Source organism: Cotesia glomerata, linkage group LG7 (assembly GCF_020080835.1).
Source record: "Cotesia glomerata isolate CgM1 linkage group LG7, MPM_Cglom_v2.3, whole genome shotgun sequence".
Classification (NCBI taxonomy): Eukaryota; Metazoa; Arthropoda; class Insecta; order Hymenoptera; family Braconidae; genus Cotesia; species Cotesia glomerata.
Window position 1 is genome coordinate 13,632,124 of NC_058164.1, and position 72,089 is coordinate 13,704,212.

General features: G+C 35.4%; 1 long non-coding RNA gene across 1 annotated transcript; it reads left to right on the top strand.

Moving 5' to 3' along the window:
* The first annotated feature begins 21,223 nt into the window (after positions 1-21,223).
* On the top strand, positions 21,224-40,568 carry LOC123268921. Its single transcript, XR_006510330.1, has 3 exons — positions 21,224-21,234; positions 29,439-29,442; positions 40,183-40,568. It is a non-coding gene; the product is annotated as an uncharacterized LOC123268921 (long non-coding RNA).
* The last annotated feature ends 31,521 nt before the right edge of the window (positions 40,569-72,089 follow it).

Below are 72,089 nucleotides of genomic sequence, written 5' to 3' on the forward strand. Positions count from 1 at the left end.
CAGAATTGATTGTTCAACTACTACTCCTTTCATAGTATATTTTAAAAACGTTGTCAAAATATAAATAATCAATTATCTTTGTTATTTTGCACTTCAATCAATTTAAAATTATTTATATTTTCATGAAAATCACTAATTTGAATTAATAATTACATCTTTATATATTAAAAGTAGGGTCAAATAAGTTTTACTTTGAAACCTGTTCAACTACTGGGTACTTTACCTTACTTAACTTTTTCTCAATATCTATATTTGTTTTTTTTTCCTTGAGAAAAAAAATTGATTCAAGCTTAAAAATTTTAAGCCTAAAAAATATATTGTACAGGTGATTAAGCAACTTTTCAAAAGACTAATTGATTATCGCAAACAAGTTATATTTTACATCTAATATCAACTATAATATAGAATCGAAAAATAATGAAATACTTCAAATATCTTTAGGTGCCGATCATAATAAAATTAGCCGTAATACATGGTTACCTGCTGAGAAAAATTGTCTTATTAAATATTTTGGTAGACTGGAAACATTAAAAAAAACTCCAAGTATACCAACGTGCGAAAAACTCATACGAAAGTACGATGCTTTGAAAAACAGGACACCAATTCAGGTCAGGCTTCAAGTCGATAATTGCAGACGAGCTGCGGAAAGAAAAGAGCGATACAGAAAAAAGAAAAATGAAGGCAAAAGTTCTAAATCCTTATCAGATTAAAATGTATAAGACACATCTAAGGCGTTAAAAAAGTACTAATTATTTTTGTTTCTTATCCTGAATAAAAAAAAGTATTGGGACAAAGGAAAAAGTATTGGATTGACTAGAAAATCAATACTTTTCAATATTTTTTTCTTTGTCTCGATACTTTTTTTTTATCAGGATAAATAGATAAAAATAACATGCTTAGAATAATATGATTAATAGTCTGATTAATAGTTTTAGAATATTACGAGAAAGAGGTGACTACTGACTGAGTCGTGTTTTTTCATTATTTTTTGTTTTAAAAATATAAATTATTATTTTTTTATGGGTTAGAAAATATATACTGTTATTTTTCTTATTGAAGTTGAATGTTCTAATATATTTTATCTTTGGAGAATTTTATTCAGTAAAATGTTCATTTATTCATAAATAAGTGCTAAATTAAAAAACATTAAAATTGTTTTTTATTAAATAATTAGTTTACACTAAGGACTAAGCAGCATCTTAAAGTGCCATTTCTTGGCTTAGAAAATCTATGAGTTTATGTTTATATAATTGAGCAATTTCAAAGCTTTTCGCAGTAATTCTTAAACCAAAATAAATAAATTTAAGTCACTGAGTATTTTTTTTTAGATCTGTACTTCTATGTTATGTTGATGAAATATTTCAGCTTATAAAAATTGTGCATTGTAGTCTTATAATAGCTTATGTAAATTATTATTTTTTTGATAGATTCGCGAAAATGACTTTCACATAGCTAAAACATACGTATTCATTCAGGGTACGGTTCTCAGTGTAGAATTGCGATTCTAAATTTTAAGTATTTGGGCTAATTAACACATGTTTAAGTTGATATTGTTACGGTAGAAAAATTTGTGATTATTTAAAATGTTAAAATAAAAAAAAAATGCTAATGTTCTTTGCATAACTGATAGTTTAAATATGTTTTACTGTAAAGAAAAGTGTTTCGAGATTAAGATTGTTGAATTTTTTTGAAGTTGAGAATTTCAAAGCTGAAAAATAAATCATACTAATAATTAATACTTAGTAGTCCTAACGATAATTTTCTCTTATTATTTGATCGTGAGGATAAAAAATATTTCTTTGAGATTTTTAATTCAAAAACACTGAAATACAATGTGTTTTAAAAATTTAGAATTGAATAAAACTCAACGGATAGTTGAGCGCAATTTTTTCTGCTTTTATTAAATTTTTTATTTAATATTTTTTGTGATAAAATAGTATCACTTTTCGTATAGCTCTAATTTTTAACTTCAATGTAGATTGAGCAAAAGAACTTGCATTTTTTTTTTAATTTTTTTTTTTTTTTTTTTTTAACGAATTATAAAATAGTTTTTAAAAGAAAAACTATCCAGTCTGTAATACCGGACAGAGGCAATTCTATATCTAAAGATTATATCTAAAAAAAAAAATTTGAGCTGAAAGAGTATTACAAAAAATACTGTTAAAGAAAAAGATTATTAGAATAAAAAACCTTCCTAATAATATATTTTTATGTTTAAGTGAAAATAAGTGCTTTTAGTTATTAAGATTCAATTAAAAATAATTTTGTACTCTCGAAGTGTACCAAAATAAAAAAAAAATATATTATATAATTCTAATACTTTATTGTAGATGTGTTTATTCTAATATTTTATAAAACTTATGTTTAATTCACGAAATTATTTAAGTGGTTCTTAATTACTTGTGATTCGAATAAATTTTGATTTAAAAATACATGAAAAATTGTATGAATAATAATTTGTTTAAATCTGATTTTTTTTTATTTAGAGGAATTGTGGTTAAAATGACAGGATAAATTGTGTAGCTGGTTATAAAAAAACCATCATAAACGATAAATTTTCATTCAATTTTTATTTAAATACATACATTCATTTAAAATATAAAAAAAATTAAGAAAAATTAAAAATAACTTGAATTAAAGATCTACTAGTTACTTAACCGCTTTGGCGTTAAAAAAATTTAATTTCTATATATATACTATTCGGTTGTTAAAAATAATTGATAATTAAAAATAACTTTCGAATAAGATTACTTAATTATTGCTGATTTTAGAAGTGTCCTTAAAGTATCGCTCATTTAAGTATCATTAATTTGAGGACTGTCCCTGAAGTATCATTCACATAAATAATGTTATTTTGAAGAAGTCTCAATAGAATAGCAATAAATTGAATTATCATCATTGGTTATTTTTTTGTTGTAGTTTTAGAATAATTGGTTGGATTTTTTAAATCACAAAAAACTTGTTGCCCAGGGAATTTATCTCAAACAATAATTATAAAAAAAAAATTAGAAAAACGGTTTACCCTAAAGGCCATCCCTGCAACTTCCCGCCAATTCTATACCTAAACGCTTGAAATTGCACTTATGACGTTTAAGAGCTCTTCGAGCTCATAAATACAATTTGTGTATTATTTTGAGCTCTCCGAGCTCAAGAAAATAGCTTTTGTATGCTTTTGAGCTCTTCGAGCTCAAAAGTTTGATAGAAGTTTGATAAAACACTATTTTTTTAATTTTCAAATCGCAATAACTTTTGAATGGATCAACCGATTTTCACGCGGTTGGCGGCATTCGACGCAGTTTTATCATCCTCATAAGTAATTTTCAGGTTTTAATTGATCAAACCAAAAATTTCAGAGTAATTCCGAAAAAACACTTTTTTCGGTTTTCTTTCGTTCACGATAACTCACGAACGAATCAACCGATTTTGACCGGACTGGCGGCGATCGACGCGGTTTTTTGATGTTAAGAGTTGATTAGTTTTTGGAATTGATCGGTGAAGTCGTTTAAAAGTTATTCCAAAAAAACCACTTTTCAAAAAACTTTTTTTTGTAGTTTTTTTGCAATTTCTAAAAATCTACTGGTTCGAATCGGTTCAAATTTTCAGGAAATCTAAGTTTGGCCCAAGCTCTTTCGAATAGCGCCAACCGCGATCAAATCGGTCGAGCCGTTTAAAAGTTATAAGCGGTTCACATATTTTCACACACACACACACATACACACACACACACACACACACACACACACACACACACACACACACACACATACAGACACCGTGACAACCTCGCGGGGATAGTCAGGGAAGCTTCCTGAGACCTTCAAACGTCGAGATCTGATGAAAACTCGATTTTTGCAAAACAGGGTGAAAACAATAACTTCCCGATTTTTGAAAATCTGAGATTTTTAGCGGGAAGTTAAAAATTATGCTTAATACAAAAATGATGTTCAATACTTTTTCGAGCTATTTTCAAAATGAATTCTTACAAGGGCTAATAGGAGTCGTTGTTGATTCTGAAAATCTTCATTTTGAAACAGCAGTTTTTTAAAAAATCTGGAAGAAAAAATCATAAATCATTCAAATCAACGCTTGTACCAATTATAAAGCTTAAATTTCTGTAAATTTTACGAGTCATCATAATCATGAATGCACTATAGCTTATATCTGACTTTTTATAGTACGGAATTTCATATTTGAATTTTGGCGTTATTTCTATCATGAAAAGAACGACAATGATTATCATAAAATTTTAATATACATTTCTATTTTAATTTTCGTGCATTCGACAAAACTGTTATTGTTATCGTCCTTAAGTTGGAATCTTTCACAGTGGCACCTAGTAGAATCTAGTCAAATCGCTGAGTTATTTTCTACGTAGAAAATACTTCAGTCTTCGAGTAGCTATGTGCAGTTTCTATATTATTGATCGATTAAAAAAATAATAAATAGCATTTCTGAATTGAAGTTAAACAGTTCAAGACTGTCTCGTAACACTAAAAACAATATAATTGCTGATGATGCGAAATGCTCAATAATGCTTTCGAAAAATCAGTTCAAGTTAAAGTAAATATGAAGTATAAAAGGAACTACCACTAAAAATAATAATGTATCGATGGTTATACTAACCGTAATTGAAAGAAAAATTGAATCCATAATGATTAAACATCAACATATACTTTTATATTCAGATTGGATTCCAACATTTAGGATCATTTCTAATGATTAGTCATTTGGAATACATTTTCAATTATTGAGCATGAATAGTGATGTTTGATAATAATATTGAATAATTATATAAATTCTTTTTCGCCATGACTAGAGGAACAATGAATTGAATTATAGATGAATTCATAACTTTTCTGTTATTATTGATGTACATATGTAAAATATAGGAAAATTAACTAAAAAGTCTCTTATTATTTATAAATTTGACTTTTTTTAGGATGACAAAAATATTGATTTGAAAAAAAAATTATAAAGGACAGTATTTGTTATAATATAGATTTTTACAGTTCTTAAAAAAAAAATTCTTTCTGCAAGACTTATAAATAAAAGCATACCTTAAAAAAAAATGTTTATAATTAACAAGAAATTATAAACTATATTATTGAACACATGTCTAAAATTACAGCTGTCCAGTTGGCTAAATGGAAGAATTATTTGGCACAGATAATAAGAAGTGTCAAACCATTTATAAAAGGGTGTGTTGGGACGAGAGTCTAAAATATTTTTGTTCTTGAAAAATTAGAATAGAGAATATTTTCAAAAATTTGTACTGTCAATATAAAATAATATATTTTCGATGATTGCAAATTAGTCGTAAGTAAAACAAATTTTTTCAATGTCAAGTATTGGATTTTCTTCGGAAAATTTTTTTAACGATTGCAAATTGGAACTTATGTTTTGGTTGCAATTCCAAAATTAATAGTAATTGGTATAGTATAATTCACATGTAAGACTAACTGAAGTCTGATAATAAAGCCTGTCGTCTTCGCTCTACTAAAAAAAACAAAATCAAAAATTGAGAAAAACTTGATATTTTAGTAATTATGATATTTATGATAGAGAGGCAAAACAATACTACCGACATTATTACAAAAAAAAATTTATTATCACAATGAGGAATTTAGTTAATTAAGAGCAAGTTCTGATAATAACATTTTTGTAAAAATATTAAAGGTAAATGTGCGATATGGCGGAATTTATTTTTTTGCATGCCTTAAGCGCGAAACGCGCAGGTATGCTCTACTCTCGCCTAAAATTCGTGATTTCGATTAAAACGTGATTTTCATAATTTGAACGAAAGAAATTATGGATAAAAAGCATATTGAAATAAATAATAGTAACTATAGAACACGTTAAAAAAATTTTCTTATCGATTAAATCAGATTTCTCAGAAAAAACTCGTTTTTCTGATGAATTAAATGAATAAGAGCGTGGTATTCACGGGAGTTATGGGCTTGACAACACCACAACTTTGTCAAAAATCACTTTCACGATTTAATTTTTTTTTGTTTTATTCCTGAGGAAGTTTATCAAAATCCTTGTGAAAATTGCGTGTCAAAATAATTCCGTTTCGATACAGTTAATTTTTTTCGATTGTCAGTTCGGTGACTTTTTCTGCGATTTCGGCAGCCATATGTATTATTTTTCATAAACAGAATTGAAATAACTATAAACAAGCAGAAACTATACATACACGATGGTATAATTACTAACTGTTTTATCATCTGTTAAAATTTTTCTTTAGTTCGACCTACAGAGGGGATAATACTACTCGCGGGAAAATTCAAATTAAAAACGAATAATCTTTGTTATGATCTAAATAATTTATGTATGACATGAGCGCTTAACGCATGCTCATTTGGATTTTCCAAACTTTTTTTTTTCAGAATTGTCAGAAATTGCATAAAATATGTAGTACGGTGGGCCAAAAAAAAACTTTTAATTTTTTTTTCCTTAGCTACCGCGAAAACATCGTCTAAGATGACGAAAAAAAAATTCTGGTAGAGTTTGAGCTCTTAATATCAATATCTAGAGGTGTCACGTGGTGATTTTTTGATTTCCCATTTAAATAATACGGAAATTTTTTTTTTTTTGATTTTGATGTATCTCAACGAGTTATTGTGTGGTAAAAATAAATAGATATTTTTTGTATGAAATTGAACGGCCTACAAAAAAGATCTGACATAATTTTACGCTAAGTCAACTCGGTTAAAAGTTATTCGCAGTTAAAGTTCAAATTAAAATAATATACGATGACTTTCACAATTTTTTATACTTTTTAACAAATAAACAGCTTAAAATCATAAAACAACACATTTTTCGTAATTTTTCTTGTTTTTACTTCCCAAATTTAGCTGATATCTAATTATTAAGAAAAAAAAATATTCAAATCGGTTGACCGTGGAGGCCATTTCTGGAATTTCCTGTTTTTCTTGGGGTTCTATCAAATTTTATTTCTGTACACAAAAAAAAATGTTCTTGAATCAAGTACATAATTTTTGAAGAACTTAATCTTTTTGATTTGAGCACAAAATTTCTTGACCTAATACATTTTTCTTGATTTAAGGAAATTTTACCTGATTCAAGAATTTATCGTCTTTTGATTCAAAAAAATTGCCCTCTTCAAAATTATTTTCTTGATTAAAGAATTTTTCTCTCGAATCAAGTTAATTTGTTTTTTCAATGTATGTACTGTATTTACAGAATATAAATTTTTTGACAATTAACACGCCTGTACTCCTGTAGGGGGAAGGAATTTCATAAAATTTTGTTCGACATGGTTTCTACAACATAAATAAAAGATTCCTACAAAATTTTGAGTTCATAGAAACTATTATTTGGAAATGAAAATTGTTTATTTTTAACGCTCTCGCAATCCCTATTGAAGTTAAAATTTGATAAAATCCATTTTTAGCTGAACTCTAAAGGAAGATTACACACAAATATTCCTACCAAATTTAGAGTTTATAGAAGTTACAGTTTGGAAATTGAAATTAAAAATTCTAACACCCACCTACGCAATCCCTATTGAAAGTAGAATTTATTGAAATCCGTATCGAGATGATCTCTACATGACAAATAAAAGACTACTATCAAATAAAGTCTGTAGGAACTATATAGGTTATCATATAACATAAGTTTTTCTCAATCAATTTAGGAAGTAAAAACGAAAAAAAAATATGTTGTTTTATGATTTTAAGCCGTTTATTTGTAAAAAAGTATAAAAACTTGTGAAAGTCATCGTATATTATTTTAATTTGAACTTTAACTGCGAATAACTTTTAACCGAGTTGACTTAGCGAAAAATTATATCAAACCTTTTTTGTAGGCCGTTCAATTTCCTACAAAAAGTATCTATTTATTTTTACCACACAATAACTCGTTGAGATACATCAAAATAAAAAAAAAAAAAAAATTCCCGTGTTATTTAAATGGGAAATCAAAAAATCACCACCTGACACCTCTAGATATTGATATTAAGAGCTCAAACTCTACCAGAATTTTTTTTCGTCATCTTGGACGATATTTTCGCGATAGCTAAGGAAAAAAAAATTAAAAGTTTTTTTTGGCCCACCCTAATATGTAGCTTACTCTTTATTACATGAGAATTAATATTTTTATGGAAATTCATTCTGTAAATGCAAATCCCTGACTAAAATTATTCATTCAAACAAATTCACCATGATAAGATTTAATTTTTTTTTATTTATAGTTTGCACGGAACGAATTTTTCTAATTTTTATCTATAAATGTTTTTTAACAGGGAAATGACATTTCATGTTTTGAAAGAAATATTAGTTTATTACGAAAATTTCTTAAGTTAAAGTTGTCATAAATTTGAAGATTAATAGAAAATGTTTTATATTTTTAGCTTTCTTTAATAGTTAAAGTAAGAATTTTTGCTATAGTTTCATGGATAACTGTTTTAAGTTACTGATATTTTGGGTGCAATATTGGTTTTACAATAAAATTTTTAGAAATTACTTCATAATATATTCAACCGTGTATAAAAAGTATAAAATATGCATTTTTAATAACTAAATATATTTAGGTTCGTCCAAAATCTCATCAATAATTGATTACGCAAATGACTGATAATTATATAAATTTTCGAGAGGCTGGTAATAGCTTGGTCGGCTCGGTGCTCGCTTTTCGAAAAAGTGGAACCCGGGTTCGATCCCAGCACGCACCACTATTTTTCAGTGATTATAATTAAAAATATGTGCGTTACATTGCCAGCCTCAGGATGTGGCAGAGATAGCCGGGCGGCACACGTTTAACTTGGGCGATCACACATTTAAGCAACAACTTGAATGGGTGACCACTCTAGTTGGCGTTGGCTAGCGCGAGGGATCTCTGCACACTAGGAGAGGGGCTTAATGCTCCAGTGGTCGATAAAGAAGAGTTCTTATCAATCTCTGTAGACTTAACCCAGCTCCGACTGTACTACCATCGGTTTTCTCTGTGATTTTCTGTAAAAACCAGATAACGGTATACAAGTAAAACTCAAAATAATGATAATATATAAATTGTCGTGTCAGACTTAAAACTTCCTAAATAATTCTCAGAAAAATCAAATTAGATGAAAATAAACTCAAATTAGACGGTTTATATAAAAATTCGATTTAACAATTAATTCTGTTGCCATCAGATAAAATAATGTAAAGATATTTATTATAAATTGTTATTTTGAAACTATGGTAAATATCTTAGCTCTTATAATAACACTGTAATGGTCCTCGAAGTAATGACCACTCAATGAATGTTAATTTGAAAATAGTCTTTAAAGTATCATTGACTCATATAGCCATAATACGGTCATTGAAAATAGAAAAAACCGAATGAACTGAATGCTCATAATTGTTGCTTCGAGGTCAACCTTGGATGTCCTCAAAGTATCTATTTGCATATATATATTTGATCTAATTGAAGTATAAGAAAAATCGTTTGAACCAAATATTTTCTAATTGTTTATACTGCATAAATAAATAAAAAAAAAAGGTGGCTCAAACTATCATGTATAAAAATATATAAAAAATTCAGATAGTTTGAGGGCGTCCTCAAAGTATCAGTCCTCGAACCATCGGTTTAATCTGTGGATTGTTTCAGGACGTCCCCGAACAATCGGTTGTGTCCTCAGACTATCGGTTTAATCGAAGGATTGTCCTCGAAACATGCGTTTAATATACATATATATATATATATATATATATATATATATATAAATAATAGTTTAAAGAACAAGGTTCAAAAAAAATTTTCCCACTTATCTACTACTGCGTTACTTTGTTGTTTCATGTTAATAGCATCTTGCGAAGTTTTTTATATCCCAGTGCTTCGGTCGTGGTCTTCCTTCGTGGGTTTGCTATTTGGACTAGGTCCCCTATCCCAAGGTAGCCGACTATCTCATCAAGTTGATGGTCCTGTAGGTGTCTTAGGAACATAATTTTTTCTAGCTCTTTTTTCACCAGTTTTTCCACCTTCTTTCGTCCTGTTGCAAGTCTTATCTTTCCGTCAATTTCGATTCTAAAGTCACCTTGTATGTTTGTTTCATTGTTTAATATTTCCTCGAATTTTTTCTGCCTGTTGTAGGTCCGCATTTGTTCGGTTGAAGCATTCCGAACGTCGCGTAAAGTTATTCTTTCTCCACACTGCCGCGTTATAACTCCTTTTTCCATTCTTGTCAACTCCTTTTTAAATTCGTCTTCCAGGAATTCCTCTTCCTCCGTGATGTTTAGTGTTTCTGATTTCAATTCTTCTGTTATCTTTTTTTTTCTTTGCTTTCCCTGCAAAATTTCTGATGAATCTTCTGTAGTAGCCTGCTAGCCCCAAAAATTCACGGACCTTCTTTTCATTCGTTGGCTTCTTAAATCTTTCTGCCGCTTTGACCTTTGCTGGATTTGGTTTTACTCTATTTGCACTGATAATATGACCTAAATATGCCACTTCACGGCGCAAAAATTCACACTTAACTGGAGCTGGTTTTAACTTTAATTTAACTTTTTGCAACCTATCAGCGAATTTTTCATATTTTTGACGATGTTCTTCTAACGATCTTCCATAAATTATGGGTGGGAATCTTCCATAAACATGGGAACGGACAAAGCTGTTTTATGTCTATCTTCATCGACCAACGGAATTTGATAAAATCCTGAGTCAAGGTCGAATTCTGAAAAGTAGGTGGCACCTCCAATTTGATCCAGAATGTCACGGATGTCTGGCAAAAGGTATGAATTTGGAACGGTTTTGTCATTTAACTTGCGGAAGTCGATTACAAGTCTCCAATTTTTCGATCCATCGGGTTTTGGTTTCTTGGGCACAATCCATACCGTAGTCTAGTCAACAAGTTCAAAAACGTGAAAAATAGAGATAAAGGTCCTAAAAATATGAGCGATGGCTCATTCGATTCGGAATCACCTCTAGAAAAATGTTTTTGAAGGATTTTGGTGCAGGTAAAAAATTGCAATTGTTATTAACAAAATAAGATGGAAAAAAAACGATATTTCGTTTTTTGTTAATAACTCGAAAAATATTAATATTTAAGCAATTTTGAAAAAAGCCCGTTAAAGAGGAGAAAATTTCCAAGAAAAAAGTCCGTACTCCCGGAACTCTATCTCCATTATTTATAATTTTAATTTGACGTTGAAAATAGGGCTCCGCGCGGCTGTTACGGCATGCGCGCGCCGCCGCTAAAGAGAGCTCAGCAATAAAAATAATTTTTTTATAACATAAAATGTGATTTTAAAAATTTGAAAAATTCTAGTATCTTCTTAACACTTGAAAGAATCGAGCCGCGAAGAAAAAAAGTTTAATCACCATTTTTGAAAAAGTTATCTAATTGTTAACTAACAAATTTTTTCCCAATCTCCGTTGGCATAAACAATGGGATAAAAGGTATAAATAATTGGCCTATAAATTTTAAACTTCGTGGAGCCCTTTTGATATATATACTTTATAAGATCCTGCGATAAATTTTCATTAAAGTTTATTAATTTGTTAATTATGATTTTTATAACTATTGAAAAATTAAAAATCTAAAAAGTTGATAAAAATTTTTTTTCAACTAATATTTAGCTATGCCTGTTTTCACATTAAGCAATGGCAGTAATTAATATAGGTTATGAATTTTTACGTAATTTGTTTATAAAATTGTTTTAAACAAATAGAGAAATTCAATATTTTTGAAAAATTTTTTTTGCTATTTGGTTGTCCACAAAAAATTATGATTTTTAAAAAAAAAAATTTTTCTTAATTTTAATTTTTAATTGTTTAAAAACGATTTTTTCATATTTCGATTGTTTAAACAATTAGTTAAGAAAAAATTTTGCTTTTAAAAATCATAATTTACACTTTTAAATAGTTTGGCAAAAAAAAAAATTTTTTTATTAATTATTTAATTGTTTATTAGTTTAACAATTTGTTATAAACAAATATTGACCAACGTTATATTTTTTTTCTGAAGCAGAAAAAAATTATAAAAACAGCCATATATAAAAAAGTTCCAAAAAAAATTTTCTTTTATTTATTATAATTAATTTTAATATCATACGGTACGGTAATTATCGCCACTACTTGATTTGTCAATTAAAAAATTGATATATCTTTTAAACTATCAGAGATACGATAAAGGACATTCAGGTCTTTTTTATAGAGAATGAATTTTTCTTTCAGATGGATCTAAGATCAAGTTCGTATCTATTGTTTATTAGCTATTACATGCATTTGTTTATAAAAATTTACGAAGCTGATAAAAACGCTAAATTTAAGAATTTGTTACTATTTAGCCATGCTTTCACCGGGTGTGATACAGTAAGTTCCATCTTTAGAAAAGGTAAACACAGCTTACTGGAATGCATCCAGAAAGACCCAATTTTGAAACAGGAAGTAGAAAAGTTTTATAACTCTCAATCGTCAGTCAGCGAGATAAAAGAAGCTGGAGAGCGAGTTATGCTGAAATTATTTGCAGCTAAAGAAGATACGATTAACCAGTGCAGAATCGAACGCTTCTCAACTGGTGTCACAAACTCTACCGCAGTAAATTTGGCAACTTTACCACCAACAGCTTCTGCTACACATCAACATTCTTTGAAACATTCTTCAAAAAAAAGAAAACGTCAAATATAAAATAAAAACCGTAAAAACTATTTGCAATACTGTAAAGGATAAAAATAAAGATAATAAATGTAATCGAACAAATTTTATTATTATTCAACCACCTTAATTCATTATTATAAAAAATCTTATATACTTTAACCGAAAAAAAGTTATTTTTTAAATAGATTAATAAAATAGTATAAAATAAAAACAAGAAATTTGGGATAAAAATTACAATAAATAAGTAGAATCTCGATGAAAAGTCTATTAAACTGTTTAGGAAATCACGGGAACAATTTTAAATAATATACACAAAAAGAATTTTGATTTTTTACATAATAAAATAGAATACATTTATGTTCAACGGAGCTCCAGTCAAATGAACACCAAACACAGTAAGTATATTGTTTAAACAATTAGCAATAAAAGTATGATTAACAATTAATATGTTAGAAAATTAATCCCTTAACAAAATTGTTTGAAGGTTTTTTGCTGTATCTGCATAATTTAACAAGTTAAAGATCACAAAAGATACGAAAAAGTAAAAAAAATACAGAATTTTTATAAACAAATGCATGTAATAGCTAATAAACAATAGATACGAACTTGATCTTAGATCCATCTGAAAGAAAAATTCATTCTCTATAAAAAAGACTTGAATGTCCTTTATCGTATCTCTGATAGTTTAAAAGATATATCAATTTTTTAATTGACAAATCAAGTAGTGGCGATAATTACCGTACCGTATGATATTAAAATTAATTATAATAAATAAAAGAAAATTTTTGGAACTTTTTATATATGGCTGTTTTATAATTTTTCTGCTTCAGAAAAAAATATAACGTTGGTCAATATTTGTTTATAACAAATTGTTAAACTAATAAAGAATTAAATAATTAATAATAAAAGGTTTTTTTGTGCCAAACTATTTAAAAGTGTAAATTATGATTTTTAAAAGCAAAATTTTTTCTTAACTAATTGTTTAAACAATCGAAATATGAAAAAATCGTTTTTAAACAATTAAAAATTAAAATTAAGAAAAATTTTTTTTTTTAAAATCATAATTTTTTGTGGACAACCCAATAGCAAAAAAAAATTTTTCAAAAATATTGAATTTCTCTATTTGTTTAAAACAATTTTATAAACAAACTAGCTGATACCCACCCGCTTCGCTGGGCATACAATAAAATTTTATGTTGTAACCTAGATGAAAAATATAAACAAAATGATTAATTTCAAAAAGATAATTAATATAAATTTTGAATTAGAGAAAAGTGATTGTTTATGATAACCGGTGTTAGCGAGTATTAAATATATGAGAAAAGTATTTTATTATTAATAATCAATCAATCAATGGGTCAGTTAGTCAGTAAATCTGTCATTAGACAGATTTCCGCATCACCCATGACGTACTGTGTAGTGAGATGCGTTCCCATTATAATAATGTTATCCTAAACATTTAGTCTAGACCGGATAGGTCAAATGGTAGAGTAGCCGACATGTCACCGGAAGGTTCTGGGTTCGAATCCCTGTCCGAGCTATCTGAATTTTTTCTCGCATATTCTGTAAACTCTTATTAAGAAGGTCCTTCCTATTTCTTTCTCAATCTCTTCCTCCGCCAATTATTCTGTTACGTGAATGTTGGAACGATTCACGTAATAATTATCCGTAACTCCTATTCTTTTCCGCTTCATAGTATTATTTAATTTTAAAAATGTCAATAATTTTTAATTTTAAAAAATGTTAATAATAAAAATACTTTTCTCATATATTTAATACTCGCTAACACCGGTCATCACAAACAATCACTTTTCTCTAATTCAAAATTTATATTCATTATCTTTTGAAATTAACCATTTTGTTTATATTTTTCATCTAGGTTACACCATAAAAATTTATTGTATTCCTATCGAAGCGGGCGGGTATCAGCTAGTTATTAATAAATTCATAACAAATTAAGTGGTATTAAAAATATATTTATTATTACTCATTTTATTAGAAATTATCTTAAATCGACCGTTTTTATAATAATTTAACGATATCGTTGTAAAATTTTAGAGAAGACGCATCAGACACAATTTACCATTTTAATTTTAATCATTAAAATCAGTATAATCATTTAACAATATCAACTTGATAATATTTATGTTTAATTTATCTGTGTTATGATATAATCGAGTTCATCCTTCATGATTATTCCAATACATATAAGTTATTTCAGTTATTAATGATTTAGCTATTCTTTCTTAAAAAACGTATGATTATGAATTCCTACTGTCCCAACAGTCAATCGATAAAATTTAAAATCAATCATTTTGACAGTTATTATAGCAACGGTAACCATGATAACGGTAACCATGGTAACGGCAACCATGGTAACGGTAACCATGGCAACGGTAACCACGGCAACGGTAACCATAGCAACGGTAACCATGGCAACGATAACCATGACAATGGTAACCATGGCAAAGGTTGATTAGCGTGGGTGGTTGTAGGGGGGTTGAGTTCGATAATTTACGGGTGCCACTGATGGTTTCTTAGATTAGAGGGTCAAAATGATATTTCACTCCCAAAAAAAGAGAGAGATATAGGGAAGGGGAAAGATTATAGGGCACGGGAGGGGAGGAGAAGAATGAGAGGGAGGGGAGGGCATATGTGATGGTAGACGAAAAATTCATTTTGGCTAGGAATTGCGTAAAATCCGTTCTTAGTGAGCGTCTACATCACGAATGGAGTAACTATGCTAAATTTCAAGTCAATCGGGCGAATAGTTTCGGAGATCTCGTGATGAGTGAGTGGTATTTCGCTTATATATATATAGATTACGTAAAAAATTCATAACCTATATTAATTACTGCCATTGCTTAATGTGAAAACAGGCATAGCTAAATATTAGTTGAAAAAAAAATTTTTATCAACTTTTTTCAGATTTTTAATTTTTCAATAGTTATAAAAAATCATAATTAACAAATTAATAAACTTTAATGAAAATTTATCGCAGGATCTTATAAAGTATATATATCAAAAGGGCTCCACGAAGTTTAAAATTTATAGGCCAATTATTTATACCTTTTATCCCATTGTTTATGCCAACGGAGAGTGGGAAAAAATTTGTTAGTTAACAATTAGATAACTTTTTCAAAAATGGTGATTAAACCTTTTTTTTATTCGCGGCTCGATTCTTTCAAGTGTTAAGAAGATACTAGAATTTTTTCAAATTTTTAAAATCACATTTTATGTTATAAAAAAATTATTTTTATTGCTGAGCTCTCTTTAGCGGCGGCGCGCGCATGCCGTAACAGCCGCGCGGAGCCCTATTTTCAACGTCAAATTAAAATTATAAATAATGGAGATAGAGTTCCGGGAGTACGGACTTTTTTCTTGGAAATTTTCTCCTCTTTAACGGGCTTTTTTCAAAATTGCTTAAATATCAATATTTTTCGAGTTATTAACAAAAAACGAAATATCGTTTTTTTTCCATCTTATTTTGTTAATAACAATTGCAATTTGTTACCTGCACCAAAATCCTTTAAAAACATTTTTCTAGAGGTGATTCCGAATCGAATGAGCCATCGCTCATATTTTTAGGACCTTTATCTCTATTTTTCACGTTTTTGAACTTGTTGACTAGACTACCGGTGAACTGTATGGTGAGTCTGAGGGTTCAATTATATCGGCATTTATCATATCTTGAATTTGTGTTTTCAACTCGTCCTTTAAATTGTGCGGTATCCTGTATTGCTTGATGTTTATTGGAATGTCGTCCGATGTACGTATCCTGTGTGGCGGAACATTTGCTGCTTGTAATTTTTCTCCTGGCAAAATATATATATCAGTTTCGTAGAAAATGTTTCCTCGTACTATCTCTAGCTCTTCTTTGTCGAGGTGTTCCGTTGATATAGTTGCAAGTATTTTGTTTGCTCGTTCATGTCTTGAATTTCTAGTTGTTTCGTCTTTTTGGATGCTTTATATGGCTGCATCTGCTGTTATTTCCTCAAATTCGTCCATCTCTAGGTAAGGGACCGTGAACACATGTTTTTCCTCCGTGGTGTTATATACGTACATGCATGCTCTTCCATTGATAACTGATACCACTGCATCCCCCAAATAAACACCAGGTGCTATGTCACATTATGGAACGTATCCTTCTTCTCCAGCGTTGACTACCCTGATGTGCACCATCTGTATTGATCTTTCGGGAATTTCGATAGTATCTTTACAAAAGTCAAATGTATTATTTCCAAAAGTTATTTTTCTGTCTTCGAAGTTAATTTTCACCCCATGGTCCTCCAAAAATGTTAGTCCCAGAATGCCGTCCGCTTCTAGGTTGAATTGGTCTCCTACAACATCGAATTTCGTTTTCCGTTTCTCGATGTCTAATTCGACCTTTCCTAAGGTTATGACTGCCTCCGAGGTTATCCCATGTAATCTGGTTTTCCTTGACTCATCAATTTCTACTCTTGCCTCTAGTATATCCTCTCGGATTAAATTTATTTCAGCTCCAGTGTCTATTAAAAATGTTGCTTTTCCTGCGTAAACTTTAATTGTATTTAATTGTATTGTTGTATGCATTTTACCGTATAGTTTAACGCTGATTTCTTTTACCACTCGTTCGCAGTCTTCCGAAATCTCTGCGTAGGCCGATCCAGTAAGGGATGATGCTGCCCCGGCTTTTTCTAGTTTAAATGACCAGTATTCTGCATAGATCGTTGGCGGTCTTGGTTTTGTTGGTACCGTATTTGCTGTGGTTGTTGCCATTGTTGTTGCGATTGCTGCCATTGTTGTTGCGGTCGTTGCCATTGTTGCTGCGGTTGTTGCCACTGTTGTTGCGGGCCCATTGAACCGTCTCTTCAATTATCATAGCTTCCTGGAAGATTATCTGCTAGTTTTTGCATCCCAAACCGTCTTTGGTTCATTTAGTTCTGATAATAGTTGCTTCCGCCTTGTCCTCGGTAATTGTTGCGATACCCTCTTCCAGCTTGATTGTTACCAGTGTAGTAATTATAACTATATGGTCGTCTATCGTCGTAACCCCTAGAACCGTTCTGATCATAACCCCCTCGTTGAAATTGTCCTGTACCTTGAAAGACGCCTGGCCTTTGTCCTTGTCTTGCCTGCTGTCGTCTTGCCTGTTCTGCAGGGCAATTTTGTATGAAATGGCCTGTTTCTCCACATCCGTAACATTTTAGGCTATTTAAATCAACGTTCGCCTTATCATTTGCTACAGCAAACACCAACCGTTTAGCGTCCTCTCTATCGTACTTGGTCAGTGTGTCTTCCTGCTGTGACTCTTCCTTGTATGCTGCTTACCTGATTTTTGCATGTTCCCTCTCTTTGCGGTGGACCTTTTCCTTTTTTGCTCTGTTCATTGCTTCCGTCTTCTCCCCTTGGATTTCGACCTCCAATGCGATTTTCAGTGCATTTTCTAGGGTTTCAGGTTCTCTATTGGAGACAGCATATGATAATTGTTGTTTGAGTCCGACGATCAATGTCTCCAGGGCTGCGGCGTTCAGGTCGTTTACTCGATACGCTTTTTGTTCGGCTGATAGATTACTCCTTTCAATTTTATTTGCTGCTTGGCTTCTCGTACTCTCTAGACGTGCACCAAATTTCGCAACGCTCTCATTCTCTTCTTGGAACATCTTCGCCAGTCGATTAAGGATCGTGCGGAAATCTTCTGTTCTCCCAAAATTTTATCGCAGCTTTTCTATTACCCCATCTATGGTCGTTGCTGACTTCATGAACGCTCTCATGCTGCCTACTGCCATGCCTGAAAGTCTGGACGCAAGTTCGAAGATAAATGTATCCCTGTCTCCCTCTCTCAACTTGGGTGTGCAATACTCGATGGCATCTATAAATGGTTCGACATCGCCTTCCCCAGAAAACACTGGTATATGTCTCATGAGCGATATTATGCGTTTCAGCCGTGCTTCCTCTGTATCCGCCATGATTTCCGCTGGATTATCCTCTATTGTTTCTTCTGAGCTATCGAGGTCGATCGTGTTGTCTAATTTTCTTCCAGTTTCCCTTTCGCTTAATAATACTTCGAATGAAAAATCTTCAACTGCAATGTCTGAACCTACTGGGCTAGGGGTTGAGCTATGTTAACTGTTGTCGCACCACCCGTCAAACCGCACCTGCCGATCCGCGTCGCGAAAATCGTGTGAGTTATCAATTTTTACGACTTACCTTAGTGCCAAGATGCTAAAATGTACCGTTATCCACATTCGGCGTATTTCTGAGTGAATATCCTTGTTGGTCCGCCGTCTTTTCACTCCGTGCCTTTTTGTTGACGCCTTCTTTTGCTGTTTGGTTGTCCGTCCGTTGTTGAAATTTCCTTAATTATTTTCTTGGATCCCCTTTTTTTTTTTTGTTACTTCCCTTCAATTGTTCACTTTGCGTCTTTTATATCTTCTCTTTTGAGGACTTTCTTCTATTCTTTAATATCTTCTTCAGTTATTTTGGCACTTTTATTGTTTTCTCTTTTTTTTTTTTTTTTTTTTTTTTTTTCTCGAACTTATTATCACTTTTCCCTGTATAGCCTTTGACTTTTTCCTTATAATCTTTTTATTTTCTTTCTTATTCCACTTTTCCACTATTTCTGTCCTTTATTTCCTTTTCTTATTTCACTTTCTCAATATTTCTGTCATTTATTTCCTTTTTCTTATTTCACTTTCTCAATATTTCTGTCATTCTCTCTCTCTCCGTAAGTACATAAACACGCTTAATTTTTCGCTCTGTCTTTAGAATATTTTTCTGCTGTAAATTGCCCCCAGGCATTTTTTGTTTCAGAAATATTGCAAGCAACAAATTGCAATCTGCAGATTGACATATAAATTTTCCTTATTTGTTCGTTGTGGATTGTAAAATAATTAAATATGAATTGCTCATCATTGAAGAGGTTAAGTTGACAGTGATTTTAGTGTGCAGTGGGCTGTTAGCCAAATTAGCGTCAGTTGATGTCAACTTTCACTTGAAGTTTACCAGATTTGAAAGATATCATCTATTTGATAACTACTCCGTCGGTAAATTGTTATCAATTTGACTTTGGGCATCGAATTGATACAGTTCGAGAACTTATAAAAGACCTACAGTGTGTGCAACAAGGAAGTGTTAGTGACACTATTTATGACTGATTAATTACCTGGTCAAATTGTCTCTGAACATCAAATTGTTACGGCTTGAGTATCTGCAAAATACGAATAGTGTGTATATTGAGAAGGTTTAAGTGACACTATAAATAACTGGTTATTTATCTTGTTTCTGACTGGTAAATTGGAACTTAACATTAAATTGTCTGGTCACCTTATAGTAATTTTACTCTCAATCTTCTGGTTATGCCATTGGTGTCTGATACATGTGTTAAATGCAAGAGACCTGTCAAATCATCTATTATTTGTAACACTTGTAAACAGCATTTTCATCCTGGTTGTGCACGAGATTATGTAAAAAACAAGCCGCTCACCGATTGCTGCCGAAGACAATTTAGCTATCTCCTGGGAAATTTAGATGCAAAAACGAGACTTGCTTCGCTAAAATCTACTAGCTCCAACACCTCTTCAGTTTCTAGCTTCAAGTCTGCCAGCTCTTCTCCTCTTGATCATACAATTAAAGCTCGTGGATCTCTTTCACTTGCTCGTTCATCCACAGCTCGTGTTTCGACCTCTTTAAAATCACCCATCACTCCAAATACACCGGTATCACCTGGTTCAGACTCAGTGTTTCATTCATCTATTCCATCACCAGCAATGTTTCAGCTACCTCCCGACTGGTCTGAAAAATCACTTGATGATAAGATGACAGCTATGATGGAACAGTTCCTATCATCGAACATGTCAGTGAATAAGAAACTCGAAGATCTTAGTACGCAAATTACTGATCTCAAAAATTCACAAGCTGCTACTGTGGTTGACCTTTCGGAAGTTAAGGTTAGTGTAACGTTGAACTCGGAAATTGAAAAATTAAAAGAAGATTGTAAAACTAATATGAATACAATGCACAATAATCTAGCAGATCTGAGCAAGCTCGTTACTCTTGAGAACAGAGCAACTTCATCTACTTCATCTCTATCAGGAAGTACAACTGAATTGGTAATCGCAGGTATTCCAAATTCGGTGGCTGATAATTTATCGCCTTCTGAAATTCAGTCTGCTGTTTTGAATGCTCTAGAGTTACCGCATTTGGTCAGTGACGTTCTGAGTGTTCGCAAATTCCAAAATAAAAATAGACTGAGACAAGATAAGGTTAACTATCATTCTTATCTTGTTGATTTGAAGTCTTCTCGAGTGCGTGATTTCATTATAAGTTCGAAACGCAAGTTAAAAAATCTTTTGGCTAAAACTGTGTTTCCGGATTATGTTGATCAAAACTTCAAAGGTGCTATATACGTCAATGAATTTTCACTGCCAGAGATACATAAACTGCTTTTACAAACTAAAGAGGAGGCCAAATCAAAGAAGTTCAAGTATGTTTGGGTGACAAGCGGACAGATTTTTGTGAAGAGAGATGACGGCTCTGAAATTCTTAAAATAAATTGTGTTTCTGATCTTGCTAAACTTGATTAACGTTTGATTTAACTTATCCAAGATAAGTAGAAACTTATCTTAGAACTATCACATTACTCAAACAATCAGTAAAGTGAATTCAGCTCTGCATTGCCTCAAAGTTAGAAAAAACATCTTCTCAACTCCTATCAGAAAATTATTAGTATCTGCAACCATCCTTCCGCTCATTGATTATTGTACTGTTGCATTGATAGATTCATCATCTGACAGCAATTTAAAACTTCAACGTGCAATGAACTGCTCAACAAAATTTATCTTTGATCTCAAGAAAGATGAGCATATTACACTTTATCGACGAGAGCTGGGATAGCTATCGGTGAAGTATCGACGAATGTATTACATGAGTTGTTACTTTTACAAGCTACTTCAAGTTGGGAAACCCAATTACTTACGAGACCTGTTCACAGAAGACATTGATACCAGACGCTCCAATAGGTTAGCAGCTAAAAAACATTCTTTTTTCAAATTACCTCATTTTGCTACTACCTATATGGAGCATTCATTCATTTATGGTAACTGTGATACGCCTGTGGGAAGAAATACCTGAGGAAATTGTAAACTCGAGTAGCATTGAAGTCTTCAAAAATAAAGTTTTTGACTATTTGCTAAATTTAGACAGTTGATAAATTAAACAATTGATAAATTAAATTTGTTGATTACAGTACTTTTTATACTAATTAACGGATTTAAATTGGGACAGTAGTCGAATCAGTTTAAAAAAGTTGAAAATGTTTAAAAGTTTTTGAAAGAAAGTAAATTTAAAATATTATTTTTGCAATATTATTCTAAAATTTAGGTTAAGAATTATGTACTTACATTTACATTTAATATTATTAACTTTTAAGATGAAAATATTTTGTATTTTAATTGCCATTTGGCCTGTGCCTTGGCATAAATAAATTTATCAATCAATCAATCAATCATTTATTTCCTTTTTCCTGTATAACCTTTGTATTTCACGTATAATCTTTTTATTTTCTTCCTTATTTCATTTTCTCAATATTTCTGTCTTTTATTTCCTTTTTCTTATTTTACTTTTTAATATTTCACTTTTCTGTATAACCTCTTTATTTTACTTTTTCCAATTCTTTGGTTATGTAACACTCCATCAAATACCCGGGGATATTTTATTTTGAGTTCTCAGTTTTCCATTTCCTGGGTACTCACCACTAAATGTTCGCACAATTCACTTCACTCGATTCACTTAGCTGGGCGACAACCAAGTTGGGCGCCAAAATTCCTGTTACCTGTGGGCTTACTCCTGGATCTGTTACCTTTCACGTAATAGACATCCGGACTAACTCAGTATCTCACAGGAACTTATTTATAAAATGGAAAAGGGTGTGGGTCGCTTCGCGAATGAAGAATACAGGTGAATTATGTTAATGATTGTTTATTGGTGTTATGTCCACCCGCAAATGTAATTATGATTATTGTCTGCTGTAGTACCTGAGGAAGCTGCGAAAGTGGCGAAACGTTGTATGAAAATTAAATAAACATCAAGTATTAAATATCCTGAAAATAAGAACGGTTTTAATTATATTACAAATTATGGATAAGAACACTAATAACTCTAATAAATGATAACAAAAAAAAAATACAACGAGCTTACGTCACTCATATAAATTTTTCAAAAATTAAGAAATCATAAAATTTTTTTTTCAAAATGATTATTTCAAACGTCTAATATTTAATAAAAATAAATATAAGTAATTAAGAGGACAGGGAGAGTCATCTAATGGCAATTATAATAGAGCCACTGCACACGTACTCACACATACCCATTGATCGTGCTATATAAACTCTTATAAAATTTTCTTTTTTTCTTTAAAATAAGCTTTTACTTTTTTTTCTTTTTTCTCTTTCACCCTATTGTCTAAGTTCTAATTAATTATTTATTTATAAATTTTTTTTTTCCTTTCTCTTCCTTTTTTTTTCTCTCCAAAATTAAAAAAAAAAAAATTCTTCTCTTCTCCACCTAAAGCTGTTATTTATCCTATTTCTATTTACTTCTTATACTACCGTTACAACTACCTGAATTACTATGGTATAGGAGAGAAGGAATAAGCATTATATAAAAAAAAATTGATACCAAATTTTTCTTCTTTTTTATTTAAAATAAAATAAAAAGAAGAAGACAGTAGGAAAATTTTTCCTAATATTTATATATATGTTCACTTATATATATAATACAGAAGCAAAATGATCTGCCCTTTAATCTCCATTGCCAGCCACCCGATATCATCTGATACGCCTAAAAGGAATAACAGATGAATTAATCTCTTGGCAAGAGATGAAACGATTGAAATATACCTGTTATATTACAAATTTCGCTAACCTACTCTCCATAAATGGCAATGGCTAATTTAATACCAAGTACCGTAGTTTTCGGAATTTTTTTCAACGGTGTACATTTCTTCTTCTTTTCTCTCTTTAACAAAACTCTTAAATGTAATGTTAGCTCGATCACTGCTGAGACAATAGTGATACTCAACACGGCTTACCGAAATCAAGAGGCGAAGACGATTAACCATCCGTCAGCATACAATACTGCACAAGATAAAATATATATTTAAATATTGGCGCCAGATGACTCCTCCTGTTACTCTACTTATTATATTAAGATATATTAAGTTAAACTAAAAATTTTAAGTGGCTTTCGCTTATAGGTAAGGTGGCCATAGGAAAACCGATAAGCTATACTAGCTCCTCGCTTTTCCGGGGGAATGTTATGTCCACCCGCAAATTTTTTTTCTCTCTTCTCTTTCTTTAAATTTAAATCGTCCGCGCAGATGAAAGACTTCTCCATGCGCGAAAGCCACAATAAAATAGAAGCTACGCGACTGCTGGTTAACTAGCGGGGACTTCTGCAACCTCAGCACCGCGAGTATTTAAAAAGGCGATCAACAGCCAACGCCTTGTCTTAGTTGGTTAATTCGACTTCCGCGTTTAACTGACGGGCCCGTGCCTTGTAGAGTCCTTTGCTTTAATTTGCTCCGCACTTAAAGGAAGTTTGGACGCGGTTTCAACCGGCAGGCCACGTATTAGTTTTAAGTGTAAACCAGGTCTTAGTTGGTTAATTCGACTTCCGTGTTTAACTGACGGGCCCGTGCCTTGTAGAGTCTTTTGCTTTAATTTGCACTGCACTTAGAGAAAGTTTGGACGCGGTTTAACCGGCAGGCCACGTATTAGTTTTAATCTTAGAGAGTCGTATTCTCGAAGTTCTAATTTGCTCTGCACTTAGGCGAGAATTCGGTCATTAAGTTTATTCAAAATTCCTTAAAAGCTAGTTTTGCGCACTTTACCCTACGGGGGACTGAAGGACGTTAGCTCAATCGAATTATTAAAATTCATTAAATTAAATTACGTTAAAACCAAATTTGTAAAAGTGTAAGTTTTGGCGTTTACAAAAATAAATCTAAATAAAAGTGAAATCAGTTTTAAATCAGTTCATTTCACAAAATAAGAAGCCCGTAAAATGAGCAGCCCAATTCTATCCTAATCCATCCGCTGCAAGGACCAATCAGAAGGTCCCAATCCAGGAAAAGGCGCTAACAGCAGCCCACATAAATAATTAAACAATGGAATTAAAACCTCCGTTGCGTATTCTTTAAATCGTTAGTCCAAACCTACACCGTTTACGCTACCACTTAAACGCCCTTGGACATATCATTGGGCGTCCCCAAAGCATGGGAGTTACCCTGAATGGCCCTGAGAGCCTCTTTTACAAACTAATTATTCACGATAAAACACAGTTTCAATATTAAGATCAATTTAACAGCAAAACGCAATGATTCTATAGCGGAGACAGATGTAGCAGTAATGAGAATGAGAGTCTAATTTAGACAATTAAGCTCGGTACTATTATTCGGACTCGATATAGATTCGGACAGACTAATCGACTGACTGACTGTAGGTGACGCAAAAGCTGGCGTCTCCTGGATGATCGAGTTTATATATTCTTCGTCGCGGGCATTGCCGATTATTGTATTCTTGCGCCAAGCTAGTGTTAATCCGCGAAAATAACTCATATTATTACGCCCGCAGATTAACGTAACTACTTTTATGTTCCCTGAATCAGCGGAAAATCGGTATTTATGCGCCAGGTATTGTTAAATGACCATTGATAAACTGTCGTTTCAGAACCACGTGCATGTCCAATTCGTAGAAGCCTCGCGATTCTAATTAAGTCTTAACCTTGCTGGCCGATCACAGAAGACGAGAGTTCCTATTTCATGAGGGCAAGTTGGGCCGTTTAATATATCGATTTACAGATATAGATTTAGTATCGAGATATAGACGGGAGGGTAGGCCCTTCCGTCACAAGGAATAATTCTTTATTTTTTTTTCTGTTTTGCGCATAAGTAATTGTTGATAAAAATATTTCATATTTTTTAATTTTCAGATCATATCAAAATTTGGTTGGAGAGGGTGTTTTTTCCAAATGTGGGTCCAAAATCTTTATTACTAATTAACTCATGGACTGGGCATTGTTCTCAAGTTGTACACAGCGTTAAACATACAAATATGGATACTGAAAATATGATCTTACCAAAAGGTACAATTAGGAAAATTCAACCGCTTGATATTTTTGGATTCCAAGGATGGGAAAATTTTGTTCGATATTTTTCGGATCGTACAGTTTTAATGAATTTGGACATAAACTTGCATTTACAAAATAACATTATAAAATTTCAATCACTTTCATATATCCAATTGTCATCTCCTCGATACATAAATTTATTCACGTACATGTGGTACAAAAGTGGCTACACAGATGTAAAATCAGATGAGTTCGAAAATCCTGTGGATTTTGCATTTCACAGATCATGCAATTCTCATTGTGAGGTTCCTGGTTGTCAAAATATAGCAATTATCCGCTGCTCATGGTGCAAAAAGACGTTGTGTTTTCAAAATTTTTTTCATGAACATCACGATTGCAAAACATATATTGAATAGATCTGCATATGACAAAATGATAAATTTAAATATTAAATTTCATAAACTTCAGAAATATCAGATATTTTTTTCAATATTTTTGTAAAAAATCATTTGTGAATTCTTGATAAATAAAAATTGATTACAATAAAGCATATATTATAAGCATTTTTTCTATTTTTTTTTCCAAAGCAGATTCACATTACATGACATTTATAATATTTGATGTCCGGATACACAAAATTAAGTTTAGGATGAGAAGTAAAAAAGTAAGTAAAATATTAAAATATAATATTATTATTATTTTCTAAATTCTAGAAATATATAAAAAAATTATTATTGATGAATTCATATCAAAATTAGTATTAAAAACGATATTTTCTTGGTGGCCAATGTAGATATACTTAAGGGGTGTTCACCTCCCAAACTTAACTTTTCGGGAAAACCCCGAAAGCTGAATTCTCTACTTATTTTTCCTCTTTTGATTGCCGTTGGTTTCGTTGAAATCCATCAAATAGTTTTTTTTTTTTTTATAAAAGTTTTGTGATTTTCAACCCTTATAACTTTTGGTCTATTCATTGTTTCATTATAAAACCAAAAGCATTTTTCATGATTTTCCACCCTGAAAATTATGCAATTGGTCCCATTCGATTATCTAAACAGCAAGTATGCGAAACTTGAAAAATACCCATTTGGAAGCTAAACTTTGAGGGGTAGTTTCACCCCCTAGAAATGTTTTTCCGCAGATAAAAAAAAATACGGAGAGGGAAATCGGAGAGGGACACCGGAGAGTTTTTCCTTGTAAGGCCCAGGTCAGCCAGCTTAGCCCAGAGCTTATCATGAGGTACTGAGTCAAAAGCACGTTTCCAGTCGATAAATAGTGTAAATGCTGCTGTCCCTTGGAACCTGATTGCGATTTGAAGGATAGCTAGAAGGCAGAAATTCCCGGGATTTCGTAGTCACCCTTCTTATGCAACATGCACATTATCACAGAAGACCAGTCAGCTGGAGTGTGTCCGGATGATAGGACTTTATTGTATAGTGCGAGTAGGTACAACTTTCAATTTGAAGGTAATTCCTTGAAAAACTCATAGGTAATATCGTCAGAGCCGGCTGCTTTGCCTGATTTGCTCTTATTCAGATTTTCATCAGTTCTTCCCAAGTTATTTCATCGTCTAGAAGTGGATATGAAGGACCAGAGAATCTGATCTTTGTTGTAATTTTGGGTGGGTAGACCCCATCGTAGAACTGTTTCCAGGTTGTTTTTGGGATAGAGGCGTGGCCCTGCTTGAATGTGCGGACTGAGTTGACAATTTTCCAGAAATAAAGAAGTATTTTTGACGTTGGCAAATTTTCGTTGTATCGAGAATATGTAGGCATTTCTTTTATTCTTAATCAGTTCTAAGTACTTTTCCTTTGATTTGTAGTACTCGGTCCAGCGTGGGTCATTCGAGCTATGCGTCTTGCATAACTTCAGGAGGCTTGCAGTAGTTTTTTTGAGGCACATGCAGTCGTCATCAAGCCAAGGTTTGCTAGTTTTTTGCCGATGAGAAGATTTACCTGGTAATTGCAGCATTTAGGTGCTTGCAGGCGCTTCATTGATGGCTAAACATAGATTATTATATAACAGATCATTGGAGTCGGTATTCATATTCATGGTGATATGCGGTGAAGAGTATAGATGGTATTTGTAACAGTCAGCGTGATTCAGGTTCCAGTTAAGCGTCTTTGTGAGTATACAGGACGAGTGGCAGCAGAAGGTGTATTTTAGATCCATAGTTTGACGGAGATCGGAAGGTGATTGGATTTGGAGACAATAGGACAGATGCACATGTTTTTTATCAAGTCTGCACCTGAAAGATTTACACAAATATAGTCTGTAGTGCTTTTACTTAGTTTACTGATATAAGTATATCCTCCTGGAGTTTCGCCAGGTGTACGGCCGTTGAGAAGAATAAATCCATTAGAGCCCATGAAGTCAAATAGTGTGGAACCGCGTTCATTGAGGACTATGCCTAGGGCAGACCTCTTAGCATCAAGAACAGAGGAGTTGAAAAGGCTTGACTCCAGGAGGCCAAGATCACCGAGACGGGCGTTAAAATCACCTCCTATGATAATGATATGAGAGTCTTCTTCACTCCAGATAACATGTAGTGTTTGTTGCAGCAAGAAAAGCAGTGCTTGGAAGTCAGAGGTTGATTTATTAATATAAACGGTGACAATTATATCTTCGAGATTACGGAGGGTGAGGGTGCCTATGATTCAACTATTTGTAGCGTGTAATTTTTTAAAAGATACGTGGCCTGGGACGAGTGTACTGAGACCACCACTAGCACGGACCGAAACACCATGTGTATTATCAACCCATAAAGGAGTGCAATGCCAGTTAGTAGGAAAGGTATAGGTAGTATTCGAGGGAAACCTGGTTTCACATAAGCCAATGAATTGCGCGTATAGAAGTTCTTTGATATCTGCGATGTTAGAGAATCCATGAGAATTCCATAATGACAGCTTGATTCCACGATGAACTATTAATTTTTTGGTTGGTCAGTGAGCATTGGAGATGGGCTAAGGTCAAGTGGGTGTGATTAAATTGAACTAGCGACTTCAAGTTGACGTCATAGGTGAATTCTTGGTTGTCAACTAGGATCTTATTGTATCTAACCTTGACGTTTTTTCCATCTTTTTTCAGGCGTTTAGCCACATCTCGAAACTTTTTAGCAATCAGTACTTCAGCTGGAGTGAGGTCATTTTCAATGTAAATCGGTGTACCAATCTGAGCAAGTTGACTTTATTTTTCATAATTGTCAGTTTGTTATTGTAATTGTTCAATGTGGCCTCAATTCTGTCTCCGTTCCGACCAATAATATTAGCAGACATAACACAATTTTTAATTTTAAACTTATCTGCAATAAAAGTGGAGACTGTATCCAAAGCGTTTTGATTATTCGCAGTTAACCCTTTTATTATTATATTATAACGACAAAAATGTTTTTCTACTGTGTTGATCATAATGTTTTTAGTAGTGTCGTGAAGAGAAGGTAAAGTTGAGACTGAGGAAGAGAAGTTAGTCCCATCACTTGCAGCTTTCAGTTTAGAGAGCCTGTTCTTAACTGCATCCAATTCTTCTCTCAAGGCTTGGTTTTCTTTAGATAAGGCAATTTTCACCTCTTCGAGCTTAGCATTGTTGGCCAAACTCGATTTATCTAATTCAGCAATTAGTTCTGACTTCAACTTATTAAAATAACTACGATCCTTTTGGCGCCAAGCGTCGATCTTATCAAGTGAATATTCGTAAGGATCTCCCTGTGGATGCGATGAGGAGTTGAACTTTTCCAGATTAGTCATTGCAAGGGGTGAAGAAGTAGGACGGGATATTTTATGAGGTGGAGATGTTTTAACCGGTGTAACGAAAGTTAAATCCGATCTTGGTCTTTTCTTTGAAGCCTTTTGTAAAAGGGGGGGGGGGCAATAGAATCGGCTGACTGAGATTTGTATTTGGACAGCAAGACAGCGTTTGTAGGTCGTCCTCTATGTGGAGATCTTGCGCTAGAAGGTCGATTATCTGAGTTTTTCGGAACAGGTTCACAAATAGATTGAGAATTAGTATCTGCTGAGGTGGTAATGGCAAGACTAGGTACAGTGAGAACTTTTGAAACACAAGTAGTAACCTCTGATGTTGCTTCTAGGAATCTACTAGACTCAAGCGAGCCTTAACTGATAATGTCGCCTTCTCTAGATCCCGTAACTACGATAACCTCACTTTCTATATTTGGCATAAGAAAAACGGGAATTTTTATTATAAAATTCCCCCGAATCAGTATTAAAAAGTATATAGAAAATGACGAACGCGTTTTTAAGCACTTAGACACTAATTGAAAAATTAATTTTAGAGTATAACATAAAAAAAACCAATTAAAAATTGCACACACGCGTAACACATCCAATCGCCAAGACAGCTTAACAGAGACTCCTTAATAAATTAAATAAAGGTCTTTCAGATACGAAATATATTACATTATTCTAAATATTCATATTGTGCAGACAACACGATATCATAAATAAGGTTCTATGACAATTGATCCCAAACATTTTATAACAACACAACTGATTCCACGAATCGTGTTGTGCTCTTATAAAACCTCCATTTTTTTTTTTTTTTGGTTCTTACGGACAAATATGGCTCTTATTTTTTTTTTCCGAAATGCTACCATTATGCCCCATAACATATCCGGTTACTAGATTATTTGATTAACAAGACGTAGAGAATAGCATTTTTTACTAATTTTCAATATTTTCCGATTTATTCAGACGTGGTAGTAGATAAAAATCTGAAACTTGCTGTATCGAAGTATTCATGGATACGAATATTTCCTAAAGTTATGAGCCTGATTCCTTTCAGGGGCCGATTGGGTATTCTTATCGTCCCAGGGCCTTTGCGACTTTGTCACTACTCAAATGCACTAAGATCATTATGAAAAGTTTCTAAATATAAACTCATGCCGTTAATTCTTTACTCAAAATAATACGTGTGTTTTTGTGACATGAGTCTTCATTACATCCTTAACATTACATACAGTAAATTCAGTAACGTGTTTCGAAGGCTAAGGAACATTGTATTTTTCAGCTAGAAAAAGGACTCAAACTGCATTGTCGACTTTCAATAGTAACAACAAAGATTCTGCACACAAATCTTTAAGCGAATCCAGCAGATATTTGTCAGCTCCTTCTAGCAAATCTTTAACAACAAGATCAATATTGGAAACTTGGTCGGTGTAGATGAATTCCAAGAAGCGTTTAAATATTCTAGGTTCAATGTCAGTCAGCGTTATCTTCGCTCCCTCGTTATTTTTTTCTTTCATGGCAGGAGTGAACAGCTTGAAGAACATTTCGCTGCGTGCCATCAAAATGGTCTCGTGAGCTTCACAAGCCTCATCTCTAACCTTTATAACGGCGTCGCAGCCTTCCTTGCTTTCAAACAGCCTCCGGTAATCTTCAACCACATGTTGGTTCCTTCAAAGTGATGCTGTTAGAGTACGTCGTGGGATCATCATAGACCGTTGATTCTATGTATATTTTCTGCATATCATTCAGAAGAAGCTCACCTTTCTTTTCTTCCAAGTCTGCTTTCTTGACAAACTCAGCATGAATATAACTGTTAGTGCCATTCTTGAACCATTTTCTGAACTCAGTGACATTGACTCATTCGTTCTTATTATTTATGATAAACAAATAATAGATAGCTTTTACGTCAAATTTTTGTACAGAAGAATAATGTAAAGATACCAACATCCAAGACTTGTCTTCAGATTCTTCATTCTCGGTATCAAGTCTCAGATGCCATTTTATTTCTTCATGATCGACCCCAGTTGCAAACTTTGGCGAATCCAAGTTGAGTTTGTGTTCAACATCATCATCAATTTTTTCAATGTACGAACTGATATCGTTCATTCTCCATTCATAACCGATCACGTGTTTTTGCATCAACTTGTAATTCTTGACAATCCTAATTTTTGAATAACTTTATTTTTGATCAATTAAATATCACGAGTCCTTACATCAAATGTTAAGGTTATTGTGTTACCGTTGACTTGTGTCGTAAATGTTCAATTTTATTATTGTATTTTTGTTCACTAATTATGCATTGGATTACTTTTGAATAATTTAACTATGATTATCAGTATCAATCATATTTGTTTATTAATTTAATGCGTAAAGTGTGATTATAATGATTATAATGAAACTCATAAACCAAAAGAGCTATGGCGTCTATGGCGCCTTTCTAGGCAGAAGAATTTGGTGGGAGCGAGATTGTATGTTAGAGAGAGGGAGAAAATTTCCCGCTTCGCCAACTGGCGCTTTGGTAGGTTTAGTTGAAACTCTGGCCGGTGGCAGCGTGACCGAGGCGGCAGGATCGCTATATGGCAGAGAAAAGTGGTATCATCTAGGAAAAAACTTTCGACCTAAAAGTTTTTAGTTCATTGACAAAATTCGTTCATGATAATTTTTTTTCTTATTCTAATAATAACTTAGTTATAAGTTTATTTCCAATGTATATATAACGTACGTATGTACATTGTGTTTCGTATGTATATATAATGGATATATAACTCGAATTTATTTTAAACGTCATAAGATTAGAAATTTTATTTTATTTTTTAAAATACATTCACTACTATCTTCAAAATGCCAGACATTAAAATTACTAACATAATTGTTACTTTTCCATTCGAAACTTATGAAGTTCAAAAGGTTCATATGTCAAAAGGTAATAAAATGTTTACAAAATAAAGAAAAATGACTAAAATTTTCCATGTTAATTTTACAATTGTCTTTATTTCCGGTTTTCACCTTTCCTAATTAACATTTTCAAATACACTAATTTTTAAATTCCAATACCTATGGCAATAAAAAAATCAAAGATTATTTATGGATATTTTTGTGATTAAACCTTCTTCAAAATATACCATTTTTACATTTATGATTACTCTTAACATAAAAATTTAGTTATATTGATATCATATTCAACTATCTTGTTCTAGTATCTTGTTCTAGTTTACTATAAAATGAAATACTATTGTTCATTACTTGAATTATGCAAAAATTTTAAAATATTTCTTTTACGAAAATCGTTAAATGTTTAACTTACTTTCATATACAAATAGAAAAATCGGCAAAATTGAATATATTCTAAATTTCATAATTTGATTCAGAAAATTATCTTATCAAGCCATTATATAAATTCATACTACAATATTTCGGGTTGTTGAAATCAATATAATTATTCTCAAAAATATAAAGTAATTTAAGATATCATTTTACTTGTTGAATTTTTTATAGATCACTTATGAAAATTTAATCACAGACAGCTAACTTCGTTTTTTCCACTGCTGCAGCGTGACAAGTCATCGGGTGCAGTAACCATTACAGGTATCGGTGTTGGTGGCGTCGATAAGGTCATATGCAATCCACTTACAGATGATTCTTCACTGGATTCGAGCGAGGTTGTAAATGAACTGTTCGAGTTTCTTGAAAAAAGTGGGGTAGCAAACTGCCGATTATTGTATTCTGAAATCAAATTGAAAATAATGTCGATTACGATTGATTACATTCATAACGTGAAAGTACATATGATTTCGACAAACGAGAATTAAAACTACTAGAACATTAGACCCTACAAGCCATCCCTGCAACTTCTCGCTAATTTTAAATGGAAGGCGCTTCAAACTTCACCTCTTACGACGTTATTAAGTACCGTTAGCTCAAAGACATTGCTCAACAGCTTCGATTAGCTAGATTTTGAGAAATCTCAAAAATAAAATTTTCAAATAATCTTTTTTTTGGAATAACTCCTGAATGGCTTTACCAATCGATTCCAAAAACTGATCAGCTCTTAAGCTCAAAAAACCACGTCAATTGCCAACAGTCCCATTAAAATTTCGTTAATTCGTTCGTGAGTTATCGAAAACGAAAAATTTCGAAAAAAGTGTTTTCTTCACATAACTTCATGATTTTTTTTTTGATCATTTTTGACTAAATAAAATAATTATTAGAGCTAAAAAAATCTCGTCGATCGCTACCAAGAACGTGAAAATTGGTTGATTGGTTCGTGAGTTATCGATGTCGAAAAAATTCGGAAAAAGTAAATTTTTTAAAGTTCTCTAAAATTTTCGGTTCGATCAGTTTGTGTTCAAAAGTATATCATAGATTCTGATAAACTGCGTGGAATACTGCCAGCCACGTGAAAATCGATTCATTCATTCAGAATTTATTGCAGTTTGAAAATTCAAAACATACTGTTTTATTAAACTACTATCAGACATTTGAGCTCAAAGAGATCAAAGCATACAATAGTATATTATACATCTAGAGCATTAAAATAAGAAATGTCTCAGATCACATGTAATTGTTGTCCGAGGCGAAGCCGAGGTCAATAAACATGTGATCTGAGGCTTTCTTATTTACTGCCCGTGGTGTGTATACTATTTTTCTCCTCGACGGAGGCGGAAAGCGGCATTTTCATTTAGCGTAGTGGGACGAAAGTTGACGCTTTTCGCCCGGAAGTGAGAAAAAGCTATTTCTTTGAGCTCAAAGAGCTCAAAATAACACACAAATTGTATTTTTGAGCTCGAAGAGCTCAGAAACGTCATAAGGGCAATTTCAAGCGTTTAGGTAACGAATTGGCGGGAAGTTGCAGGGATGGCCTTTAGGGTCAACCGTTTTCCGGATTTTTTTGGTTGACAAAAATTGACGCTTTCTGCCCGTCGAGCAAAAAAAATTTAATTAGAAAAAAACGGTTGTTGATTAAAAACTCCCTGTTTTTGAAAAATGATTTTGAAAAAAATTGGGAAGTTATCGGTTTCAACCTGATGGACAAAAATTAAGTTCTCATGAGACCGATTTGAGATCCTTGGTAGCTATTCTGAGTATTCTTAGGATAAGGGCAGTATAACTGTATGTATTAGGATGCTGCATTTTTAGGCGATATTTTTTTTTCTCTGTGCTACCTAAAAATCTCATACTTTATGAAACATAAAAAATTATGTCACCGGGTAAAAGGCTTTAAGTGCAATAGCGGCTTAGCTCATTTAAAAATTCAATTTCCTATTTAAATATCATAGAAAATTTTTTTTCGGTTCAACTTGATGTTTCGCCGTGAAAAATTTTTTTTTGGAAAAACGCGTGTATAGCTTTTTTAGAGCATACAATTTACTACAAAAAGTTCCTTCGCGTTAATCCCCTCCGACCAACAGCTTTTGATCTAAGCATCGATATTGTTTTGACTTGTACAGATTCCAAATTCCCTCGAATTAGTCGGTACCTCTTATTCATGTGATTTTTCTAGCTAATATTAATTGTAATTTTCAATGCGCAATCATTATAATATTTCCGTGGGTTTCTTACAAAAATAAATAATAAAATTATGACGAAGAAAAAAATTTGAAATAAGTGTTGAGTTTCAATTGAAGTAATTGCAGGTCTCATAAGTGAAATTAAAATCTGCTTAGCTTGAAATGCGTCGAATTTTCCGTTAACTGAAATTTTCTCCGTGGCGTTAATTTTTTATAAAAAATTAGTGTTTATGTTTTTTATGAATTCTATTGAAATAAGTAGCCAAATTTCTTTCCCACATCTCAAGTGCTTGGAAAATGCACTTATTTCAATCTGTTACATTCCCGCGCAACCCCGCAATAAAAGAATTCATCGGTTATGTGATCTGCGACAGTAAACTAAATGTAAAATTCTTAGTTTGTTGACTAAATAACTACATGTAACGTTAAATTTTGAAAACAATGACTTTTTCCTTGCGGCTAAAGAGACGATTGTTGTAAAGAAATTTTCATCGAATTTATTAAAGTTTAAGAAATATGTCCTAAGTTTCATGTCTCAAGAAGTTCTAGTTTATAAAAGAAAACATTTTTTTACATACTATTCACCACTCTGACATAACCTACATATGAAGTCAATTATCGCGAAATTCCTTTTGAGCTGATGTCCAATTATAAAGAAAGAAGAATATTCAAAACGATTGACCTTGGAGGCCATTTCTGTAATTTCCTGTTTCTCTTGAGATTCTTTCAAATTCTATATCTGTAGGAACTGTATTTGAAGAATATGAATTTTTTGATAATTAACACCCCCGCACTGCTATGTGGAGGAGGAATTTCGTAAGATCCTATTCGAAATGAATTCTTCATTATAAATAAAAAATTCCTACCAAATTTCGAGTCTGTAGAGGTAACAGTTTGGAAATGGTAATTTAACATTCTAACACCCATCCCCGCAATCTTTATAGGCAGAGGTTATTGCAAAATCTGCTCTTAGGTCAATTCTGCATCACATATAGAAGAGTCTAGCAAAATTTGGAGACTGTAGGAGCTACGGCTTAAAAATTGAAAATTTTCAATATTGATACCCAGCCCCACAACCCCTTGTGGGGTAAGCTATCGTAAAACTCGTTCATAGACTATTTCTACATTTCTTACAGAAGATTCCTACTAAATTTGGAGTCTATAGCAGCTATAGTTAAGAAACAGGAATTTTTTATTTTCAACGCGCCCGCAATACCTTTTGGAGGAAGAGTTTCTTTAAATACGTTAAATAGCTTACCTCTATATAGCAAAAGTAATATTTCTACCAAGTTTCATACCCGGTTGGAATCCATGAAAACAAAAGAGTCAAGAGAAAATTCTTGTCTTTTGTTTTTATTAGCAAGACATATGTTCATAAAAGTAAAACAGCAATAAATTAGTGAAGGAACATTGGAATTCGAAAAATAAATAGTCATAAACCATCTAGGAAAAATTTTGCATTGAATGGTTGTAGTTTCATGTCGATACGATCAGTGGTTTAGGCGTGATTGAGTCTCCATTGATTGAGACCATTTTTAATATATATATTGTGACATGGGAGAAATTTTCCTTGTCAAAAGATTATTTTGGTTAATTGTTTAAATTTATTTTCTTTATTATTTAATAATTTTGGCTCAGCTGAAGGAAGGCAGAGATTCGACGTGACTGTGTCGCCCCAAACGGTCTCCTGATCAGAGTGCGAAGCTTGAGGTAAGACAGGTGGGAGGGAATAGCGCCGAATTGGAAAAGTATGCATGAATGAGTGTGAATATTGTAAAGAGTATGATAGAGTGAGAGCAAAAATAAGTTAGAGCCATCAGACGAACCCGAAAATTTCACGGAGCCATCAACGACCAACGTGACATCTGGAGGAGGACCACGGCGAGAGCGAAGCAAAATTTGAAACCGATGAATGACGACGGCGTTTGAGCAACTTGAAGTCGAGCGAGGCACCATCTGGATGCCGTAAGCCGAACCGAGTGACATATCGACCAATCATCGATCGCAACGGAGAACTGGACGCACCCCGTAATACAACGGCCGGCTAAAAAAAGCCGTGAGCTGATTGGATAAGAGCTTTTGGAACGAACCGAAAAGTAAAGAGCATGTGTTGCCGAGGAGGCAGCCATATTAACAGGCAATTCTGATCTGGACGCCGTGTCTGTTAGTCGCACTAATTCCGCTACAAGCATTAAAATAGTTTACAACGCAATTAACCACCATTACTGAGTTAAATATTGCACATTGTTAAGTATTATTTTACGATTGTACCTTGTTGAAGCGATTGTTCACGGCCACTGTGTGGATTATCACCGAGTTACGATTAATTAGTATTATTACGTGCACGTGAGAGACGCCATCGCCGAGAGATCGACGCCAGTTCGCCAGCCTTCCCGCCAATTAAGTTAGCGCCTTTTGACGAGCCAACACCGACTTCAAGGAGTTTACTGCGGTCACAGGGTGAGTTTGATCGATAATTATAGCTTCAGGGTGTCCTCACCGCGACATCGCGATCAATTTTAGTAAATTTTACCAGTTTGATTTTTGGTGTAATTTTTGTATTAATATTTTTTTTTACGAAAGTAATTATTGAATTCCTTTCGGATTATCGAGACGTGTGTGACGACACTCTAAGGCCCGGTACCATTGGGTTGTGTGAACTTGTGTGTGTGTTCGTGACCTCACCACGTGGGAATTGATACCATGCTTTCGATCCGTGTTGTTGATTTTTGTGGTTACTGAATTGGACGTTCGATAAATTTAGAGTTGTTACGACAACTAGCCCGACCGACACGCCATCTCCGAGCTCGAGCCTAAATTACCTCGAGCTTCTTCATTTACCCTCGACTTAATTGATTTACCGACCGTGAGTGTTACCTGCCGCGAGCCACCGAAACTTTGGTATAATTAAGTGTGTCAAAATTAATTTCAATGAATATTTGAATTTTTCTTTTGTTGTTTTCGGCGACAATTGAACTTATTGTTAGTTATAAATAATTAACTTACTCAGGCGTTAATTTTTTTTATTCATTTTTTTCTTAAAATTGTTTTATGGTTACGAACGATCAATTTGAGAGTAATTAATTGTTCATTCAGTCGCATTAATGATTATTACGCAACTCAAGGTTAATTAATTATTTAATCATTAAGTATTATTACTTTTGATCTAATTTAAATTGAATTAAATTGTTTATTTCGCCGCACAGTCAGTTGTTAACAAAATTGAGGTTAATTTATCGTTTTATCACTAGTATTATTACTTTTATTTGATTTGAAGAAAAATAAGTTGTTTATTCCGCCGTATAATTAGGTATAAATTAATTTGAGAATTTTGTGAGCCGATGACGGACCGAAGTTAATTATTCTTTTGATTTTTTTTTGTTTTACTTCGTTTTCAATTATTTTTAGTATCGATTAATTGATTATGTCCACGTAATACTAATTATAGTATATTATATTATATTAAAGTATATTACTATTTGCGAATTATCGACTGATCACAGCTAAAAATTTTTTTTTTGTTATTATTGTAGTTACTTCGACGAGAATTAAATCGTTATTATACGAATTTGGCGACACCTTATGAATTATATTGGTGACTGCTAGAATAAATTGTTAACTGAACATTTGGTAATCAATTTTTTTTTCTTTTTCCCTCCCCGAGATCACGTAGATTTAATACTTTTGCTTTTCACCGATTATTCAAATTTTTGAATCTCTTTGTCACCGACCCGTCGCCCGACGACGATCAACAACGACTTCAAATCGTGGAACGGTAAGTTCCTGGCGCCCAACTACCTTCGAAACCCAGGTAAGCCAATTTAGGTAGTGCTCTCCGGCACTGTCGACGCCAGTGCCGGCGAAATCCCATTATAATATATAAAAAAATGGCTATGGACTTTTCGTCTCAGAATTATTTTTTTCATTAGATGCTACAATGGCGTCCGTTACTTCTGGGATATTCTGTATATATATATATATATATATATATATATATATATATATATATATATATTATATATATATATATATATATATATATATATATATAATATATATATATATATATATATATATATATATATATATATATATATATATATATATATATATATATATATATATATATTGTAACAGGCCGCTTTTAGCGCCACCTGTTAAGACGTTTGTTTATTATTTATTTTCTTTTTATGATAATTTTATTTTGAATTTAAATTTTAAAAGAAAATTTAAATTGGGCTCTTAAATTTATTTAATGTCCGTTGATTGAATTCGCCGCGACCGAGTCGCCCTCGCGTGGAAAAAAATTTGACCGAAGCTCGATTGCGTTCGAAACAAAATTTATTGCGAATAGGAATTTAATTTAGCGAATAAGTTAGTTAAGTATTGTATTATTGAGAATGGTACTACCGGCCACTAACCCGCGAAGAGAGACCAACGAGGATCAACGACGTGGATCATCTGCAAGATTATCAACGACGGGCGGATGTCTACCTCGGGAACGAGCAACTGTTCCAGCCAATATATCACTCAATAAACGTCGATATTGGTAAATTGGACTTGCGGCGCCATCTCTGGGGTTCAAAGCTAACGACGGACCCAGAAAGGGGGAAGAGACGAGGAATGCGACATGTGCTAATTTTTCCTTCTTCCACGTTTTCCACTTGCCACGTGCGGATGTAATTTCGATTCGGAGGATTTTTGTTGGTTATTTTTTTTTAATATTGTCTGATTTTGAGATTTATTAGAAAGACTATCGTGAAATTTCTCGCGTTTGAAATCTGATGATTTCAGTTAATTAGCCACGACGTGGTGTGCTGCATGTATTGATTATTGTGTTTAGCTGCGAATTTGTTTGCCAAAAATTTATTACGGCATTACGACGATAATTGGCTGTCGCCAATTATTTATTTAATAGAAGCGATCTATTACGACGTTTTTTTTGTTGGGTGATCGCTGGTTGACGTGTGCAAGTGACGAACAAAATCACCACGTATCCTCGCCGAGGAGGTTCATTGTCCGATATAGTTCGACGTGGAAGCCGAGTACGACCTGGTGTGGCCAATCGACGGACGGGATTAAGCGACGTCTTTGACCAGGGTGAGTGCCACGGGTTTCGTAAATAAATAGCTCGTGGGATTTATATTCATCAAGTAATATTTTTTTTTTTTTTGTCATTAAATTTGTCGATGAGGAATTTCAAGGTTGTGTTGACTCAGCCAGTAACCGAGTAATCCCACGAGGTATTTCGGTACCGCCATTGTTGTTATTTTTTTTGTGTACTGATGTATGAAAGTTACAATTAATACTGTTATTATCATTTTTTTTTGTAATTTCGACGTTTACTCCCGGGATAATCGACGAGGTCGATTATCCATTGATCGAGCTTCGGATTCGTGCTGAATAATTAATTTAACTATTATTTAACTGCGGTGAATGAATTTTTGTTTATTATTATTAGTACCAAAAATTCGGCGAAATTTTAGAAAGTAAAATTTAAAATTAATTATGATGAATTAGTTATTTGACTGCTATAAATTTGAATCGAGTGAATTTTATAAATCTTTTTGTGTTAATTTACTGAACGTAACTGAATTGAGCGACAATTTATGAACAAGTAATTTTTTTGGGTTAGTTAATAACAACTGACTTGAGCGAAGATTTATATTTAACTATTTCAATTAATTGTTATTAATTGAATTTCAAGGACGTTATTTTATTATTATTATTAGTATTATTTAATTAAGGGATTTCAATTAAATTAAGCGAAGATTCAATTTTTTTGGTTATTTAGTTAATCAATTGCGATTGAGTGAATTGCGGGGAGCTTTATTTTGTTGCTGTCGTTAACTGACTAAATTAACTGAGTGAGCGACGACAAAATTATTTTTTTGAGATTGTTGAGTGAAATTTGCCGGAGTATTTTGTTTTTGAAACCGTTGAAGTTTGCTTTTCGGCGAAAACTGCGTATCGACGGCGTATCGACGAGATCGTCGACGATTATTATTATTTTTTTTTCTCGCGTTTAATTCTTGTATTTTGTTAATTTTGAACAACTATTTGAATGTATTGTCAATAAATTGATAATTTATTTTTTGTTAATTAATTGCGAATTAATGCGAATAGCCCGAATACTTTCCTCGTTCCTCTATAATTAAGTCGTACCCTTGAGGCCCGCCACCCGACGAAAGGAGTCCCGAACCGGAGTAGCCGGACATCGACGTGATTGGAGCAAGGCTCCTGGCGCCCAACAACAGGTAAAGCAGGTAGGCCAGATTATTTATTTCGGGCTTCGTTCTCGCTAACGCACGAGTACGAAAATACCCGTTATATAATTTGGCGCCCAACGTGGGGCACACAAAAGGGCAAATTACGACGCGTTATAATTAAATTAGAACGTAGGTTAATTAATCGGCGAAATGAGCGATAATCGCGATGGAATTGTCCCGAATGATGGGGTGGGAGACGATTCTCTGGTGACATGGGATCAAATCGTAAATGATTCCACGCAACAGGATAATCAGGAGAACGCGAATGGACGAACGAATCCCGGGGATTTCCCGAAAATGACGACCACGACGAGTACTACAGTACATACAAGTAGTCCGACGCATATGGTGTCTCAACTTATTACACTGACGACGACGAGTGCCAATGTATACGGCCCACCATCGCCACCTAGACGTCGTATTCGGGTACCTCCGAATGCCATTGATGAGAATGAGACATACGAGTGGTATCTGAGACGCAGGGGGGAGTTAAGTGCGGAACGGCTGCGGCTGGAGACGGTTCAGCGTAATATGGCTGATCAGCTCGCGCAGCTGGCAATCCGTGAGGGTATAATTCAGGACGAACTAGCCGCGATAGAAGGACGCCATGAATCGATGGGAGGATCCAGCGGATCAAGCGGGCAGTATGACTGGATCGCGGATGCGTCACCTCTGCAGGTGCAGGAAATCCTCGTGACGATGAATGCCAACCCGATAGGGAGCGCTGCGGTGATCCGCGACCGACTGCATCGGTGTTTGCGTCTGAGGCGGTTTCCGAACACTGTCTGGACACACGAGGACCAGGCAATACCAGACAGACAGGTTCTGAACGCGTTTGAGCGAGAGCAACGACGTCCATCGAGGATGATGCCTTGCTCGACCGCAATGACAGGTTGTTCGACAGCGAACAACATGATTCCGCTGTCGACCACTATAACGGCGACGACCGCGAGCAATACGACGACGACCTGGACGACATTAGCCCCAGGAGCAATACATGTGGACGTCAATGGACGTACCACATACATGACGCAGCACGGGATTAACAATCAACGCCCGAGAATGACATCATTGCCGATAGTGCGTCCAATTCCGAGTCCTAGGCGACGAAATCGTCTAAATGAGGGACTTCTGCGACCTACTGCGAATTCGACACATTTGCCGGCACATAACGTGACTTTTGCACCAGAGGTGGCACCACTGGGTGCGAATTCACCTCAGCATTCACACAGTGAGCTCTGTGTGCTGTCTGGAATGGGTGGAGGACCACATTATCAACCCGCGATGTATGAGAGAGTGTCGAAATGGAATTTGAAGTTTTCCGGTTTAGGTAGCGCGCGCGTTGAATCATTTTTGAATCGGTTGGATGAATGTTTGACGACGTGTGGTATGACAGATGCGGATGCATTGGCAGTATTACCGTTATTGCTATCAGATGTGGCCAAAACGTGGTGGTCACACATGAAACGTCGTGTTACGTCGTATTCTCAATTCAGATCCGAGTTGCGTCGACGTTTTGGAGAGCCATCAGTTGGATGCAGGATTAAATGGGAAGTTATCACGCGTACTCAAGGGAAGCTTGAGATGGGGTTAGACTTCCTAGACGCCGTGATCGCGCTGTGGTCGCGAGTAGACGATCCATTGCCGTTGAAGGATCAATTGGACTTCGCATACAATGGTTTACGCCCGGAATACCACCAGAAGTTCGAGCGGTACGATTTTAACAACTTCGAAGAGTTGTATGAGCACGTACGAGCGGTCGATATTCCCCGCAATCGTATTCAACGACGTGAGCCAGTACCCGTGGAACAGAGCGTCGTTCCAGAGTACGCCTACCAACCTGACAAGTACGAATCTAAGCGACGTACTGTTGGTCAGGTTGCTGCTGTATCGAACTCCTCCCAAGATGCGAAGAAAAATAAGAAGAAGCAGAATAAGTCGAACAATGCTGATCAGTCAGATGATCAGGTTGTTGCGATAAACTCGCAAGAGACGACGAACGCAAACCGAGGGCCGCCCTCAAGGCCTCCAAACAACAATGGAGCTCAGCGAGGTTACCAGGGCCCCTCGAATGGCCGATCAAGCCCGAAGCAGGGTAAACCCAAGACGCCGGTATGTCGTGATCTTTGGGGCAAATGTTTTAATTGCTTCTCGACGGATCACGGATGGCGTAATTGTCCCGAGGCAAGACAAGAGAAGTTCTGTTTCGGTTGTGGAACGCGAACCGAACCAACGCCTGGATGCACGTGCTGCATGATGTTCTTCGAGTACAACAGGCCGGAAAACGACGTCGGGAATCAGTAAGGACGGGTCCAGAACTGATTTCCCGCGACGTAAATGGGCCGATGATTGATGTGGAAGTCAACATGTCGAACGAGCCGCTGCCAGACATCTTTAACATTGACATTGAGCCTTGCGGGCCCGTGAACCAGTCCTCGGATGCTGGTTCCTCACCTGGATGTGACGTGAGAATACCGACGATAACTGAGGAAGACCTTTTGCGGCAGCGCCATCGCTGTGGCGTCTGTGGCGCAGAAGGCAACTTATGGCGATGTTTGGGGTGCAAGAATGCGTTTTACTGTTCGCGTGAGCATCAAGAAGCGGATTGGCCGATCCACCAGTGGATCTGCGTACCGATTGATGACCGTGAGCGAATTTTTCTTGAATTAGCCGAGGAAGTATGTCCTATGCAGTCTGAGGGCGACGATGTAAGACCCTTTATAGATGTTAGGATAGGCGAAAGGGAAATTAAGGCTTTATTAGATACCGGTTCGACGATGACGTGCGTCAGAGAAGTTGACGAGTTGAATTGGGTCTATGGGTGCGGTGCTCGAGTGAGACCAGCACCTCGAAACTCAGCAGCAGTTGCTGATGGTTCGATGATGTCAGTGCAATCGCTGATCACGCTGCCACTTGCGATTAACGACGAAATCATGCCGATTGAGGTTCGTGTCATCCCGAAGTTGAAGTACGAGATGATACTAGGCATGGATGCGATAATTGCTTTTGGTATTTGCTACGACGGGGGTTCGGAGCGATGGTGGACTCGACGCGAGGGCCAGATATACGATTGGAACGCGAAAGATTACCTCATCGATGAGGAAATAGCGGCCATAGTTGAGATAACCCCGGATCAGCAGTCAGCGTTGGACGAATTGCTGGCACGACGATTGCCTAACGTGAATTATACAGGAGAAACGACGTTTACGAATCTGATGACCCATGAAATCGACGTGCAGGGTCATGAACCGATTCGACAGCGTAACTATCCGACTTCTCCGATCATTGAGGCAGAAATGTGCCGGCAAGTAGACGATCTACTTGCGGCGGGTATAATTGAGCCTTCGACGAGTGCTTGGTGCAATCCAGTCATCATGGTAAAGAAATCGACAGGCGAGTATCGAATGTGCCTGGATTTCCGACGATTAAATGCCGTTTCGAAGCCATGTGCGTATCCATTGCCGCTGATGACATGGATCTTGGACCAATTGAGTGGTGCGAAGTTTATTTCGAAGATAGATTTGAAACATGCGTACCACCAGGTGAAACTCGACCCTGCAAGTCGAGAGTATACGGCGTTTTGCGTACCCGGAAGGGGTATGTTCCAGTATGTAGGCATGCCGTTTGGCCTTGCTGGAGCGCCGCCGCACTTCCAACGTCTAATTGATAAAATGTTGGGACAAAGACGTGGTTTGAAGGTATTTGGATACCTTGACGACCTGATTATCGTCACCGAGACGTTTGAGGAGCACTTAGAAGTGCTTGATGAAGTATTCGACGGTCTAAAAGCTGCGAATCTGAAGATAAATGCTGACAAATGTGAGTTCTGTACGAATGAGGTTCGTTATTTAGGCTACCGCGTAAATGAGAAGGGTTTATTAGTAGACCAAGAGCGTATAAAACCGATATTCGAGTTCCCGAGGCCGACGACGTTGAAGAAAATGCGACGATTTTTAGGAATGGCCTCGTGGTATCGACGTTTTATACCTGACTTTGCGACGATAGCCGAGCCATTGACGCGTTTAACGAGTAAGAAGGTCAGATGGACCTGGACCGTGGATCAAGAGACGGCTTTTGAAGCGTTGAAACTAGCATTGGCAACAGCACCAGTGCTGGCGTGTCCTGATTACTCAAAGACGTTCGTGTTGCAGACTGACGCGAGCGCAACTGGTCTTGGAGCTGTTTTGACCCAAGAACATGAAGATGGTGAGCGAGTTGTAGCATACGCGAGTCGCGTCATGAATAAAGCCGAGCGGAATTACTCAGCGACTGAGCGCGAATGCCTCGCAGTTCTCTGGGCATGTGAGCATTTTCGACGATATCTTGAAGGATATCGATTTAAAGTTATTACTGATCACAGCAGTCTTCGTTGGCTGCGTGATCTAAAAAGTAAGACGCCGAGATTGAGTCGATGGGCGATGCGTTTAGCCGAGTACCAGTTTCCGATCGAGTATCGAAAGGGTTCATTGAACGACGTTCCTGATGCGTTATCACGAATGTTTGAACCAGACGAACTGGAATATTGCGATGACATCATGGCAATTGACGAATTGCCTGAGCAGGCTGACGAAATACCTGCTGCTGAAGTAGTTGACGATTGGTACTCGCGACGAAAACGCGACGTATTAGCTTTTCCGACGAAATTCAAGGACTGGCGTGTCGAGGAGGAACGTTTGTATCGACATATGCCGAATTCTCTTGTATCGAGCGTCGTTGAGGACTTGGATGCCTGGAAGTTAGTTCCACCGAAGGCCGCACATCAGGGAATCATCGAAGAAAACCATGATCCACCTGATGCAGGTCATTTAGGCATTGAGAAGACGGTATCACGTATTAAAGTCGATTATTATTGGCCAGGACTGGAAGAAGACGTCCGACGTTACATTGCTGAGTGCGATGTTTGCCAAACGTCGAAAGTGTCGCAACAACCAGCTGCTGGGCTGATGTGTCAACGGATTGTGAACACACCATGGACAGTGGTTGCTATCGATTGCATGGAATTTCCGCTTAGTCATGCAAAATGTAAATACATGGTGGTGTTCCAAGATTTATTTACGAAGTGGATCGAAGTATGCCCTATTAAGAAGGCTGATGGCCCGACGATAATTCGAGAGTTTGACAAACTCATCGTTCATCGTTTCCGATGTCCTGAAGTGATCTTGACTGATAACGGCACAGAGTTTGTGAATAAGATGGTAGATGAGGTAGCAAAAGCTTATGGTATTCATCATTCTCGCACACCGCCGTATCACGCGCAAGCGAATCCCGTCGAGCGCGTAAATCGCGTTTTGAAGACAATGATCATCTCCTTTGTCGAGTTGGATCACCGAGCGTGGGACGAACACGTCCATGAGTTTAGGCATGCGTATAACACCGCTGTACATAGTTCGTTACATGTTTCCCCAGCGATGTTGAATTACGGGTGGCAACCGCGTGCGCCGAAATACTATCGAAAGTTGATCGAAGGTGCGACGGACATTCCGTGTCCTGATACTGCGGCGTGGTTAGACCGAATTGGGCGTTTAATGCAGTTACACGACTTAGTTGCACATAATTTAGGTCGAAGTTTTGAGCGACAAGCAAGATATTATAATCGTCATCACCGAGATGAACGATTTGCGGTAGGAGACGTCGTAAGGGTGCGACAGCACACACTGTCACGCGGAGTTGATCGTTTTTCGTCGAAGCTGGCGCGTAAATACTCGCAGGAGACGTATGTAGTTTCGAAAGTAATTTCACCGGTTGTTTATGAGTTAGTGAGCGAGAATAATCGTCCAGCGGGACGACAACATGTCAAAGCGTTGCGTTTAGTTGAGCGTGCGCTCGAGAACGACGAGATCGACGAATAACCGAAGCTCGAATCCCCTTAATTTAGTTAACTGTTGTTCAAGCATGTAATTGTTGGTTTGGGGTGTGTGTGTTAATTTCAGATGGCGAATAACGACGAAATCCAACGTCGCGTGCTGGCACGTCTACGCGCTGAGAACCAGAGCCTGTTCGACGAACTGCTGGAAAGAGAAGAGCGTACAATGCGCGCTGAGCGATGCCGCATTGTTGCGCTCCCGACGACACGACGAATGCGCCTGGGATGGTATCAGCGTTATCTGCTGTCCATCCAGATCCCAATGGCGTCAATCGCCGTGGGTTGGCGGTGTCCAACGTGCCGACGACCCATTTACTCAGCACAAGCGTGCGTGAGAGGAGCTGACGCGATTCTGGCGACCCACTTGTCGTCTGCTGAACGAGTGCGCCGAGCGGAAGCAACATTGGAGGAGTTGCTGCCGTTGGCGGAGCGATTGAACGGTGCACTTGCTCTTGTGCAGCGCAACCCACCGCGGACGTTGCTTCCCAGGATTCCGAGAGCCCGAGCGCTGGAGAATGCTCGAGTTCTTGCCCGAGAACTGCGAGCCAACCCGAATGTACCAGCGCGGGGTCGAGCTGGATGCTGGAACTGCGGGATGCCGCACAACATGGTGACGTGTCCTCACCCTCGAGGCACGTTCTGCCAACGCTGCGGAGAGATCGGCGTTTACTTCGAGGAGTGCCGCCGGTGCCAGCCCGAGTGCCCAATCGACGGTCCCCGACGCCATTAGATGACGCTACTGTACAGACGACGTCTGTTTGTTTTTTTTTATTTTACTTGAGTTTTTTGTGTGTACTTTATTATTTTTTTTTGTATTTATTATTTATCTGAAGTTTTTTTTTGGTATGAGTTGTAATAACCTTTTTGATCGTCGAGGAGATGACTGATATGCGCCAAAGGCGCTGACTGAATACGCCGAATGGCGATAGTGTTGCACGTGCCGCTAAGCGGAGTAATTTAATAAATAAAAACTTGTTATTTTGGAATTGGACGGAAATTGATTTTGGTTATATTGCTGGTGATGGGTAGTTTAGGTTGCTGTTGGTTCCAAAGGTAGTTGTGTTGGTCCAAGCGGTACCTAGATGAAACCATGGGCTCCTGGTCGACGGCTGGGGGGAGGTGTTGTAACAGGCCGCTTTTAGCGCCACCTGTTAAGACGTTTGTTCATTATTTATTTTCTTTTTATGATAATTTTATTTTGAATTTAAATTTTAAAAGAAAATTTAAATTGGGCTCTTAAATTTATTTAATGTCCGTTGATTGAATTCGCCGCGACCGAGTCGCCCTCGCGTGGGAAAAAATTTGACCGAAGCTCGATTGCGCTCGAAACAAAATTTATTGCGAATAGGAATTTAATTTAGCGAATAAGTTAGTTAAGTATTGTATTATTGAGAATGGTACTACCGGCCACAAACCCGCGAAGAGAGACCAACGAGGATCAACGACGTGGATCATCTGCAAGATTATCAACGACGGGCGGATGTCTATCTCGGGAACGAGCAACTGTTCCAGCCAATATATCACTCAATAAACGTCGATATTGGTAAATTGGACTTGCGGCGCCATCTCTGGAGTTCAAAGCTAACGACGGACCCAGAAAGGGGGAAGAGACGAGGAATGCGACATGTGCTAATTTTTCCTTCTTCCACGTTTTCCACTTGCCACGTGCGGATGTAATTTCGATTCGGAGGATTTTTGTTGGTTATTTTTTTTAATATTGTCTGATTTTGAGATTTATTAGAAAGACTATCGTGAAATTTCTCGCGTTTGAAATCTGATGATTTCATTTAATTAGCCACGACGTGGTGTGCTGCATGTATTGATTATTGTGTTTAGCTGCGAATTTGTTTGCCAAAAATTTATTACGGCATTACGACGATAATTGGCTGTCGCCAATTATTTATTTAATAGAAACGATCTCTTACGACGTTTTTTTTGTTGGGTGATCGCTGGTTGACGTGTGCAAGTGACGAACAAAATCACCACGTATCCTCGCCGAGGAGGTTCATTGTCCGATATAGTTCGACGTGGAAGCCGAGTACGACCTGGTGTGGCCAATCGACGGACGGGATTAAGCGACGTCATCGACCAGGGTGAGTGCCACGGGTTACGTAAATAAATAGCTCGTGGGATTTATATTCATCAAGTAATATTTTTTTTTTTTTGTCATTAAATTTGTCGATGAGGAATTTCAAGGTTGTGTTGACTCAGCCAGTAACCGAGTAATCCCACGAGGTATTTCGGTACCGCCATTGTTGTTATTTTTTTTGTGTACTGATGTATGAAAGTTACAATTAATACTGTTATTATCATTTTTTTTTGTAATTTCGACGTTTACTCCCGGGATAATCGACGAGGTCGATTATCCATTGATCGAGCTTCGGATTCGTGCTGAATAATTAATTTAACTATTATTTAACTGCGGTGAATGAATTTTTGTTTATTATTATTAGTACCAAAAATTCGGCGAAATTTTAGAAAGTAAAATTTAAAATTAATTATGATGAATTAGTTATTTGACTGCTATACATTTGAATCGAGTGAATTTTATAAATCTTTTTGTGTTAATTTACTGAACGTAACTGAATTGAGCGACAATTTATGAACAAGTAATTTTTTTGGGTTAGTTAATAACAACTGACTTGAGCGACGATTTATATTTAACTATTTCAATTAATTGTTATTAATTGAATTTCAAGGACGTTATTTTATTATTATTATTAGTATTATTTAATTAAGGGATTTCAATTAAATTAAGCGAAGAGTCAATTTTTTTGGTTGTTTAGTTAATCAATTGCGATTGAGTGAATTGCGGGGAGCTTTATTTTGTTGCTGTCGTTAACTGACTAAATTAACTGAGTGAGCGACGACAAAATTATTTTTTTTGAGATTGTTGAGTGAAATTTGCCGGAGTATTTTGTTTTTGAAACCGTTGAAGTTTGCTTTTCGGCGAAAACTGCGTATCGACGGCGTATCGACGAGATCGTCGACGATTATTATTATTTTTTTTTTCTCGCGTTTAATTCTTGTATTTTGTTAATTTTGAACAACTATTTGAATTTATTGTCAATAAATTGATAATTTATTTTTTGTTAATTAATTGCGAATTAATGCGAATAGCCCGAATACTTTCCTCGTTCCTCTATAATTAAGTCGTACCCTTGAGGCCCGCCACCCGACGAAAGGAGTCCCGAACCGGAGTAGCCGGACATCGACGTGATTGGAGCAAGGCTCCTGGCGCCCAACAACAGGTAAAGCAGGTAGGCCAGATTATTTATTTCGGGCTTCGTTCTCGCTAACGCACGAGTACGAAAATACCCGTTATAATATATATATATAAGGGTGATTTTTTTTTTTACTTTATTTTTTTTTTTTCGGTCCCATCGTGAATTCTTGTTGGAAATACCCAAAAAAAAATTCCCTGAAAGTTTGAGCTCTTAATATTAATTAACGTCCTCGACCAAGGCATGTGAATATTTCCCATTGAAAATACGCAAAAACTTTGATTTTTAATTTTTGAATTTCTAAAGCTCAGTGGCATTTCATGGGATCACTTTGATCAAAGATGGTTTTTTCTGAGAATTGAACGTTCTACAAAAGTGCCCATTGCCGCAAAGTCGTAACTCACACTGGCGAGGCAGTACGGGCCACTGAACCTGATTTTTTTATAAAATTTGCGTTTTTTCGCATTTATCTCGTAAATATCAAGAGTTACGGAAAAAATGTAAATTACTAACTTGTAGAGAATTCAATTTCCAACAAAAAAATTCTTATTGATCAAATCGCTAAGATCAATATTAAGCGAGATATTAAGCCTTGAATATATTTTTTCGTGAAATTTTAGCCGATCATTGATTTAAACTTATTAATATCTTGTTTACTTTCTCTGTTTTTTATATTTTTTCTTCAATATATTTTTTTAAGGCTAGAAAACTAAAGCAAAATTAACAATCTACAATATTTAACCTTTAATGATAATAAACATTTAATCAAACTCTTTTCTCTTTGTTTCTTCTCCGTCAGTAGGTACTTAATAATCTAATGGCAACGTTGTGATGTAACTAACATCGCGGTGATTCCCCCACCAGTTGATCAACAACGTTTGACAAAAAGTACGCGACCAGCGAAAGCTCAGTCATTGTCCGCAAATCGAAAGCCTCTCTCCTCTCCAAAAATCCTCTCTTTTACGTAACCTTGAATTAGTTTAATAAATCGCCCGCCTAATTGCAGCGCTTTTTTTGTTTTTTATTGTGTGATACTAATGCCGCAAATATCGAGAACAAAGCTCAGTGAACACTGAATGTACTCGCGTCGCATTTGTATGCTTTACGTTGCGTTACATTTTTCTATCATTTTTATTCTTGTCAAAGATGTCTGAACAAATCGGAAATAGAGTTTATAATTATTTAATTGGATTTGAAATTCATAATATTAATAATATTAAGTTACCTTCGTGTAGGAATGTATTGAATCTCTTTATGTACAAACATCAATCCTTAAAATTAAGTATACGAGCAAGTGCTAGTAGTGTGATCATCGTTACGAATGCTATTTGGGCTAATCTTTTGATTCCAACTTCTCGACCTCAGCACAGTATTAAAAAATTGGAAAAAATTCACAGTGACTACATGAAACTGAAGAATCATCGAAGTCGTGCAAAGACATCGAAAAGACAACATACAAATGTGGAACAGTTTAGCAAACGTCTTGATAAATTATTTGACTTTGCAAATTGTGCTGCACTAAAAAATTTACCGAAAAATTTGCAGCAATTTTTGACAGATTGTCGCAAAGGAAATAGAAATATCCATCTACCAGCAATTGACGTTATACCAGAAGAAACTTCTGGAAATCTGTCTGCGATGGAAGTAGAAACTCCCAATAATGAAGAAATTGGTTAGTTCTAATATTATAATAGTTTTGTTTAATTATATTTGATTTGTTTAACATTCAGCTAATATGTTTACTAATTCACTGTTAACATTTTTCATTTCAGGAATGAAATTATCCCAACAGTCGTCCTTAAAAAGTTTCTGTAGTTCCATATCAAATTCCAGTGAATTGAAGCGAACTTGTTCAGACTTTGAAGATACAATGCCAGCGCCTAAGAAAAATAAAATTGATATTCTGACTTCGGAATTAGTATTAGCACTAGATAGAACTAAAACTAGTAACAGAAATGCGATGTACATCATTTCTGCTGTTATTCAAAGTTTAGGACTTGAGATTGATAAATATAATTTAAGTTACTCCACTATTCGCAATGCGCGTATTTCAAAAAGAGAAGAAATTGTCGATACGATCAAAGAAGAAGAAATTTTTGATGACTCTCTCGTAGTGCACTGGGATGGAAAGATGCTTCCTGCGGGAAATGGTCAACCAAAAGCAGAACGATTATCAATACACGTCACCGGAATAAATACTGATAAAAATTTAAAAACTCCGATTTTCTCTGATGGCACAGGTGAAAGCCAAGCTTCAGCCATTTTTGAAACGCTGATAGAGTGGGATCTTTGCGATAATGTTAAAGCAATGTGCTTTGATACAACTAGTTCAAATACAGGTAAGTTAATGTTGTGGTTGAATGAATTTATATCACAGTATTTGTTTTTTGACTTGGGAAGAAATTTTCAAATAAGAATTTGATTAATTTTTTTAATTATTTTTACGAATGTTGAGTTAAAATATAAGCTGAGTCAAAAATTTGAATAACTGATAATTAAATAACAGTTTATCAATAACTAATTTTTTGTTTTAGGTTGTTTTAATGGCGCATGTGCATTATTAGAAGATAAAATTGGCCGTGACTTATTATATCTTGCTTGTCGCCATCATACTTCTGAATTGATGTTACGAAATGTTGCAGAAGTTGCTTGGCCAGTGACGAATAGTCCAGATGTACCAATTTTCAAAAGACTCAGAGATAATTGGAAAAAAATTGATAAATCTGCGTATGAAATCGGCACAGAGGATAAAGATATTGCACTTATTTTAAATCAAAGAAAAGACGATATTCTTGACTTCATAGAAAATCAACTGAAGGTATTAATTAATTCATAAATAGTTTGACCATTGAAAGAATTATTATTTATAAATTTAATTTCTTTTACAGTCATTAGATCTTTCTGATACACTGATAGAAGGACTTGTTAATATTTAATAAGCTTTATTAACTGTTAATAAATGATTTTTTAACATCATGGGATTTGATAAATATTTATTAACAGTTAATTAGTATTTATTACGTGGAATTTATTAACTGTTAATAAATATTTATTAATTTATTAATATCTAATAAATATTTGTTAACTGTTAACAATTATTTATTTAGGATAAAAAGCAAAAATAGCAATTTTCTTTTGACACTTTTTATAACCCTATAACTGGAATACATTGATAATAATTCAATTCACTTAATAAATTAACGTTTTTAATATGTAAAAATATAAAAAATAATTATGAGCTGTGATAGAATATGGTAGTTTACAATATATGTTATTATAATGTAATATAATTAATGCAAATAATTTATAAGGATGATTTTTGTTTATAAGCAACCTTCATATCATATGACATTGCAAGCCAAACAAATTCACTCAACCAAGTATTTATTAACTGTTAATAAATATTTGTTATCTATTAATAAATATTTATTAAATATTATTAAATGTACTTTTCTCCCTAATAAGTATTTATTTAATGTTAAAAAATATTTATTAAATTAAATTATTATCTTCAAATAAATCAAATTATTAATAGTAAATAAATCCTTTTATCAGTGTAGTTATTTTGCATACTTCGATATAACTCGAATTTTTAAGTGATTTAGTTTTATAAATTTTGCCTTTTTAAAGAATATTTTTTACTTTAAAATTCTGAAAATATCTTCTTTTCTGGCCGCAATTATTAAATTTTTCTTATTTTTTGTTAGAATCATCATCCGAGAAATGATTACAAGGAGTTTTTGGAGCTGAGCTGTATCTTTTTGGGTGGTATCAAAAGTCATAGAGCCGAATTTAAAGCACCTGGTGCTTTTCATCACGCACGGTGGTTATCGAAAGCTCTCTATTACTTGAAAATATATATGTTTAGAAACCAGTTTAAAATGGGAGCAAACGAAAAAAAAATTTTGCAGAAAATATGTGTTTTCATCGTAATATTTTATGTAAAAATATGGTTTACTGCTCCTAATGCAATAAATGCTCCAAACTCGGATTTGCAATTAGTAAAAGATCTCATTGACTACAGAAAAATACATCCAGAAATTGCAAATGCAGCACTCGATAAATTGTCTCGGCATTTGTGGTACTTACACGAAAATCTTGCTTGTTTAGCTCTTTTTGATGAAACTGTGTCAGTAGAAGAAAAAGTAAAGATCGTACAAAAAATAAATTCCCAGGTAGCGGTCAAAAAGCCTTATAAACGTTTATCAGTCGCTTATGAAGAAATAACGTCGTTATCTGAGAAAAACATAAGCGATTTGGTTAATCCAAACTCGTTGTTTATTTTTGAGCAATTTGAGCTCCCCTATGAATTTTTCCATACAGATCCAAGTTTGTGGGAATCATATCTTGAGTATAAACGATGTTATGATACATTCAAAAAGTTAAAAGTAGTAAACGATACTGCGGAAAGAGGAGTAGCGCTAGCCGAAAGTTTTAATGAAGTATTGACTTATAACGAAGATGAAAGACAAAGAATTTTTCAAACTGTTCAGCACCATCGATCTTAATACATATCGTGTAAAAAATCACAATATATTGACAATGAATTAATCTAACAATTCATTTTTCTGCTTTCAATAATAATTAATTGGTATTGTTGTTTTTATTTTTATTAAATACTTATTGTTGTTAATATAATTCGAACTATTATAATTTAATAAACTGATAATAATATATCAATTATTTAAGTGTAATTGAATTCATAAGTTTTATGCAGAAACTCGTAAATCCATTATTTATTAAAGATTCTTAAGATATAAGCTTTTATAATGTAAGATACTTATCATATCCTGTTTTTCTAGCCTTAAAAAATATATTGAAGAAAAAATATAAAAAACAGAGAAAGTAAACAAGATATTAATAAGTTTAAATCAATGATCGGCCAAAATTTCACGAAAAAATATATTCAAGGCTTAATATCTCGCTTAATATTGATCTTAGCGATTTGCTCCATAGTAGTTTTTTTGTTGAAAACTGAATTTTTTATAAGTTTGTCATTTACATTTTTTCCGTAGCTCTTGATATTTACGAGATAAATGCGAAAAAACGCCAATTTTATAAAAAAATTAGGTTCAGTGGCCCGTACTGCCTCGCCAGTGTGAGTTACGACTTTGCGGCAATGGGCACTTTTGTAGAACGTTCAATTCTAAGAAAAAACCATCTTCGATCAAAGTGATCCCATGAAATGCCGCTGAGCTTTAGAAATTCAAAAATTAAAAATCAAAGTTTTTGTGTATTTTCAATGGGAAATATTCACATGCCTTGGTCGAGGACGTTAATTAATATTAAGAGCTCAAACTTTCAGGGAATTTTTTTTGGGTATTTCCAACAAGAATTCACGATGGGACCGAAAAAAATAAAGTAAAAATCACCCTAATATATATATATATATATATATATATATATATATATATATATATATATATATATATATATATATATTTATATTAGGTGATACCAGCCCGCTCCGCTGGGCATGCAATAAAATTCTATTGCGTAACCTAGACGGAAAATATAAACAAAATGATTAATTTCAACAAACTCAACAAAATTACATCGCTTTTTATCTATAAAATAATTTTTTTACAGCTCTGAATTTGTCGATAAATTACATAAATAAATATGATATTATTCTTTTGTCCTAGTGCCAACTTTAATAACGTTATTAAGATTGTTAATTCAGATTATTATTTCTTATCTCAGCGCCATTTTCTATAAAATTATGAATATTAGTAATGAGATTATGAAATTCATCACATATTATTTTAGAATATAAACAACAATGTAATTATATTCATTTGACTAAAAATTATCATCAATATGTTAATATTGGCAGCGGTAACCATAGGAACGGTAACCATGGAAACGGTAACCACGGCAACGGTACCATGGCAACGGTTGATTAGCGTGTGTGGTTGTGGGGGTAGAGTGGGGTTGAGTTCTATAATTGATGGGTGCCACTAATGGTTTCTTAGATTGGAGAATAACAATAATATTTTCCCAAAAAAAAAAGAGAGAGAAAGAGATAGGGAAGGGGGAAGAAGCCACGGGAGATACAGCACGGTAGGGGTTGTAAAGAATGAGAGGGAGGGGAAGGGGTAGCATATGTGATGGTTGACGAAAAATCCATTTTGGCTAGAAATTGCGTAAAATCCTTTCTTATCTCTCGTCTACAGTGAAAAAGGAGTACCTATGCCAAATTTCAAATGAATCCGTCCAATTATTTCGGAGATCTTGTGATGAGTCAGTGGTATTTCGCTTATATGTATATTAGGGTGAGCCAAAAAAAACTTAAAATTTTTTTTTCCTTTAGCTACCGCGAAAATATCGTCCAAGATGACGAAAAAAAAATTCTGATAGAGTTTGAGCTCTTAATATCAATATCTAGAGGTGTCACATGGTGATTTTTGATTTTTCATTTAAATAACACGGGAATTTTTATTTATTTTTTTTTTTTTTGAATTTTGATGTATCTTAACGAGTTATTCTGTGGTAAAAATAAATAGATATTTTTGTAGGAAATTAAACGGCCTACAAAAAAGGTCAAATATAATTTTTCGTTAAGTCAACTCGATTGAAAGTTATTCGCAGTTAAACTTCAACTTAAAATAATATACGTTGACTTTCACAATTTTTTATACTTTTTAACAAAAAAACGGCTTAAAATAAAAAATCAACATATTTTTCGTGATTTTTCTTGTTTCTACTTCCCAAAATTATTGAGAAAAACTTGTCATATAGCTCACAATTTTAATAAAAGCGTTAAAAACTGATTTCAATGTAGTCGGAAGTACTGTAAAGATTTTTGATGCGATTATATCTATTATTTATCAATTTGCTGTTACCCGCTTGATTCGATGAGCGCTTTGTAAAATTGCATTTTTAGATCTAGACTTGAAATTTAATTGTTTTGATTTGCACAGATTCCAAATGGAGTGTTGAAAGTTTTAGTTAAAGTCATTGTAAGTCTCATAAGTGAAGTTGAAATCTATCTAGCTTCAAATGTGAAGAATTTTTCTGGTATTGAAAATTTTTTCAGTGACATCAATTTTCTATATAAAATAAATTTAACATAATAAATTGAAAATTTTTTTTTTTTAATTATATTTAAATAATTAGCCAAATTTATTTCTTATGTATCAAATGTTTGGAAAATGCATTTATTTTCATCTGTTGCAAACCCGCGATCTCGCAATTAGAAAAATTTATCGGTTATGTGATCAGCAAAAATAACATGTTATTTCCATGCATATGCAGAATTCTTAGTCCGTTGAATGAATAACTATCATTAATATTAAGTTTTGAAAACTTCACTATGACTTTTATTCTGCCGCCAGAGAGACGATTTTTATAAGGAAATTTTTAGAAAATTTCATTTAAACCCACTAGACTTATCCTAAATTTCATGTCTCAAAAAGTCCTAGTTAGAACAGGAAGCTTCCCTGACTATCTCCGCGCGGTTGTCACGGTGTCTAGATGTGTGTGTGTGTGTGTGTGTGTGTGTGTGTGTGTGTGTGTGTGTGTGTGTGTGTGTGTGTGTGTGTGTGTGTGTGTGTGTGTGTGTGTGTGTGTGTGTGTGTGTGTGTGTGTGTTTTTTTTTTTTTTTTTTTTTTTTTGTAGGGGGGGGGAATCCTTTTTACGGATTCTAGGCATAGCTGTTTGGCCTGGATATGTAACGACTCGACGCAGCGTCATACTAACTCGACACTAACGCCCCTACCCACTAAACCCTAAACCCCTTTTCCTTCTTTCCTCTAATCCCTCATGGAAACCGCCGTCAGGCATTACTTCGTGAAGGGAGGATCTAGCTACTGCTCTTCCTTCTGGTGGCTAAGGTGTTAACTACCTTCCTTCTATCTTCTGCTATTTGCTCTTTTTCTTTCGGTGGAACGCAAGTCTTTAAGGACTTCTGTTGCAAACGTGTTGGTAGCGTTCCAGGCAGCTTCTGATGACAACATTGCTTCTACTAGTGAATCTGGTTGTATTCTCTGGTTCAGGATCCTCTCCAGTTCTTCACGCTGTGGATCGAAACGAGGACATACAAAGAAGACGTGCTCCGCGTCTTCAGCAGCTCCTGGGCAGGACGGGCACTCCGAAGAGTCATCGTGCTTAAAGCGGTGTAGATACTCTCGAAAACACCCATGTCCCGACAACTTCTGCGTAAGATAGTAATTGACCTCACCGTGATTCCGGTTAAGCCAAATGTCGATCCGAGGTATGAGACGGTGCGTCCACCTACCCTTCTCTGCAGCATCCCATTGTAGTTGCCATCGGCCTATGCTCTTCTGCCGTTCTTCAATTCTAAGTTCTTCAGGGCTCAGTGCAGTTGACCTTTTTCGTTGGTAAAGGGGTCCGCCTTTCCTCTACTAGAACTCTAAGAGGTAGGGTTCCAGCAATGACGCACATTGCTTCTTCTGATATAGTGCGAAAGGCACTAGCTACTCGTAGGGCACTCAGTCGATATACTGGTCCAGCCTTTCTCCATGATTCTTGCGTCTTTAATGCGTCGGCCCAAATGGATATTCCGTAAGTGAGCACCGATATGACTACTGATGACAATAATAGCCTCCTGCTCTGTTTTGGGCCTCCGACGTTCGGCATCAGTCGTGCGAGACTAGCCCTCACTACTGACGCTTTGGCACTGATATGTTCCACTTGCTGCTTGAAGTTGAGTCGGGCATCAAGCATTACTCCCAAATATCGGATATAAGGTTGTGATGTGATTTCTTGTTCGCCGACTTTCAGCTTAATGATCTCTACCACTTTTCTGCTGGTAATAAGCACTGCCTCAGTCTTGTGTTGCGCCAGTTGCAGGTTCACTGCGTCCATCCACCGGTCAACGCGCTCAAAAGTGAGATCGAACATATGGTTTATCTCGTCAAGGTGTTTGGCAACAATCACTATGGCTACGTCATCTGCATATGCTACGATTTTGACGTTTCTTGGCAGAGTTAGTCTTAATAGACCGTCATACATAATATTCTACATGAGCGGGCCTAGGACTGAACCTTGTGGTACACCTCCAGTAATATCATACTCCCTCGGACCGTTCTTCGTGTCATACTTCAAGACCCTATTTTCAAAGTAGCTTGTTACGATCTTAAGAAGGTATTCTGGTACATTCTTCTCTTGGAGGGCCTGCATGATGCATTCCCAATTGGCGGAGTTGAATGCGTTTCTGATGTCTAGGGTCGCCACCAGGCAATACTCTTTCGTTCCACCCTTCCATCTGGTTCCTGCGATTGCTTCCTTGGCCGTATCAACAACCAGTTTGATTGCGTCCAGGGTTGATCGTCCTTTCCGGAATCCATACTGATTGTCTGCCAGGAGTGGGTCGACTACTGCTTCAATTCTCTGGTGAATTATGCGTTCAAATATCTTACCCGCTGTATCTAGCATGCAAAGTGGGCGGTAAGATGACGGTTCATCCGGTGGTTTCTTCCCTTTAGGTAACAGTACCAATCGTTGCTGTTTCCACTTATGCGGGAAAGTCCCCTCCTTAAGGCATGAATTATAAACGTCTAGGAATAATGTTGGAGCTGCTTTTATGATGTTTTTCAAGGCTATATTAGGGATTCCGTCCAATCCCGGCGCTTTATTATTCCCTACACGGTTACAGGCCTCCAGCAGTTCTTCTTCAGTGACAGGTGGAGTGTCATCCAGTTCGCCTGGCGCGAACTGGTAATCGAAGTTGCGTTGCTGTGGGAATAGTGCAGTGACGATTTTCTGGAGAAGTTGAGGACACGTAGGTGATGGCATTTGTTGTTTTTTTAGGTGGGTCATAACCACCTTATAAGGCCTACCCCACACGTCTTTATCCACCTCATTGATGAGCTCTTTCCAGCATTGTCTCTTACTATCCTTGATAGCTTTGTTCAATGATCGACGGGCTTTTTTGTATTCTGCGACCAGCTCCGCAGAGTTAGGTCGTCGATAGCCACGCTGGGATATTCTTCTTTTCTTTAGACACTCTTTCCGAAGAACATTGATGTGGTCGTTCCACCAGTGCACTGCCGGGCGTTGGCTTATGCTGTGTTTCCGGACCATACTGGCGTCACAGGCCTGGACAACTCTTTTCATCAGGTCCTTGGTCATTTCTTCTGCGGATCCAGTAGTAATCGGTTCACTATTAAGGGCTATTACCAATGTGCTTGTGTCAAAAGGCTTCACTTTCCATCCAATGGTATTGAATGACTTGATTGGTCTTCTTGTATTCCGGTCATGTGATATTTCCCAGAGAATTGCCTTGTGGTCACTGGCTGTGTAGATATCCATCACCTTCCAGTCGTATTTCCCACTGATAAGGCTGCTGCTGACGAAAGTGAGATCTACGATAGAGCTTGCTTCTCCTTTAGTATAGGTTGGCGTATCACCACTGTTGAGCTGGACTACATCTAGTGTAGAGAAAGCTTCTCGGAGTGCTTTTCCTCGCGCATTTGTCTGCTTGCTGCCCCAGTCTACTGCCAAGGAGTTGAAGTCACCGGCAATCGAGACCGGATAGTGCTGCTTGGCGTCCTCGGTCAGTTTGTCCAAGAATTCAGTGAATTCAACAATGGATAGGCTAGGTGGTGCATAACAGCTGTAGAAACGGATGCCGTTTACTGTTGCTGCTACAAAGCCGGCATTATCATTGTTAACTACACTCTGGAAGGGATGCTTACCACAAGACCAGATGACAGCCTTGGTGGTGCTGTCAGATTCCCAAGGCTGGGTATTCAGGTATCTGTATGGCTCTGCTATCATTACTAAGTCTAACTCTAGTTCTCTTGCTGTTTGCATAAGCAGATCATGTGCAGCTTCGCAATGGTTTAGGTTTAGCTGCAATATCTTCATGTCTGTTTGTTTGTTATCTTCTGGAGTGCCTCTTTAAATACTGGGCACCTGGATGCGCCGGCATGATGAGCCGAGTTCTCCGCACTTTGATCCGCGCATAATACACATTTCGCTGGGTTTTTGCATTCAGCAATCTTGTGTCCCTCTTGTCCGCACCTAATACGTAGCTTAGACCGATCCACATTGCTCTTGCACTGGGATCCAAGATGCCCAAAGTGCCAGCACTTGAAACATTGGATTGGTCTCCTCGTAGCTCGGATTCGGCAGTTGGCCCAGCCGATCCGGACTTTACCGCTTCCTGTCAATATCTTCCGCGCTGCAGCTGCTGGTAGTGTCACAACAGCTGTCTGAGTACCTCTGTAGGCCTTATGAATCTTAATTGTCCCTAGTGGTATCTCGCAGGTTTCTCCGATTTCCGTTTGCAAGGCAGCCTGAATATCCTCCTTGGTTGTGGTACCGTCAAGATCTCGGATTTCGACGTCTTCCTGTGGCCCTTTGCAGATTACCTTTGCGTCTTCTTGGAGGATGTCCGCGATGGTCTTCTGTAAGGCTTGGCCTCGGTCAGCGCTCTTCCTCGAAAGCGTAATCAGCAAGCTCCCGGTCCTAGTTCTTTGGATCTTATCCACTGTAGTACGGACCTGTTCGTCAGGGACGTCCTGCTTTATTCGCTTCAGAATTTCAGCATACTTTGCCGTCTCTGCGGGGCGGATGATCAGTGCGTCCGGCCTGATCCGTTTGCGCGGTTCTTTCCGATCAGGCTCTGGCCTGGACTTCTTCGGCGGTTGCTTCTGGAGCTTTTCTACTGCTTGCTCTCTCTTGGACTTCCTTGACTGGACTTTTTACCATTCATTCACCTCCTTTTTTCCGCCGTTCTGTGTAACTGCGTTTTTCGGGGGACTTGGTTTAAGGTCCTTCTTCTTCTTTGTACGGCTGGTCATTGAGTCTGGGGAATTTCGTTCTTTCCTTTTCCCGGGCCTGATATCAGTTCCAGTTTCCTCTCCGTCTTCAACAACTGACTCGACGTCACCCTCGCCACCTGTGTCCATCTCCTCGACAAACGTGTCGGCTTTTGCTGGTGAAACCGCTGTCACACTCGTCTTCATCACGATATTACCGTGTTGTTGTTGGATCACCTGCCATTCTTGGTCCAGTTTTTTGAACCTTCTCAAGGCACTGCAGATGTTCGTCGACTTCGACTTGATCTCCTTGTGGACATTTTGCTTGGTTTGGAGAAAGTCCTGCAGTCCACTGACTAGCTTTTCCAGATGTGCCAGCGCATCTGTCCTCTTCATCTTTGCACTAATTAGCAGTGCGTCTTGCTGGGCATGAGGCCCGTTTTCACTCTTGTTTGTTTCCTGTGCATTACTCATACTTTTTATTTACCAGCGCATCGTACGGAGTGGAGCGGGTTGCCATAACTAGGAACGGGTGTACCCTTGGAGATAGTACTCCTACCCCAGTTCCCTGAGGCCTAGCCGACACTTAGCCAGTCCCGGAATACACGGACGGACTAGACTCGCTCGGAGCGGTGAAGATTCCGATCTCTAACACTCACTGCGTACTTCCTGATCAAGGCCCGAAGTGGCTGGCTCCTGATCCACTGCTGCAACTTACACCTTGGTAGAGCAAGCTCACATCAGCCGTGGCCTGCATCGTCGGAAACTACGATACAGGTTCCGGTCACTCCCAGTGGGTCACAGCTGAGAACGATCGTCTTGTTAGGTCAGTTAGTGTGACCAACCCATTAAAGGGGAGTTTTGTCCACGGGAGCGTATTTTGTTTGGTTATTTTGCTTGGCTCCTACCCGCTGTACCTCATCAACTAAGAGATTAAGTGTCATCCAAGGACAGCAAGCGTTCTCCCATCCGCTCGGGGAGACGCGCCCGGTAGCAGTATCTCTTCTACCCCGAGTGTGTGTTCTGCCCCGAGGTATCTCTTCTGCCCCGAGTGTGTGTGCGTGTGTGTGTGTGTGTGTGTGTGTGTGTGTGTGTGTGTGTGTGTGTGTGTTTTGTAGGGGAATCCTTTTACGGATTCTAGGCATAGCTGTTTGGCCTGGATATGTGGCGACTCGACGCAGCGTCATACTAACTCGACACTAACGCCCCTACCCACTAAACCCTAAACCCCTTTCTCTTCTATCCTCTGATCCCCCATGGTACCGCCGTAAGGCATTTCTTCGCGGGGGGAGGAATTAGCTGCCGCTCTTCCTTCTGGTGGCTAAGATGTTTTTTATTTCTATCTCCCTTCTAGTTTCTGTTTTCTGCTCTTTTTCTCTCGATGGACCGCAACTCTGTAAGCACTTCAGTGGCAAAGGTGCTCGTGGCGTTCCAGACAGCTTCTGATGACAGCATTTCTTCTACTATTGTCTCCGGTTGAATTCTCTTTTTTAGAATCTTCTCTAATTCATCGCGCTGTTGGTTAAAACGAGGACATGCAAAGATCACGTGCTCCACGTCTTCAGCGACACCTGGGCAGGATGGGCACTCCGGAGAATCGTCGTGCTTAAAGCGGTGAGGATAGGCTCGGAAGCAGCCGTGTCCTGACAACATCTGCGTAAGGTAGTAGTTAACCTCTCCATGACTCCGGTTCAGCCAGTCGTCGATCCTCGGTATAAGACGATACGTCCATCTTCCTTTTTCTGCAGCGTCCCACTGGAGCTGCCATCGGTCGAAGCTGTTTTGCCGTTCTTCAGTTCTGAGCTCTTCAGCGCTTAGTGTAGTTGACCTTTTACGATGATAAAGGTTCCGTCTTTCCTCAGCGAGGACTCTGAGAGGCAGAGTTCCGGAAATAACGCACACTGCTTCCTCGGATATTGTGCGGAAGGCGCTGGCGACTCTTAAGGCACACCGTCGGTATACTGGTCCAGCCTTCCTCCATGATTCTTGCATCTCGAGAGCGTTGGTCCAAATAGATATACCATATGTAAGCACCGATGTGACTACAGATGATAACAGTACCCTTCTGCTCTGCTTTGGCCCTCCGATGTTCGGCATCAGTCGTGCTAGACTTGTTCCCACTGCTGACGCCTTGGCACTGACGTGTTCTACCTGCTGCTTAAAGTTGAGTCGGGCATCAAGCATCACTCCTAAATATCGAATATAAGGTTGTGATGTGATTTCTTGTTCGGCGACTTTCAGCTTAATTGTCTCTACCACTTTCCTGCTGGTAATAAGCACTGCCTCAGTTTTGTGTTGCGCCAGTTGCAGGTTCACTGCGTCCATCCACCGGTTAACGCGCTCGAAAGTGAGATCGAACACATGGTTTATCTCGTCAAGATGTTTGGCAACGATCACTACGGCTACGTCGTCTGCATATGCTACGAGTTTGACGTTTCTTGGCAGAGTTAGTCTTAATAGGCCGTCATACATAATATTCCACAGGAGCGGGCCTAGAACTGAACCTTGTGGTACACCTCCAGAAATAGCATACTCCCTTGGACCGTTCTTCGTGTCATACTTCAGGACCCTGTTTTCAAAGTAGCTTGCTACGATCTTAAGAAGGTATTCTGGTACATTCTTCTCTTGGAGGGCCTGCATGATGCATTCCCAATTGGCGGAGTTGAAGGCATTTCTGATGTCTAGGGTCGCCACCAGGCAATACTTCTTCGTTCCACCCTTCCATCTGTGTGTGTGTGTGTGTGTGTGTGTGTGTGTGTGTGTGTGTGTGTGTGAAAGTATGTTAACCGCTTATAACTTTCGAACAGCTTGACCGATTTCTTCGCGGTTGGTGCCATTCGAAAGGACTTGACCAAACTCAGATTTTAAAAACTATTTTGACCGATTCAGATTGATAGATTTTGGGAAATCTTCAAGAAACTGAAAAAAAAAATTTTTTTTAAATGTGGTTTTTTTGGAATAACTTTTAAAAGGCTTAATGGTTCAATTCCAAAAACTAATCATTTCTTAACCTTAAAAAACCACGTCGATCGCCACCAGTCCGGTCAAAATCGGTTGATTCGTTCGAGAGATATCGTGAACGAAAGAAAACCAAAAAAAGTGTTTTTTTCGGAATAACTCCGAAATTTATCGCGCGATCAATTTAAAATTTAGGATTCTTTGTGAGGCTTAGAAAACTGCGTCGAATGCTGTCAACCATGTAAAAATCGGTTTATTCATTCAAAAGTTATTGCGGTTTTAAAATTCAAAAAATAGTGTCATCAAATCCCTATCAGACTTTTGAGCTCGAAGAGCTCAAAAACATAGGAAAACAATCTCTTTCAGCTTGGAGAGCTCAAAATAACCCATAAATTGTATTTTTGAGCTCGAAGAGCTCAAAAACGTCATTGGTGCAATTTTAAGCACCTAAGTATGGAATTAGCGGGGTTGCAGGGATGGCCTTCAGGGTCAACCGTTTTCCTAATTTTTATAATTAATTAACTTTTTGAAGAAATTTGTCTTGAGCTGGAGCGCTTATCGGACAAAGAGCTTTAAACCACGCTTTGCTATAAATAATATTTGTAATCCCCCCTTCCCTACTAATTTTATTTCAAAGTAATTTATTTCCTCAAATATAAAAATTTCTAACAATAAATGCCTAAAATTGCTTATTTTGATTATTCGTTAAATTGTCATGACCAGTAAATATATGAATTTTCGACTCTAAAAAATGGAACTAGGCATGGTTTTGTAGGAAATTTTATGCCCTTTAATAATCTGCTATCAAAAAATTTTTATCTCAAGCGGTTCGAAAGTTATATTATTTTTAATGAAAAAAGATTTTTTTACGTGTTATTTAAGGGGGTATTCTAGTGTATAATTTCAAAAAAATCGATTTTTTTTTATATTTTCAAAGTTTAACTATTTAAGAATATGTCTATGAGAGGATTTTTGAAAATTTAAATTATTTTCGGAGCTATAGACATTTTACTGACCCGGCCTCCAAACTGGTTCGGTTGGGTCTAGTCGAACAAAATACATTAGGGATTCTTCGTCTACCTGAATCTATATTTCTCAGTTAAACCTTTTGTCCTTTATATATATGTATATAAAGGATATATATATATATATATATATATATATATATATATATATATATATATATATATATATATATATATATATATATATATATATATATATATGTATATATATGTGTGTGTGTGTATGTATTTAGTGTAATATAATAACCCAAGGTGACGTGTCTTTTATATTATTCAGTGTTCACTAACATCCAGCTGCTAGCAGTTAAATCCCAACCTCGAAAACACGTGGACGTATGTGCAGTGATCGAAGGATATTTTGCGAGTAATAATTTTGATTCTTATAAATAAAATGGATAAAAAATCTACAACGAAAAAATATAAGCGTGCAGATCGACCAACAAAACGGAAGTTTCATGGCAATCTGAGGATACCTTAGAGGAGTTTCAGCATGATAATGTTCCTCTGTGTGATAAAGTTTTAGAAATTATAAAACCAATTTATGACAGTTTATCATCAGAGAAATTATTAACTCGATGTTGAGGTTCTGAAACTCAAAACAATAATGAGTCTCTAAACTCGTTGATTTGGACTTTTGCGCCGAAACATATTTATTCCGGACCTAAGATAATTGAAATAGCAACATTTCTCGCTGTTTGCATTTTTAATGAAGGTTTCATTCCAATTTTAAAAATGATGACCCTTATGGGAATGAAAATTGGGCCGGAAGCTCATTCATTTGATGTGAGACGAGACAACGCCCGGATTGAACGCTCCGAAATACGTACATCCAACGCTTCAAAGGAGGCCAGAACTGCTCGATTGGAAGAGAGAAACGCAGAAAATAATTTTTTTGAAGTAGAAGAAGGTCTGATGTATGAAGCAGGAGTGGCAGATTGAATAAAAGTAAGTATAATATATCATTTCATGACTTTGACAGCGAAAAACTTTACGCGAAACTTTAAATGCGTTTTTCTCAGAACAGACTTTTTCAATATTTTTGTCACGATTTCTCGAGTTCTACTGGACCGATTCACTTGAAATTTTCAGAGAATCTTCTTTATAGACCTCTCAAAAATTCGAACTAGCCTCATCCCCGAATTTCAATTTTTACTATTTTTAAAAAATTCGAGAAACTCAAAAAAATGGTAAAAAAAATCGTCTTTTTTTTACAGTCGCCATTTTGTCAAAAAATTTTTTTTTCACTCATCGCTAGTTCTGATTCTTGCGACATCATTGCAGATTAATAATCTTTTTTATTTTTTCATTTCAGATGACTAGGAGGGTTGAAATCATGTCAAAACTCATCTGCCAATTTTTTGACGCCTCCCACTTCATCGGCTGCCAGTTTTTTAAATTTTTGACTTTTTTTTTTTTTTTATTTTTTTCTGTACTCTTGAAACATTAATAAATAACTGATAAAAAAAAGGATGGTAAAAATATTGATTGCTTTTTTTTTACGACACTTTAAAAATTACCTAAAATTCATGTCTCTACACTAGAATACCCCCTTAATTGATTCACTCCCAGCGGGAGTGATAGTTACTCCGAGAAGGAGTTAATTTTTATTAATGATAAAATTCACTCGGCATTCACTCCCAAAATAAATGAATTTAGAAATAAATTTTTGTAACGAAAATATTTTTATAAACTCTTTTTATATTTAATTATTAAAAATTTAACTTATTATTTTTAATAATATTTCATTTTAATTATTATTATAATGTTTTTATTTATTTTTTTATAAATTAATTATAAATAAAAATTGTCAAAAAAAATATGTAGATATATATATATATATATATATATATATATATATATATATATATATATATAGATGTATATATAACTAGCGGTTTCCCGCCCGCTTCGCTGGGCGAATTGAAAAGGAAATAAATTAAATTTTAAGTTTTATTGTTATTTATTTTTTTTCATATTTTCTATATCTCAAATTTCTTTTCTATATCTCATGTGTTTAGAAAATGCAATGCTTTTAATCTGTTACATTTTCGCAATCCCGTAATGAGAACAATTCATCGATTATGTGATCAGCAAAAATAAAATGTATGTAAAATTCTTAGTCCGTTGACTGAATAGCTATATGTAATGTTAAATTTTGGAAACGTTACAATGACTTTTTTGCCGCTGCCAAAGAGACGATTGTTGTAAGAAAATATCACTATTAAGTAAGAAAAATATTTAAATCCGTTGACCTTGGAGGCCATCCCGGTATTTGTCTGTTTCTCTTGAGATTCAAATTTTATATTTGAATATTTTATATTTATACAGTAGGAACTGTATTTGAAGAATATGAATTTTTTGACAATTATCATTCCCGCACTCCTATGTGGGGGAGGAACTTCGTAAGATCCTATTCGAGATGATTTTTACATAATAAATAAAAGATTCCAACAAAACTTCGAGTCTATAAAAACTATTGATTGGAAATGAGAAATTTTCATTGTTAACGCCCCCACAATCCCTTTTGGGGTTAGAATTCGAGAAAATCCATTTTCAGCTGAACTTGACATTGTACACGAAGATTCTTACCAAATTTAGAATCTGCAGCAGTTACAGTTTGGAAATTAAAATTTTAGATCTTAATACCCACCCCCGCAATCCCTATCGGAAGTAGAATTTTTTGGAATCCGTTTTGAGATGATCTCCTCATGACAAATGAAAGATTCCGACCTAATTTCGAGTTTGTAAAAGTTACAGTTTGAAAATGGAAATTTGAAATTCTAACACCCAGCCCCGCAATCCTTGTCGGAAGTAGAATTTATTGAAATCCGTTTTGAGATGATCTCTTCATGACAAATAAAAGATTCTTACCAAATTTACAGCTTTTAGAAGCTAAATTTTGGAAATTAAGATTTTTTTTTATTAACACCCACCCTCGCAATCCTTATTGGGGGTGATTCGTCGTTAAATCCGCTCTTAGATTATTTCTACACCACATGTAGAAGATTTTTACCAAATTTGGAGTCTATAAGAGCTATTTTTTACAAACGGGAAATTTTCATTATCAACGTCCCCGCAATCCCTTAACTGAACTGGACATCATACACGAAGATTCTCATCGAATTTGGAGTCTGTAGAAGTTACAGTTTGGAAATGAAAATTTTAGATTTTAACACCCACCTCCGCAATTCCTATCGGAAGTAGACTTTATTGAAATCCATTTTGAGGTGATCTCTACATAAGAGATAAAAAATTTCTACCAAATTTAGAGTTTTTAGAAGCTATATTTTGGAAATTAAGATATGTCATGGTTAACACTCACCCCAACGATCATTATTGGAGTTGATTCGTTGTAAAATCCATTATTAGATCATTTTTATATCACATATAGAAGACCTTCACTAAATTTGGAGTTTATAGGAGCTATAGCTTGGAAATTAAAAATTTTAATTGTTAACACCCACCCCCGCAAACTCCTGTGAGGTATCTTAAAATTCGTTCGTATATTATTTCTACATCTCTTAGCGAAAATTCCTACCCAATTGGAGTCTGTAGGAGCTATAGATTGAAAATTAAAAATTTTCATTGTTAATACCCACCTCCGCAACCCCCTGTGGGTTGAGATATCCTAAAATTCGTTTATAAATTATTTTTACATCACTTACAGAAAATTCCTACAAAATTTAGAGTCTGTAGGAGCTATAGTTCGGAAACTTTTAATTTTTATTGTTAACGCCCACCCCCGCAATCTATATTGGGAGTAGATTGTCATAAAATCCGCTCGTAGATCATTTCTACATCACATATAGGAGATTCCTACTAAATTTGGAGTCGATAGGAGCTATAGTTCAAAAATGGGAATTTTCATTGTCAACGCCCCCGCAACCCCCCTTGTAGGTGGAATTTCGTAAAATCCGTTCTTAGCTGACCTCTACTCGGCGAAAGGAATATTCCTACAAAATTTCAAATCTCTACGCCTTATGGTTCCAGAGATATCGTGATGAGTCAATATATAGGTGGAAATCTCTTATATATATATATATACAAAGATTTTATGATCAAACTTATCCTTATCTTTCAATTATACTCATTGTGTTTGTTATTATTTATCAATTGCATTCAGCTAATAATAATAGAGTATTTCTCAATTATTCATTAATTGTTACTTGTGATCATTCATTTATTTCTAATTATTTCAAAATAATCTTGGACTCGGCTTAGGTGATAAGTCACCAAAAACTGACATTCCAAGGCGGCTTATATTCATTCAAAATTATATGTTATATTTTCTCTGGGAAAATAGTGAGTCACTAAAACGCATTCGTCATGTTCATCTCGCGCTCAACCAATTGTCGTGTTCAAGTCAATTTTATTGTAACACAATTGTTTAAAATAACTACATTTCAGTAATATTTTCTACACTCAAATAATTAATAATTTATATTAATGATGCTATAAAATGATTAATTAAAATACAATCAAATAGTCAATGTGATCTAAAACATTCAAATGTTCAAATAAGTTCAAGAAATCATGTGTTCGAACTCTGTACTGTGATAAATGTTTTATTAAATGATAATTTTCCTTAATTGGTGTTTTAGATCTTTATCACCCGATCCCGGCAAATCAAAAAATAATTTTATAATTTTAACTTAGTTTATTTTACAAATGAGATGTTAAAAATTGAATCTTATGAAAGAAATTTTTCTTATGATATTTTCTTAAATATATTTAGAAAGCCGTAATTTTGAAACAATGATTTTTAAAATTAGCTATCATTTGAACTTTTGAAAGGATAAAAGAAGTTAATTGATGAAAAAGATGATTGAAAATTAAATTATCTATTGAAATTGTTTTAACATTGTTCATGTAATCAACACTGTCATAGTTAAACCACAAATTCTTAAAATGATAAGCATAAACCTCAACTCTAATCATTATTGTATCAAACGATACTTTGAGGACAGTCTTTACAGTGTCTCGATTTAAATGAATGATACTTTGAGGACAGTCCTCGGAGTGTTATCATCTAAGTAAACAAAACTGCAAAGATAGTATTTAAAGTATAATTATTGATATGATAGAATTTTTCAAAATCTTATTTACTATCGATAGTGTTGTTACGTTTTGGCAAATATTAAATTTATTGAAAATTTTATTAATTAATATTTAAAATAAAATTTGATTTAAAATAATAAATTAATCGTTATTTGAGGTATTTTGTAACGGAAACCTGAGATGCAACATCGCTAAAAATCATTATAAAACTCCAATGTAATTAATATTTTTCTTGCATTCTGTCCTCAGACTTCATCTGGGGCAGTCAGTCCTTGGACTTAGCAGAGATTGCTCCTCTGCTGGTCCGAGGCTAAACCTGCCTAATCCTTTTTAAATAAATCTTATTAATTGTCAATCGATTAATATGGATTATTATTAAAACCTTATCCTCCAGGGTGTAAGCGCTTTTATTAGCTGTTTTTCACCCTGGTGAAATCGCCGAAGCGCTAGCCATCGTTCAGGCACTCTAAAATCACCTACCTGAGGCAGGTTAATTGAAAGTAACATAAAATTTTATAAACTTAAACTTTAAAAGTGACTTCGCGGAGTAAGCTCATCTGTGACGGCACACCGGGGGTCAATAGATCACCCAATGATGCCAAACCTGAATTTATTCGACAGTTCTTAATTAAATTTTTTCTTTCAATTTAAAAATCGTCCCTACCAATTTAAAGGCATAATAAAATAAATACTAAAAAATTGAGAACGTAATAGTGTCGTTTTCAATATTGCGGAAAAAATAATAATTGTATAAAAAAAATTTTGTGAAGAAAGGGGTTAAACATAGAGTCTCCTGAAAGAAATGTTTCTCATGATTTTTTCTCTGAATTATTTAGAATGCCGTAATTTTAAGAAAACGATTTTCATAATTGGCAATTATTTGATTTTCGAAACAATGATAAAAAATAATTGTTATGAAAAATAAAATTTTGAATCAATATTTTGGAAACATTTTTCATGCGATCAATACTTTTCTCGCTCAACCATAAATTTTCAAAATTATTAGTAAAAA